This window comes from Capsicum annuum, chromosome 11 (genome assembly GCF_002878395.1).
Source record: "Capsicum annuum cultivar UCD-10X-F1 chromosome 11, UCD10Xv1.1, whole genome shotgun sequence".
NCBI lineage: Eukaryota > Viridiplantae > Streptophyta > Magnoliopsida > Solanales > Solanaceae > Capsicum > Capsicum annuum.
The window spans coordinates 220,799,225-220,871,313 of record NC_061121.1 but is presented as its reverse complement, the minus strand read 5'-3'; the positions used below and the strand labels follow the sequence as shown (position 1 = coordinate 220,871,313).

The 72,089-nt window shown below is 33.6% G+C and overlaps 2 protein-coding genes across 2 annotated transcripts; both read right to left on the bottom strand.

The window, feature by feature from the left end:
* Nucleotides 1-18,371: 18,371 nt before the first annotated feature.
* Nucleotides 18,372-21,294, bottom strand: LOC107846212. The gene is made up of 5 exons (XM_016690657.1): nt 21,219-21,294; nt 20,312-21,147; nt 19,911-20,183; nt 19,590-19,763; nt 18,372-19,304 (listed from the first exon to the last, which is right to left on the bottom strand). The coding sequence occupies exons 1-5, from the start codon at nt 21,292-21,294 to the stop codon at nt 18,372-18,374; spliced, it is 2,292 nt and encodes a 763-aa protein (XP_016546143.1).
* Nucleotides 21,295-22,260: 966 nt separating this feature from the next.
* LOC107847514 (aldehyde oxidase 4) lies at nt 22,261-42,355 on the bottom strand. The gene is made up of 10 exons (XM_016691798.2): nt 41,986-42,355; nt 29,138-30,826; nt 27,525-27,790; nt 27,192-27,398; nt 26,872-27,090; nt 25,305-26,270; nt 24,813-24,908; nt 24,145-24,243; nt 23,539-23,728; nt 22,261-22,822 (listed from the first exon to the last, which is right to left on the bottom strand). The coding sequence occupies exons 1-10, from the start codon at nt 42,131-42,133 to the stop codon at nt 22,599-22,601; spliced, it is 4,104 nt and encodes a 1,367-aa protein (XP_016547284.2). The 5' UTR covers nt 42,134-42,355; the 3' UTR covers nt 22,261-22,598.
* Between the last annotated feature and the right edge of the window lie 29,734 nt (nt 42,356-72,089).

The window sequence follows — 72,089 nt, the reverse complement described above, 5'->3', positions numbered from 1 at the left end:
ATAGAATTCTCAATCATTTTGGAAAGGTAGCTTATAAGCTTGAGTTGCCTTTAGATCTAGCTTCAGTACATCTAGTATTCCATGTCACCTTGCTAAAGAAATGCATTGGTGACCCAGCAGTCATAGTTCCCTTATAAGGCATAGATAATCAAAATGATCTCTCTTTCGAAGAGGTTCCCATTCAGATCCTCAATCATTAGATTCCCAGACTAAGGAACAAAAAGTTTCCTTAGTCATAGTTCCTTGGTGAAATCAGTCCGTTAAGGGATCTACTTGGGAAGCAGAAGCAGATATGCAGTCCAAGTATCCTCACCTTTTCTCCACAAATTCAGATTCATCTTAAGGTAACAGTCTTCCTTAACTTTACTCAGTCCCATGTTCAATTACAGTTATAAACTTTATATCCATTACCGTTGCATATTCAGTCATGCATTCATCAATTAGTTCAATCATGTACTCATGCATCAGATATGCATGTTCAGTATAAAAATTAGCTTATCAGTAGCTTCAGTCATGTATTCCATGCATCAGATATACATGTTCAGTGTGTAAACTCACTATATCAGTGTTTCTCAGCTTAATCAGTCTCATTAGAGGATTAATGTTCCCAAGGGGGAGATATTTTAATACCTCATATTTCTTAAGATTAACTTAACTCTCAGTTCATGAGTTATCCAATATAAAAAAATTTAAAATACTCAGTATTTTCCAGTTTAGATCCTGACATTGTGTAGGAAATTCAATTAGCTTTCCAATAATATAAAATTTGCCTAAATTTGATAATCGGGCGAAGAGTTATGGCCAATTTAGTGAAACAGTGTGCCAACTAGCACTCTGATGCATCGTGGAGCCAGGCCAAATGGCATTTTGCAATTTCCAGTGAAGCTCCACGATACCACCACATCCCGCCACCAAGAAAAATCCCAATTATCATTTTCTAATGTTCTGTCGCGATCCTAATGCGTCACGCCGATGTCCCAGTTTCAGTAAGGGACCGCGATTATGTCGTGTCGTGCCATAGGAAAAATTCTCAGATTTCAATTTCCAGTGAGATGGCGCGATAACGCCATGTCACGCCAGGGGTAATTTTGAAAATTTTTGACAAAAATCCAAAGTTTCATCCAGGGTTAAATTGGTCCTTTCCCATAATTTTAATCCACCTAGGTGTGATATTTTAGCCCTAAAAATGTTTTGAACTCATTGTTTAATAGTTTTCCCCAAATCAAAAAGGCATTCTCTCTCAAGAAAACAAACCCTAGCTTCAAGAAATCAAGAACAAACCTAAAAATTCCTTCAAGAGTCTTCAAGAATTGGCAATCCAAGGTATGTTAGGTGTTCATCTATGGGTTCCTTTCACCCATAGAGTCCACGAATCCATTTTCAAACTACAAGATTGTTGAATTATGAACTTTCATGCTTGAATTGAATTGAATTCATGTTCATGTTATTATTGGGTTTTATTTCATGATTAAATTACAAGCTTTTATGAAATTAACAATTTTATGTGTTGAATCACATGATCTTTAGGATAAACCCTTCAATTTTCAAGTTGATTTGTGTAGCCATTATAACTATATGTGTTGATTATTGTATGATCTAAGCATGCTCCCCATGTATTTGATAAAATGCCTATGTGAATGAAATAGTGCCATTATAACATGATAGCATGTATTCTCCATTCATGTATGAGTAAATGCATTACAAGTGTCTGCTAAAATATCTCAATGAGTGGATTGTGATCAAGTAGCCATTATTCTGTTTTCAAGATTATGCTATGCTTTACTTTCATGCTATTAAGTCCTGGGGCTATTTAATACCCGACAATTTAGTTGTTTACCTAGAGCCAGTGTCAGTTACAGAATAGTATTAGTCATGTCACGATCAATAGAATTCAGTCTTTTATAGAACTCATTAGAACTCAGTCGGTTACAGTCAATAAAGTAAGTCATATATGCACAGTATTGCATACTCAGTATTTACAACAGTTACAGATTATCCATGTAATCTCATATTCACTTACTCTGTATCATTCATTCAGTTATTATTAACGTATATGAACCCTTGCATTTAGCCTTACCCCATCTAGCATGCCAGTACATTCCACATACTGACGCATACTCTTTCTTTGCGCTATGATGTCTTATATCAGAGGTTTGGACGCTCAGGTTCCCGATCACGCATAGACAGATCCAGATTCAGCCAGTAGTAGATTTAGCAGTGAGTCCTTATCATTCAAGAATATTATTTTATTTTATTTTATCAGTAGACCTAGTATTTCAGTAGATAGAGTTAGTTGGGGAATTGTCCCATCAACTTCACTTTCAGACAGTTTCAGATTAGAGGCATTTCAGACTAGTTTTCAGATAGTGTTCAATTTTACAAATTATTATTTCAGTTTGATATTTTTAGTAGTATTTTAGATGTTTGAACCTTATGGCATTTTAGACTATTTTTTACATTTATTATAGTATTTTTATTCAGGGCTTACAACAGATATCAGACATGGGTTAGCTTGTGGTCATCGAGGTCATAAGCATCGTGTAGCGTCCGGGGTACAAACTCGGGGCGTTACACAACGGCACCAAAATGTTGATCCACACCCAAAATACACCTCTAGTATGAGGATAAAGCGGTCGTAGTCATATAGTAACCCAATTAGGTAGAGGTCATACCCACAAAGACTACAGGTATCGTATCTTTCTTTTATTGGAATCAATGGGTAAGTACAGAAAGTAAATAGGGGGTTTAGTAGTATCAAGTAACTGTAAGTAACAGAATGCAGACTTGGATTGAATATCAATAGGAGACGAACACTAGGGTTGTGTTCCCCCGACATCTCGAATTCGTAAATTATCATGCTCAACTGAACCAACCCAGTACCTTGCATGCAGAATCTAACAAGTAATGCACCATCAACTGTTTTATGGACTCACTGATGGATTTCACCCTTTACTTTTTGAGTCCCTGGATGTGGCATTACTAACCCTTATCCTAGATCCCAGTTAACTATCACCTTGTGGGACTGAAGTTATTAGATAGAAGCTAACTATCTTAAGAAAATAGTACTAGTAAGCTTATCTCGGTGATTAACTCCCAAATTACAGCTGTTAATATCTTTTCCTAGTCCTTAATCCCCTTTTGGAGTGAATAGAAATATCTAGGCGGCATCTTAAGTTTGTAACTGCTGAGACAACTATTAAACTAAAGATAATACAATACATGCATGGGTACCAATTTAGAACATCTTTATGCTTCACCTACTTCATCAAGCTGCCAAGGTTCCCACAACCCTAGCTAAGGGTTTTAGCCAATCATTCTTGTGAAATAACCAATGTATTTCATAATTGAAAGCATTAAAGTAGTATCACTATAATCAATGATCAAAACCCTAAGTCAAAAATTGAATTATCCACCAAAATCTCCAATAAAAGAATTCCAAAGATCACAATATGTTAAAGGTTGTAAAATAATATCAAAGTTCGTAACCCTAACCAAAAAACACATAAAGAGTATTTATAGTACATGAGGAAACCCTAAAACTCAAAGTCCAAACCAAAAAGGAAAAACAGAGTCAGTCACCACTTAGTCTGGCAACTTATGGAATGTAAGTACTACTTACGGTCCACAAATGGACCCAAATAAGTGCTAGGAAATTTTCTTGCATTTTTGCACTCTGTGGATCTTGAATTCTGGCACTTACCTTAGCCACTTACAGTCAGCAAGTACTATATACCGTCCACAAGTGAACCCAGGTAAGTTTCAGAATCTTCAAATTCCTACAACCAAGCCTCTGGACTTCAAGTTCTGCTACATGCTTTGGTCACATACACCTGGTAAGTGCCACATACGCCCAAAAATGCTTAAGTAGACAAAAACCTCATTTTTCATCTTTTTCTTGAACTTAGCATCCAAAACCTAATTTCACGTAAAGCATACCCAAAACGCATCATAACTAACAAAACAACTTAAGAATTATGCATATTTTCATAGTTTTAAGTGTCAAAAGTGCTATAAATTCACACCACATCAACAAGGCCCCCGGCCGGACCATAAAAATGAAAAGAAACAATATATGGATAAAATGCTTTTTGAAGTAAGGAAGGTTCACCAATTCTGAATATCTGAGAGTAATCTATTATTGAGCTAGACCACCGTATTGTGCCTTAGAACCTACATTATGAGACAATGCAGTCGCCACGAGGACGGTCAATACTTGAAATATACTAATATGCAAAACTAACAAAAAATAACATATATTTTAAACAGAAAAATCAAGAGCATTATGAAAATCAACTTAACATAATATAATTCAACACACATGGGCAAACTTAAAGAGCTTCAAGTCATTCTTATAAAACATGAACTCGTATCTTTGATTTAATTCTGAGCTAGATGGTACACCTTAGATTCTAAAATCCCATAGGTTATATGGAATCCGCTATTTACTCATCGACCAACCCCACTAATCTAAGTTTAATGTAAGGAAAAGGGACATACATACTATTTTAGTATACCAGTGTCGGGGGCAAGTATACATTGGCCATTCACATATCAGGACTGAGCCAATTATATCTCCCGAGTCGGTAAAACTTAATATCTAGCAATGAGCCCTTTCACTTAATGCCTTCTTTGGGTAACCATCTGACTCTCTTTAAGCCTAATTTTGGTCCTTTAAAAAATCATAGTTCATGCTTATAAACATTCATGTCTTTTATGTTAAGGGCATTTCATAATAGGTGTCGCCATACCTAGACTTGTAAGCCATATTATATCAAATCATGTCCATAGCCCTTTTTATTCAAAAGCACGTTAATAACCACCAAAATATTTACACATCATAAAAGAGTTCTTATTTCAAAACCACATGAAAACCTATGCAAAACACTCTCCTTTCAAGACTTCAACATAGGGTGGTCATCTCTTTCATCAATCACATGCAATTCTTTCATTTAACACAAAGAGCATTTAGAAAACAAGAAAACGCTCTCTCATTGGATCATAAAATAATATCAATTCATAAATTATAGTAAAGCATTTAAACTCAAGTTGTTAATCATCTATTTGATCAACCCATAACATGTTAAGACCATAGATTTCATCATGAGAGAGAATTTCATAAATCATGCTCTTAAATCACATCACAAAACTCATAACATAAATGCACATGACTATAACTCAAGTTTATGGGAAAACCCATAGTAAATATAAAATTTCTTCATAAAATGAGATTCATAATGCATGCTCTTCAAACAATTTCAAACCCATGATATAAACATACATATACAGTTTAAAACTTATTAAAACATCATACTTATACCCACGAGAGTTAGGATAGTTCTACATACCTTAGAAATGGAGAAAACGTAGATTAATTTGACCTTTGGAGCTTAAACCCCTCAAACTCTAGGTAGTTTTCACCTCTCTAGCTATTAGAATGATAATTAGGGGATTACTTGGATGAAAAATCATTTTAAGACCCTAATCACGTACATAAAAGATTGGGAACGACTTAGGAGTGTCAAAAGACCCTCATGCTCCTAAAATATACTAAAAATAGACAAATTTTAATGCATGGGGAGAGGGTTGGCAGCGCAACCCCATCGCGAACCAGGAGGTTCACGGTGCAACCACTGGTGTGATATTGGAGGTTTACGATATAGGCCCCAGCACGGACTTGAGGCAATATCCCATCGCGAGGGTATTCGCAGCGTAGACCTACTGTGGAGCCCCTATTTTGCGATGCAAAGTTTCTTTCTAAGACTAAAAACACCCCCAACCCATTCAAACCCAACCTTAGGTGTTTTATCTTTGATATTGCGGTCTTGAAGGCTCATTTCAAGTACTTTGTAAGCATCAAAAAATTTGGGGTGTTAAAGTCGCCCAAATTTCGTATGCACTCATATAAATAAAAAGGCAATTAACAAGTTGACTCGGCAATGTGCTACTTGAATACTAAAGGAACACATCGATGAACCAGGTCCTAGTATAGAGTTATCTAAAGTTTCTTAGGATTTTGTTATCGAGCTGTAAAGTTGATGTAATCTTAGTTTAGTAAGTTATAAGCTGATTTTGGATTATTGGCTTCAATTTTGGGAAACTTAAAGACTTGGGATTACATGTCTTTGAAGGTTTTTGAGTTCCTCAGGAATTAGAGTTTATAATCCTTAGGTTACATAGGATTGTAATCTTTTGTTGAAAGGTTCACTATGATTTAGTGAAATTTGGGCTAAATCCTGTAGAAGTAAAAGTTGTGATATTTTACACCTTTTGTGACCCGAGTGTTTTTTACATAAAAATATTTTATTTTTACTTATTATTTTACTACTTATTGGAACATTTTAAGATACTTGTTTCATATACAGGAAACTGTTAAGTAAAAGTATCTAAACTCCAGGTCGTGCAGACTATCAATTGGTATCAGAGTGTATTATCTTGCAAAGGCTAACACTTAAAATAAGATCAAGATAAACTTTGCACCGCCTATTGGACACAGTGAATAATAGTTAACAAATTGACCTCCTCTTTTCAATGAATCTCATTCGGTGGAAAGATCGATTGGAAATGTTTATTCAAGGTGAGAACTATGAATTGTGGGATAGAGTTATTGATAGACCAATAATTTTCATGAAAACAGTATGGATAGCAAGTGATGAAAGCAAAAAGTGAGTTCACTCCAGAAGACCTTGTTGGACTCAAGAAAAATTCAAAGGTTAAGAACATCCTTGTGTGTGTACTAGGTCCAGATGAGTACAATAGGGTGTCAAATTGCATCACTGCCAAAAGCCAAACAAATTTGGGATGCCTAAGTGAATGCTCATGAAGGGACTAATCAAGTGAGAAAATTTAGGATTGCATTATTCTTCACTGAATATGAAGCCATCAAGATGAAGAAAAATGAGTAATTGTAGAAAATAATCACTAGACTAACATCATTAGTTAATGAGTTGTCATCCTTGGAAAAAGTTCTCACTGAGGAACAGGTTGAGAAAGTTCTAAGAATTCTACCAAAGGCCAAATGGGATGTGAAAGTCACAGTCATGGGAATCCATGGTTCTCACCAATATGACCCTTGAATTAGTTAGGAACCTAAAAACCTATGAAATAAACATGAAAGATCTCAAAAAGGTCAAATTCAATAAGGAAAAATCACTAGCATTGAAAGCATCTGACGGTGAAGAATCTGAACTAGATGGAACACAAGTAATTTTTCTAGCCAAAAATTTCAAGAAGCTCTTCAGAAAGAGAAAAAGATCTGACAAGAAGGAGCAAGTAGCAAGAAGCGGTTCAATGAACAATCACAGGATGGATGCTACAAACATGACAAGACTGATCACATGATCAAGGAGTGTTCACTGTGATAAATTGAGAGGAAGAAAGAAAGTGTTGAAAAAGAAATCAAGGAGAACGCAAAGAAAAAGGAAAAGAAAGAATGTGCCATAACGGCTGCTTGGGGCTCACGCTCTGAAGAATATGATGATAAAGATATAGATGAGACTGCATTCATGCCATGATGGATTCTTGGAGCTCATGCTCTGAAGAATCCAATGATGAAGATGTAGATGAGACTGCATTCATGGCTATTGTAGACTCGGATATGGAGAAAGAGAAAGAAAAATTCGAGGTAAGAATTCTTGAATTAAAAAAATTATCATCTCCTCTAAAAGAAAACCCATTTTCCTAATGAGTGCTTGGATTGATGATTTTCAAGAACTAACCTCTCATAGGATCAGCTGTTCAGTGCTTTTGAAAGATTAAAATTTGATTATATTGATCTTAAAACTTGATTCGTCAAATATGAATCTCAAGTCTGAAATTTTAAACTGCAAATTACTAAAAAGGAAAAGATTCATGAGTGAAGATCAGAAACGAATTGATTTAGACCTTAAGCAGTACAAAAAAGATTTTCTATGCCCCAAAACTGAATCTAGAACAAAATAAGCATATACTTGTGAATCTATTAGCTAAGTTTCTGCCTGCAAAGACAGAGGCCAGCGGAATAAAGGGGGTTTAAAATTTTGAACCTTCAAAGTATTTGACATATATAAAATGACGCGTAACAAATAGTCTTTGAGTTACACATGTGTAACTCATTTTAACCATTTCATTATAAGTGTTACAAAGTAGCATACAGAAAGAAGAAAAACCTCGCAAATCAATGTTCTCCAATCGACAGAACCACTTTGTTCTTGAAGCTTTTCCTTCATAGGGGTCAATCTTTCAACCCGAATAGTACATCAAAGTTGATTCTCACAGATTGATTCAAACTTAGTGTTTTAAGCAGTATATACAGTTTGCACTAAGCTTAAGGTGTCTATTTGTATGATTCTCACCTTCTCCACAAGCTCTTCGTTCCAACTTCTCTTGATTAAACTAAGAGCATACGTGATCTGCTATTTAAACTTTTTCCATAGCCCTCCTTCAGAATTCTTACTTTTACTGGTGTTGCATGTTTCGTAACTTCATGAATGATTGGCAATAGAGAAATGCCTCTTTTTTCCACCTATTTTTCCACTTAAATTGATCAGCTATCTTTCTTCCATCGACGAACCTGGAGGGTGTGGCAACATGATCCATGATACTAGGCAAGGCATGTTCTCCTGATTCGCCTACACTATCCTCATAGTTTAAGTCTTTCATAAGTATGAATATTTCGGCTAATGACAGAGTTCACGTCCATTTCCGGTACACTTACTATGTGTTCTATTATAGTGTCTGAATATAAGATCCTAGGATGTGCTCGTACAGTTGATTTATTGGTAAGGTTCATTTTGCAATTCTTTATATCAAAAGAAAAGGTGCCCCAATTGTATTTCTTGAGTGTTGCAATTACATGAGATGATACAACAGGGGTTTTATCATCTGATATTCCTACAGTTAGTAGATATCAGCATATAAGGTTGTGATCTTTTTATTTGACTTGAATCTGACACTATATGTTACTTTCAGAGGGTATCTTCCTCCTGTTATTACTATGTCGATATTTCTACTGATGTATATCCTGACAGGGTGTCATAAGCTACAAGTGCACAGTCTGTGGAAACCTGAAACTCTCAAAATAGAATATGTGCATTCTGAATAGATAGCAATCTATAATCTTTAACAAATGGACTTGCCATTACGTGCAAGAAAAATGGTCTTTTTTCTATTGAATCTTTCTTTTATCCTTTTAACAAAATATTAAAGGAAAAACAAAGGAAACCTATGCACGAAGGATTCTGTGTTCACGTAGGGTCTGAGAAAGAACCTCACTCCACGGGGTGTGATGTAGGCAGTGTATGCTAATGCAAACATCAGTGGCTAATTTTATGGCTCGAATCCATTATCTATAAGTCACACGAATACAACTTTTCTATTGCTCCAAGGTTCCCCTTCTAAGTTTACACAATAGTACTAGATCAAAAACAATTGTTAGTGTTTCAAAACTTTTCTAAAATTTCAGTTTTTTTTTCATTTGTTTAATAGGTACTAAAAAAAGGTAGACCGGTGCGCTAAAGACCCGCTATGCTTAGGATCTGGGAAGGGCCCGATCACAAGGCTCTATTGGGAAGAGTTGTAGTGGGTTGCTCCTCAACTTGGGAGCTATTCCCATACAGCAAGAACTAGGAGAAACCTAATAATAAAGTGCATGGAGAAAGTAAATAGCAGACAGACAAATTTTACGTGGAAACTCCTTGCTCAAGGTAGAAAAACCACGACCTGCCTCCAAGATTTATAAGCTCCACCATATTCAAGCAACTTGAATACAGAATCCATACTTCAAGGATTAAACTTCTAATCCTTTTCTCCTAGTAATAACTCTATTACAAGGAAGATGTACAGTAACTCTACTGCACCCACATACCAGCTAACTCAAACTGGAATAACAAGTTAACTCTAGCTTGAGAATCACCTAACTCTAGATAATTACAAAGAAATGAGGTTTACACCACAACACCTACTAATAATCAAACAAATAGAAGTAGGAAACGTTTAAGATCATAATATAAAGACTCAAATACAACAAGAAAGTAAATACAACGTGATGAGATATCAGTTTCCTGTTGCAAAACTGAGTCTTTAATCCAAGAGATTCAAGAGAGAGAGATATGTTGTAAGTATATGAAAGCTTGATTTACTTGTTGGAGAAGATGAGCAGTATATCTATGACACAAGAAAACCTAGGAGGAATGCCATTGGTTGAGACAAAAAGGTGGCAGCAGCTTCTCACCAACTTTTGCACTTTCGCCCATCTGTGAGGTTGACTAGGATAGTGACAGGTAAGTCCAACCTGTCCCCTAAGAAGTAGTAGCTTTGCCATCATACAATCTCCAGGAAAAAGGTCCCTACAATTTGTCATTCATCAAAACTAAGTACTTAATAATTTCTCCCTTTTTGATGATGACAAACCCATGCAGGTCTTCAACATCTTTCAGCATCCACACAATACACAGCATACACAATAGGACTCAGTAACACACGCCCTCAAGTCTTCATCTCTGCCTGTTCCCCTATCACTGATACCCCTAAGCTTCCTTCACCTTATTTCCCCTATCTACAAGCTCATAAAGTTCCCCCTGAGTGTGACAACCCCTGTCTTCATCCACCATTCACTATTCTTGTTCCCTCTTAACCTCATTTCTCCCATACTATGCCCAGTTACACCTCAACTTTCCCCCCTTTGTATCATCAAAGCAGTTAAGCAGTAAAATAAGTATAGATAAGCATACATGTTAATTCATCTCCATTGAGGCTACACTTACATGAGTAAGAAATATTAGACAAAAATAAGAGAAGTGATAGCACAAAAATAATTCATTCATTGATCAAGTAAGGTAGTATCAAACATAATTCAAAAACATTGACCATAAAAACATAATAATAAATGTGCTAGTTACAATCCGAAGATAATGAAACTTAAAAGGACAGATTTTGACATAGCTTTAAAAGTTAAGGCTAAGAGGGGAAAGGAGTAGGGACTAGGTTGGGAAGGATTTAGGAAGAAGGAACAGAAGCATGAGATAACTATCGGAGGAGTATGGTCATCCTCTCACTCTCAGCAGTATGAGCCTTCATAATCTGTTGTGAAAATTCTTCATTCTTCTCAGTCAAGACTTCAACTCTAGCTACCAATTTCTTCACCCTTTCCTATAGGACATAATTTTCATCATTCAACTTCCCACCTAAACTAGTTCCCTCTTCTCTTTGTTTTACAAATATTACCTTTAATGTAACAATCTCAGCATCTTTATGGGCCACAAGGGTTGTCATGGAATCCAGCTCTTCCCTCAACTTGTTCTGAACATCCACCAACTCTAAAATAATAGACTTATATTTTCCACTCCCCCCTCTTAGAATACACTTATTATTCTCTAAGGTATGACCACCTGTTTTATAGAACTAGTCTTCCATTTTCCATATACAACACTAAAGTAGGCAAAGATCTTGTTTAGCCAGAACTCATAGGCTAAACCATGTTTGCCATCCTTAGTGTTCATCACAATGTTCATGTGTTCAACTACAATAGCAGGCAAATTGACTTTCTTGTACTTGGACACAACTTCCATGAAAAATAAGTCAGGACCAATCACAGTGGGGTTTTTTTAGATCCAGGAAGGAGGGCTTTGTTTACCAACTCAAAAAGTAGATGGTGTTCACTTTTTAGTGTCTTTTTGTTACATTCTTGATGTTCATGCCATCAAGCCTTTCACAGACATCCAAAAACTTCACAGAGCCCTGTTCCTCTTTTAGTGTCCTGATTCCTTCTGTGGGTGCACCTGGATCTCAGAAAATACCTCCTCATCCATGGCAATATTTACTCCATTCACTTGAGAAGTCAAGTATGTTCCATCTTCAAATAACATCAGGTTGTGATAAGACATTGTCACTTTTTGTTCATGTAAAAGAGGAACAAGTCCCTCATATAGATGCTCCCTATTTTGAAACTTTACCTAGTCAATCAGTTCTTTCATCCCAGGAAACTCGGCCACAGTGGGATCAAACACTCTCCTCTTTAAAACCTCTTGAGCCTTAAGGATTTCTTGTCTTGCCTCCCTATTCAAACCTTTTTATTTTCCAATAGATGCAGAAGCCTTTTTAGAAGGACCAGTTCCCTTGTCAGAAGTCTCTGGTGTTCTTGAGGTCTTTGTTGTCTTGGAACTGGGACCTAGTCCCTTCATGATCTTTGAACCCAACCAATTTATATTGTCTTACCTCCTCCTTTTTATATCTTCTCCTCTTTTCCATAGGTGTATATTTACAGAAGATATAAGACTGAATTACACATAGAGGACATTATCTAACTAGGATACCTGCTCACCAAATCATAGCCATGTATGGAGGATTAAGAAGGTAGCCAATATTCAATTGGATCTCATCATCTCCACCCCTTCTAGTTTGACTCAACCAGTTCCCCACCAACTTTCTTCAAAGATCTACCAAGATATGCCCTCCAGAACTGTAAGAATATATTGGTCAACCAAGTGCACAGCACCACCAACATCAACACACTTAAATTTTTTAAATCCATCACCAAGGAGACATTGCCTATTTCATAGGCCTACAACAAGAGGTGATCTTTAAGCCTTCAGTCATATGCTTTGAGCAACCATCGTCAACATCCCTATGTTGGTTGCTTCCTCTTGCTTTTCCCTACATCATCAATCAGTTGTTAGTCTTGGGAACCATTTTAGTTTGAGCTCCTAATATGGTAACAGAGGAAAGATCAACTTTTTCCTTGTCCAGCTAGGTAATCTTTCTTTTTTTTCTTTTTAATGCAGCAAGGTTTCTCATACCTCTCTGAGCAGCTGCTTTGGATGGAGACATTTCTCTTGTATAACCATTTTTTCCACAGTGGATGCACAAGATATTGTCCTTACTATTTGCATACTTGATGGAGAAGTTGAAGGTACCACATTGACTGTAGTATCCTAATCCTTTCCTGTTACTGGATCCTTGGCTGGTGAGGGTAGTTAGAGCTTGTGAAGATGTATTCCACTTGAGAGATTTCTCAAGCTCAGTCTTCACCCAGACCAGTTCCTCTTAAGTTCTGAGTTTCTTTCAAGTGAAGCAGTCACATTAGTCTTAGCCTCAGACAATTCTTCTTCCAACTCAAAATGTATGATGCTTCCTTCACCCTTTCCTTTTGAATTATGCTTAAGTATCTGCCATCAGAGCAAAAGTAGATCAAAGACTTGTACCTCATCTTCTATCACCATTATAGAGACATCTTATCCTTGCTCTGAATCATCTGAGTTGCTTGTTGAGTCACTCCAACAGGCTGCCAACACTTGATTAACAACCTTGCCAGCTTTAGTTTTTTTGCTATACTTTATAGGGATCTGGTCCTTTCCTTTTTAGTTACCAACAGCTTGCTTAGCATATTCCTTGTAGTGGGCAATCTTTAATGTAGTGACCTAGATTTCCCCATTTGTGACAAGTGTTACTTGCCTTTCCTTCATTGAAGTGCTTATTGTACTCTCCTCTTCTAGGTAGAGCTCCTGATTTTATCTAAGCCTTGAGAACCTGTTTGGAAATATAAGTTGTCTCCTCATCTTCAGCACTGGTAGTTTCTTTAGTGGCCTTTAGGACCAAGTTCTTCTCCACCTTGGGCTCAACCTTTGACTTCCCAAGATTTTTCAATATCTCATTGCCAATGAGCTCATCCATGGTCATTGTTTTCAGATTTCTAGCTTCAGTGATTGCATTAACCTTGCTTTCCCACTTCTTGGGAAGGATACTCAAAACTATGCGGACTTGTTTAGTGGGTCGGAATCCTCTCCCAAATAGTGAAGCTCATTTGTTATAACTGAGAACCTGGTGTGTATCTCCTGAATGGACTTTTCCTGTCTCATAGTGAATGTCTCATATTGGTTTGTCAGCATATCCACCTTGGACGCTTTCACCTGTCTAGTTCCCTCATGGGTTGTCTGAAGACAATCCTAGATCTCTTTACCAGTTTCACAGGCAGAGATCCTGTTGTACTTATCAAGACCAATACCACATACAAGCAACTTCTTGGCCTTGTAATTTTTTTCATTCTTCTTCCTGTCTATATCATCAAATTTCTTCTTGGTCTTAGGAACTTTAGAGGTCACATTACCAACTTTCACTGCCCTTGTGGGAACAAAAGGACCATCCTTAATGATGTCCCACAATTCTGAATCTTCATCCATGATAAAATCATGCATTCTTATCTTCCACCATCCATAATATTCTCCATTGAACTTGGGTAGTCTAGTGGTTGACTGACCTCTTCAAGATTGGGAGGAGCAGTCATTCTCATGATCCTTCTAAGGTATTAGCTTTTTTAGGAAGACCTTACTCTGATACCAAATGAAGAGTTGTAGTGGGTTGCTTCTTAACTTAAGACCTATTCCCAGATAGACTAAAACAACAAAAACTAGGAGAAACTTAATAATAAAGTGCCTGAGAAAGTAAATAGCAGACACAGAAATTTTACGTGGAAACTCCTTGATCAAGGGAGAAAAACTACCACCCGCTTCTAGGATTTCTAAGCTCCACTATATTCAACTAACTTGAATACAAACTCCAGACTTCAAGGATTAAACTTCTAATCCTTCTCTCCTAGTAATAACTCTATTACAAGGAAGATGCAAGTAACTCTACTGCACCTACACACTAGCTAACTCTAAATGGAATAACAAGTTAACTCTAGCTTGAGAAGCACCTAACTGTAAATGATTGCAAATAAATAAGGTTTACACCACAACACCTACTGATAATCAAACAAACAGATGTAGGCAACGTTTAAGATCATAATACAAAGACTCAAATACAACAAGAAAGTAAAATACAACTTGATGAGCTATCAGTTCCCTGTCGCCAAAATGAGTATTTAATCCAAGAGCTTCGAGAGAGAGAGAGATATTGTAAGTATATAGAAGCTTGGTTTTCTTGTTGGAGAATATGAGCAGTATATGTATGACACAAGAAAATCTAGGAAGAATGTCATTGGTTGAGACAAAAAAGTAGCAGCAGTTTTTCACCAACTTTTGTACTTTTGTCCATCTGTGAGGTTGACTGTGATAGTGACAGGTAAGCCCAACCTGTTCCCTAAGTAGTAGCAGCTTTGTCATCACACAACCTCCAAGAAATAGGTCCCCAACATACAATTTGTCATTCATCAAAACTAAGGACTTAACATATTGTACGTAGCCTTATTTTGCATTTCTGACAGAGGTTGTTTCTAAGGCTTGGATCTGTGACCTCCTGGTCACATGACAACAACTTTATCAATTACTCTGAGGCTCCCCATCATTTGTTAATAGGTACTCATGGGCATATTTATTATCTTCTTCACACCGAAGCCACCTCCAGCCCTTGTTGTTATCACACGGATATTATGTTCAGGAACACCAAAACAAGAAGCAATCACATTATGCGTATACTCGGGGAATTGAGTTGAAGTGTAAACAGACATGGTATTGTCCTCATCTAAAACTACTTTGGTAGTCTATGGCTCCATATTAAAGTAATACTCCAATGGAAGTATCAGCTGGAATGATCGATACTAATTAATTATACAATCAAAGTACCTCAGCAGAAAGAGTGACCAGATTCAGCCATTCCTTTTGATAAATCACCAACCGGTTCTTTTCCATATAATCCTGGACAATCAAAAGTTGAATCTCTTCCTCCATTTCAAACAATTCGTGAAAGATATCTAAATTATTTCTAAAACATACTCTCTGAACTTAGGGAAATATTTCATAGGAACATCATACTTTATCATAAGGTTCACAAGACTTTCAACAAATGCAACCTTGAACTTCCTTCGCTTCTTCACAACACTAGTATCAGCTGGCGTCCCACCATTTAAAATTGACGACGTTGACGTTGGAAAATGGCAACTTGAACACAGACAAATTAAGCTACTTGCTTCTTTCAACATAGGAAGACCTATGGCCTTGGCAATTTCAGCTGCAAAAATCTCTTTCCAGATTTCATAATATTCCAGCCCTTCATTTAGAAATCTTTCATCACTACAATGGAGCTGTGAAAGACAACAAATTAGGAATGTATAGAGTAAAAGCATAACCCCAATATTGTAAAACGTACTAACTTACATGACGGTTAGACTTCCATATGACATTACTGCACTCGATAATGCTAGAATCACAGTCCTTACTAAAACCTTCGACCTTCAAAAGGCTTGAGAAGACAAGCACATTCCTTTACAATTTTATTGTAGATGCTTGCGAGTTTCTTTCTAGTAACTTCATGCATATTACAATCATTGTGCAGATGATTCATATCATCCCAGTTCAAGGACATCAGAGGAATTCCATCACATACGACTTTGTGGTATAACTTGTTCCTTAACTACTCAATCGTTCTTTTCTGTTGTTGTTCTTTCATGTTTCTCATCCATTTCCGCTTCCTAATATAGACAACAACAATAATAAAAATTATGAACTTGAAATTATTGAAGTTCACTAACACAAATGCAAAACAACAAAAATATAATTACCTTGTTTCGAGGTACAGGATTATTTGTTGACGATAATCTGTCTGAAATCCATGTCGATGTGTCTTAAAGCCAGTTGAGATGTGAGGTATACTTATTCCTAAGCAGATAAGAGTATGTTGAGTTACAACATATGCTTAAACATGTTGAGTAATGCAGAATTAATGAGGGTGAAGTAAATGATTCAGAGAAGAAGAGATGTATGAAGAAGAAAGCAAAGAGAAATTCTTATTCTCTTGATAAAACTGGTCAGTTGTAGTACTTATACTAGAGTAGTCTGTTATGTATAACTAACTTATAACTAACTTTTAACCAACTAACTAACTAATTGTACAAATTCTAATCTTCTCTTACTCTTAACACTCTCCCTCAAGCTTAGGAGGTGCAAACATGTTGAACAATCCAAGCTTGGAACATAGATGATCATGTTGAACTTTGTATAATCCTTTAGTTAGCAGGTCTACTTGTTGATATCTTGTGCAAATGTATTGTGTCTTGATTATGCCCTTTTGTATTTTTTTCCTCACAAAGTGACAATCAATTTCGATATGTTTAGTCCTTTCGTGGAACACTTGACTTGCAGCTATCTGCATAGCTGATTTACTATCCGTATACACTTGAACTGGTAGTGTCAACTGAAGTCCAAGTTCTCCAAATAGGACAAGTATCCATACTAGATCAGCAGTGGTAGAAGCAATACTTCTATACTCAGCTTCTGCTGAGCTTCTAGAAACAGTACTTTGTTTCTTTGATTTCCAAGAGATTAACGAGTCTCCTAATTTAACCAAAAAACTAGTCACTGACTTTCTTGAGTTTGGACAAGCTGCCCAATCAGCATCACAGCAGGCTGAGACTTGTTCTTAACTATTGCTTGACAGTAGTATACCTTGCCCAGGTTGATTTTTCACATACCTGACTATCCTCATAGCAGCTTCTAGATGTGACTTTTTAGGATGATGTAGGAATTGACTTAGTGTCTGCACACTAAATGCTATATCAGGTCTGGTTAGGGTCAAGTATAGTAGTTTTTCAATGATTCTTTGGTAAGTTCCAATATCTATTAGTGAATCATTCGCCCCCTTGCTAGAATCACCTATATGATCATCAAGTTCTTTTGTAGTTAACTTGACATTTACCTCAAGAGGAGTAGCTACTGGTTTTGTTGCTCCCAATCTCAATTCAATATTAATTCCAAAGTGTATTTCCTTTGATGTATCAAAATTCCCTCTTTTGATCTTGCAAATTCAACGCCTAAGAAGTATTTTAATTCCCAAAGGTCTTTAATTTTGAAAATCTTATGCAGGGCAGCTTTAGTGTCTTTGATCAGTTGTAAACTACTTCCAGTAACTAGCATATCATCTACATAAACCAGTATGATGATTAGATCATTTCCAACCTTTCTTGTAAATAATGAGTGATCATATTGAGATTGAACAAAGCCAAGATGCACAATAGCTTCCAAAATCTTTGAGTTCCACTTTCTTGGTGCCTATTTTAGGCCATACAAGGATTTAAGAAGCCTGTACACTGGTATTTTCTCCCCCTGGCTTTGAAATCCTTGGGGTAATTCCATGTATATCTCATCTGGAAGATCACCTTGTAAGAAGGCATTGTATACATCCATTTGATAGATGTGCCAATGTCTAATGGATGCAAGTGTCAATACTGATCTAATAGTAACCATTTTGACTACAGGAGAGAAAGTTTCCTGGTAGTCAATTCCCTCTTGCTGGCTATAACCTTTGGCCACAAGCCTTGTCTTGAACCTTTCTATGGCTCTTGTATCCTTGTACTTTATTCTATACACCCATTTACAGCCTATAGGCTTCTTTTCTTCAGGTAAGCTTACAACTTTCCAAGTTTGATTGTCTTCTAAAGAACTTATTTCTGCCTTCATAGCCTCAACCTATCTGGGATCTTTAATAGTATCAGCATATGAAGTAGGTTCCACCTCTACTGAATTGCTAGCAATAAATGCTTGATAGTTGGTTGATAGATGATCATAACTTATGTAATTTGACAGACCATAAGTAGGAGTTGTAGTAGATTTCTTAGCTGTAATAAAGTCTTTTAACCACAGAGGTGGTGCCTTGGATCTAGTTGATCTTCTCTGTTCAGTGAAAGGTTGTGGATGAGTAGAGCTAGTTGTAGTAGTTTGTGTGACATCAACAGTCATAGATACATCAAGTCCAGGAACTTGTTCAGGTGGCTGCTCACTAGATATGAACTGACTTGATTCAACTGCTAACAAATTATTAGAGAATGCATCCAAGAAAGGTGTTGATTTGGTGGTGATCTCTTGAAAAGGAAAAATAGTCTCTCTAAATTCAACATCTTTGTTAACAAAGAAAACATCATGAGCAAGATCATAAAGTATATAGCCCTTTTGGGTTGGAAAATATCCCATATGAATGGCTTTTATAGCTCTAGCTTTGAGCTTGTCAGTTTCATGAACATTTTTAGCAAATACTAAGCATCCTAATACTCTGAGATGTTCTAGAGATGGTTTTCTACCATATAAAATTTCAAATGGAGATTTATCTTTAAGGACAGGTGTAGGCATCCTATTAATAAGATATGCAGCAGCTAGGACACAATGGCCCCAAAATTTCAAGGGTATATAACCTTGAAGTCTGATTGCTCTGCAGACTTCTAAAATGTGTTTGTGCTTCCTCTCAGCAACACCATTTTGCTGAGGGTTATAAGCACATGAAGTCTGATGAATGATACCTTTGGACTTAAACACAGAGTCACATACTGAGTTTATAAACTCTGTACCATTATCACTCCTAATAACTTTAACACATTTGTTAAACTGTCTTTTAACATAAGCTATAAACTGCTTTAGATGAACACATACATCAGATTTTATTTTAAGCAAGAATAGCTAAGTCATCCTAGAGAAATCATCAATAATAGTTAGAAAATATTTGTTTCCATTATACGTAGCAGTTTTGTAAGGTCCCCATACATCAAGATGTAGCATGTCAAAACAAGCATTACTTTTAATACCACTACTAGTAGGAAATAAAGTTCTAACTTGTTTAGCGCAAGGACAAATGGAACAACTTCTAATGTTTGAGTTACATTTGTCCAAAGGAACATCAAACAACTTGTTTAATACTTTGAATGAACTATGACCAAGTCTTATGTGCCAAAGATTGACATCAACTAGACTATCTTTAGATTTTAAGGAACAAGAATTTGCAGCATGTACTGATTTGATACTGAAAGAAGGCAACAGGTATAGGCCATGCTCTTGTCTACCAATCCCCTTCACCTTCCCATTGAAGAGATCCTGAAATATGCAAAAGTCAGGGGAAAATGCCACTATATATATATATATATATATATATATATGTTACCTTGGATATAGAGAGAAGATTAAATTTAAACTGAGGTATATATAGAGCATTATTAATATTATACTCTGCAGTAATCATACTTGTGCCACATGAGTGACATAAGCTGCATCACTAGTAGGTAAAAACACCTTTTTGGACTTGTTAGAGTCTAGTTTGGTGAGGCTAGTGAGAAGATCAGGATCTTCTACCATATGGTTGGTAGCTCCTGTATCAATTATCCACTCTTTTTGATGGTTTACAGAACCTAAAATGGTATTCATACCTGCTGTGTTGGCAATAGGAGTGGCATGAGGCATGTTGTTCAGCATAGTTACAATCTGATCATATTTATCTCTTATAAAGAAGAAAGGCACCTGCATTTAACTGTTAGGAAGTACAGCTGAAGAATATGGGTGAACTGGATCACAGACAACATCTTTTGACTCCATTATGCCCTGAGTATCAATACTAGCATGAGCTTGATATGTACCAATCTTCAAACCTTAATGAGAACCAGGAATGAATCCTTGAGATGCACCAGTACCAACATTGAACCCTCCAGCCTTCTTTTTGAACCTATCATTATGTACCCTACAATCTTGTAGCAATTGTCTTTAGTATGCCCTTTCATTTTACAGAAATCACACTGTATAGTATATTGTTTCTTGAATTTTTGGACATTGTTAGGCCTAGAATTGTACAGTGTTGTGGCCTCATAATTTCCAGTAGGCATTGCAGGAGAGGTTCCAAGAATTCCTGAGGTAGTAGTCAAGCCCTTTTGGCTTTCATCACTCATCAACATTGAGTAAGCTTGATTTATAGTCGGCAAAGGAGTCATGAGTAAGATTTGACTTCTTGCTTGAATGTAAGAATCATTTAACCCCATCAAAAATTGGTACAACTTTTGCCTTTGCACATGATCCAAGAAATGCTTTGACTTATTGCAATTACAACTAGGTAATGGAACCAATGCTTCAACTTCATTCCAAAGATCCTTTAGTTTTGAGAAATACACAGAGATTGAAGAAGCGCCTTGAACCAACGTAGCAATTTCTCTGTGAAGGTTGAACGAACGAGAGCCATCAACCTTATCAAATCTCTCTTTCAACTCAGTCCATACTGCGTGTGCATCTGAAGCATAGGCTATGCCACTAACCAGATTTAGTGAAACTGAATTCATCAACCAAGAAAGTACAATTGCATTACACCTCTCCCATTGATACCAGTATTTTTCATGAAATCGCTCTTTCTTCCAAGCTCCATCCACAATACCAAGATTATTGCGTCCCAAGAGAGCAATTTTCATGGACCTGTACCATAGAGAGTAGTTTTCTGTCCCTGTAAGTTGAAAAGAAATCAATGATATGCCACTGGAAGAAATAAGGGATGAGTCGCATCAACTGCAGCACCAACTCCAAAGTCCTCCTCAGCCGTAGAAGAGGATTCATTTGGCAAACCACTACTTCGGCTTCCAGAACTCGTCATATCGAAGAAGTCAAAAATTTGAGAGAATCTTAAAGAATTGATATCAAGAAACGATCAATTGATCGAATTTCGAACAACATTGAATCAAACCAGAATTAACAGAAGAGGAAAGATAATCGGAAAACAGAGAGCTGTCAATTAGCAGCTCATGGCTTTGATACCATGTTGAGTAATGCAGAATTAATGAGGGTGAAGTAAATGATTCAGAGAAGAAGAGATGTATGAAGAAGAAAGCAAAGAGAAATTCTTATTCTCTTGATAAAACTGGTCAGCTGTAGTACTTATACTAGAGTAGTCTGTTATGTATAACTAACTTCTAATTAACCAACTAACTAACTAATTGTACAAAGTCTAATCTTCTCTTGCTCTTAACAAAACATAGTAACTTACCACTCTAAATGACTAATGTTCATATAAACGGTTGATTATTTCAACCTCAACTATGAAGAGTTGGATTAGTATTGCCATTATTGTAAATTGAATGTTAATATTTGATAAGTATAGTGCTACTACTTTCATATATGTGAAGCATTTCCACTTTTAAGAAGTGACTGCAATGAACCTAAATGCATTAGCTAGTGCAAGATTTTATCGCTTGTCTGCCAAAAAAATAACCTGCCTAGTGATCAATGAAACGAATGAGATCCATGACCTGCATCTCGGCGGAGACAAAAGCATGAATAGCTAATTGAGGTGCGGGCAGGCTTGGCAAATAACAAACTTTATTACTCATATTAATCTTCGAACACAAATGCAACACTCACGAGTGAACTGTATCTCTTTTGTATTAATTGACCTAAGTCGCACCCTTATTGTTGGGCTGAGTCTCGGCTTTCGAACAGTACATGGGACGAGTTTTTGCCTCATATAGCGGTCCTCAACTCGTACAATGAAAAACCAACCACTTCTAAAATAGGACTAAAGGTGGGAACAATGATAGTAGTATAACATTTTTACTGTCATAGATAATAGGTTAAGAGTATATAGTCTTTATTCACATAATTATTACAAAGTTAAACTTGTTCAAATTTCTATCAATATACAACATAATACTTCAAATAGCTACTACGAAGTAATATAATGTAGTAATTATTTAGCTTCATCTAAGACATCAGAGCAACTTTTCATAAAATCCAGGCCATCAATCTAGCTTATTGTCTGTCGAGCAAACCCTTAACCCGGGGCATCACAATACACGTTGATGCTCCAATTGACCCTCGTACCATAAAAAGCATGCGAATTATGGAACGTTAGAGCATGTTTTCTTAAAATCCAGGCAACGGACACTCTCTGAATCGAAAATTTTAGGTGGATGGTTTGTTGATCAAAGTTTCCAAGTATTTCTCCACGTAGTCCAGGCCAATAGTTGTCTTCACAACCGGCATTATAGCAGGTACATCCAGATAAAATTTCGAAGCAGACTCATCGAGCTTGTCCCAACTTTTTAGTTGTTTTCTGGCTTCTCTAATGGCTGCTCTTATAGCAGAATGGACTGTAGCTGCTAGAAGCAATGGTGGTTCACCAGAAGCTGCAAAAAGAAATAATGTTCAGTATTTCAAGTCATTCTATCAAGAAATGCATCCAACTGGAATGTAAGTAGAGTCTATGTTGTTCGGGACTCTTCAAAATACAACTGGTGTGTGAATCCTCAAATAGCTATTCAGACACAGGTACGGCATCATTTGTGGAGGTTCCGACTTCCGAGAAACATTAATTAAAATGCGGAACACATGATTCTATGAATTTTTGTAGGTCAGAGAAACACAGTTTAGAGCGGAGAACACATGATTCTATGCATCTTTGGAGGATTCGTCACAGGTGTGGCGACATTTGCCTCTAACTCTAATCATCAGTGTTAACATACTCCACCTAATATTCAGAAATTACATTGGTTGTGGCAATGTTAATTTGAATCAAAATCCATATATAGTTGATATTGAGTTAATGGCCAAAACACACCACACCTGAAAAATCACCTCGCATTCCAACTTGAAGAGCTGATAGTTGATGTGTTTTTAATACAAAGATGGTGATCGTTCAGTAGGGAAAGGGAACATTGGAGAGTTGGGATATGAAACGCGCTAAAAAAGATAGTTTAGGTGTGGTTTTGACCATTATCTAGTTGACATTCTCTACACAAAATGTTCTCTGCTCAACCAAATGGAAAATGAGGTAAAAGAGTCCCTCACAAGTCACTGAAGCAGTCAGTTCAGCTCAGAGTATTAAATGAAGAAAGAATAGTACCTTTAGATGATAGAATACGTTTTTTGTGATGTCCACTGTTTAGCACACGAACGTTCAAACGTTTAGGTATGGTGTCAATCGTCGGGATATGGTATGTCCAAGTGCTATTTGTAACCATCAATCCGTCTTCATTTGTAAGATATTCTTCAAGCATAAAATATCCAATTCCTTGTACAAATGCCCCTTCAATCTGCAAAAAATAGAGTATTTTTGAATACTGAACTTTCATATTCGTCGATGCAAGTGAAACATTGAAAACTTTGTATGAGTAATACTTCAAGAGGAAATATTTTCCCGCATCCGAAGTCCACATAAAATCTGGAGAAACATCTAAAAGAATATAAAATCCTTGTTACGGACACCCTTCATTCATTCAAAACATTACATGATTTGAATTTTATAGGTTAGGATTTTAGGACAACGATTTCTGTTGCTAATAAGTGAGTTATGAAACTTAACATTGGTACATATATTTAGTAAAAATCTTATACACATACATAGCGTTTTTAAGTCAAAATTGTTGGGTTCGACCGAATCCCGATCCACCCCTCATTATAAATGCTAATATCTAGGTGAAAAAGGAGTAGAGTCTTTCAGAAGAAGAACCTGTCCTAAGTCTGTAGCTGGATTCAAGCTTTGACCACAGTCGTATATAATGTCCGACTGCAAAATTCTTGGTAGTCCTGTCAAAATATCTATCTCAACCTGCAATTAATAAGCATCTTTATTGTTAGTTTGCCATAAGTAAGTGCTGTAGTTGGTCATTTGGTAGGTGTTTGGACATGAATCGAGTGATATTTGGAAAAAAAAAAATAGTATTGAAAAATTAAGTAGAAAAATGGTTTTTGAAAGTTGAAATGTGTCTGGACATGAGTTTCACTTGGAAAAGGTTGATATTTTGTGAGAGAAAATTTGTTCTTTCTCCAAGTTTGGAGTGAAAAGTTGATAGTGTATAACCAAACAAGTTTTGAGAAGAAAATATTTGAAATGCAAAAGAATTTATCGCCAATCGGGCGCCTTATTGGTTATCACTGCCAAAATCGCCAAAAGGTGAATGTCCTACTATGCTTTTCACTCAATGTATTGTGAGAGTTGACGTTTCTCAGACTCTTCAAAGATGTCACCAGGTACATGTCTGACCCTCCAAAATTAGTGCATTATTGGAGGATCCAACACCAGTGCGGCAACACTTTTGGAGAGCCCGAGCAACATAGGGTGTAATGCTTCAATGCGGATACATTCACCAGAAGAAAACGTGGATAAAAGAACTTTACCTCGCTGACAGCAGCACCGTAGTTCAAATATTGCCCGGAACTTGAATCTGGAACAAAATAAGCATGTGCTTGTAGATCTATCGATTGAGCTTCTGCCTGCCGAAAGATATGCCAGCAGAATAATGGGGCTTTAAGAATTTGAACCTTTAAAATATTCGACACATGGAAAACAATGCATAATAAATACTACCTCCGTTTCAATTTGTTAGCCCAATTTGACTTGGCACGGAGTTTAAGAAAATAAAAAAACCTTTTAAATCTTGTAGTCTTAAATTAAAGATATGGAGAAAGGAATGTAAGGAGTCATCAAATAGAGAAAGAGAGTCTTTTTTAAACAGTAACTTGTGCATTTAACTTTAACCAACTCATTAGAAGTGTTCAAAAGTAGAATTGGACAGCAGTTGATCTGGCCTTTTTTCAGAAATTATTAACATCTTGGACTTAAATCATATCTGGAAACTAGAATTTTAACTACAGAGAGATAAGAAAAACCTCGCGAATCAGTGTAGTCCAATCGATAGAACCATGTTGTTCATGAAGTTTTTCCTTTAGGGGGATCAATCTTTCAACCAGGATATTACAGCAAAGTCGAGCCGCTTCACAGCTTGATTCAGACTTAGTACTTTCGGCAGTAAATCCAGTTTGCACTAAGCTTAAGGTGTCTATTTGTATTATTCGCACCTTCTCAACAAGCTCTTCGCTCCAACTTCTCTCGATTAAACTAAGAGCATAAGCGATCACCTGTTTAACCTTTGTCCATAGCCCTTGTCCAATCTCAACCCCTCCAACTTCACAAACTATTGATCCATCCTGCAGAATGCTTACTTTAGCTGGTGTTGCATGTTGGTTAACTTCATGCACGATTGGCAATCGAAAAATGCCCCTTTTCTTCCACGTGTTTTTCTGGTTGAATTCATCTACTATCATTGCTCTATCAACGAATCTTGAGGATATGGATACCTGATCCATGATTCTAGGCAAGGTATATTCTCCGGATTCGCCTGCACTATCCTTGTAGAATAATTTAAGGCTTTCGTAAGTATGAATATTTTGACTAATGACAGAGTCCACCTCCATTTTCAGTACACTTGCTACGTGTTCTATTATAGCATCAGCGACATAAGATCCTTGGACATCCCCAAGTGCCCGCATCGAAGATTTGCTGGTAAGGTTCGTCTTGCAATTCTTTATATCGAAAGAAAAGGCACCCCAATTGTATTTCTTGAGTGCTGCAATTATATGAGATGCTATGACAGGGGTTATATCTTCCGATATCCCTCCGTTTACTAAGATATCAGCATATAAGGCTGTGATCTTCCCATTTGAATTGAATCCGACACTGTATGTTACTTTCAAAGGGTGTCTTCCTCCTGTTATTACCATGTCGGAATTTCTGTTGACATATATCCTGATAGGGCATCGTAACTTGTACGCTGCAAGTGCACAGGCTGTGGAAACCTGAAGTTTTACACAAAACTCAGAATAGAATCTATGGCTCCGAGAATGACAATCAAACAATCTTTAACAAAAAAAAAAAAAAAAAGGCCTCCCGTTACGTGCAAACAAAATGATCTTTTTTCTAGTTAACAAAAAGTTTCAAAAAAACAAAATAGCAGCCCAGTGCACAAAGCATCCTGCATTCATGCAGGTTCTAGGAAGGACCGCACCCAGTGACGGAGCCACATTGAATTCAGGGGGTTCATACCCCCTTCGTCGGAAATTATACTATTTTTACATGATCAAAAATATTTCTATGTATATATAGTAGATGTTGAACCCCCTTCGACTAGTTCATATATTTTCTTTTGAACCCCTCAATGAAAATTTTGGCTCCGCCACTGACCAAGGGTTGTGATGTAGGCAGCCTAACCTGATGCAAACATCAGTCGCTGATTTCACGACTCGAACCTAGACCTATAGTTCACACAGAGACAACTTTGTTGTTTCTCCACGGCTTCCTTTCTAAGTTGACACAGTAGTATTTCAGCAAAAACAGTTGCTACTGCTTCAAAACTTCTCTAAAACTTTAAGTTATTTTCTTCTATTAATAGGTACTCACTGGCATATTTCTTATCGCCTTGCCACCGAAGCCACCTCCAGCCCTTCTTGTTATCACACGGATATTATGCTCTGGAACCCCAAGACAACGAGCAATCACACTATGCGTATACTCCGGGAACTGAGTTGAAGCGTAAACAACCATGGCCTTATCCTCATCCGGAACTGCTAAAGTAGTCTGTGGCTCCATATAAAAGTAGTACTCCGATGGAAGTCTCAGCTGGAAAGGATAGATAATAATCAATTATACATTTGAACTGTAACCATATATTTACGATTAAATACATTCTTTCTAAATGCAGAAGCAACTACTCAAAGTACCTCAGCAGAAAGAATCTTGTAGTCAGCTTCAGCCATTCCTTTTGAGAAATCACCAACTGGTTCTATGGGAGACGCGGGACCTTGAAGAAAACTTGATCTCGCAACAGCCTCCTCGACAGTTAGAATCGGTGAAACTGTATCTTCTGTATCATATTCAACAACAGCTGTTCTTGCAGCCACATCAGCAGATCTCTGGCTTTTAGCAACCTGTCATTCCACAACAGAACTAAACATGCTTAACGAACTAGTTCTAAGTTTTTCTGCACCGAGTATATGAAATAACTAACACAGCAAAACAAAACCTACAGATAGAACCTTGAAATGATGGCTTACCACCACAGCAATTCGGTCACCACAATATTGGGCACGATCCGCAGCAAATAGAGGTTCAGTGCCATACTGGCTCAAAGCTCCTACATTTTCCCCTCCGCTCGGGATATCTTTAAATGTAATAATCGCAACAATTCCATCGGCTAACGTATTAGACTCGACCTGGAGACTAATGCTCTTTACCCTTGCTAATGGTTTTGTACTATAGATGAATGCTCCATGTAGACAGTTTGGTGGTGATGGGATGTCATCTACATAAATTGCTTCGCCTGAAAAGAACAATGTAAGCCAACAAATCGAAGTTGAGAAATTCATCTAATATGAAAAAACTACATCAATCATCGACTATACATCAATTTCGAACTAGTTGAGGTTGGATATACGAATCCTCGATATCTGTTACTACTCTCTATAGGGTAATTTCATTCCAATACTAGATAATGTGTCCATCAAAGAACATCAAGCTTTTCGGAGTAGGTTTCTGTGATCTTTAGATTTCACATATATCCCTACACTGACCTAAAAATCTTTAACGGACTAAAAAGACTCATGGTAAACACGGGAGCTAAGTAGGTGTAACAACAATAACTAAATCTCCAAAACTATACAAAACCCCGAGCCATGTGTTAATAAAAGAATGTATGCGGGAGAGTACTGCAAAAGGGTGAACAACCATCTCAAGAACAAAATAGTTTAAGCCGTATTTGCAAAATGAAAGTTAAAAAAGGGAAGAGAACTGTTGACATTGATTACCTGAAATAATTTCTGATTCATCTGTATTATTGCCACCGAATGACTCCACTTGGTCAATCTTATAGTTGTACCAATGTTGCTCAGACTCTTCGAACTCTACAAAAATATTTTTGCGTGTCTGATCCTCCAAAATGCACTACTTATGGAGGATCCAACACTCACCTGTTGGAATTTTTGAAGCGTCCGAGCAGCATAGGTTATATCTAAGCTTGGCAATGAACTTTAACATTAACTAAAATAGTTTTATGCATATACAAGAGACATATTGGCCTATTTCCTCTACCCTTTGGAGCGTTACTTTGAACAAGTTCTTCTAGACTCCATCCTTAATAGTGCAGATATTCATTTTATATCAGTTTCCAAATTTAAGAACAATATGCCATTGATTGCCGACGGAATTTAATGGACATATATGAAGAAACAAAGAAACCAGAAGCTTTTCGTTTATTGGTTTTTACGTGTCAAGGATGTGCCGAGGTATGGAATAACCAAAGATGGAACCTCACCTTTAGGAGACATCTAAATGACTGGGAGCTGGACAGATTCATTGAGTTTCTCAATAATCTCAATCTATTCAGTGGTGTGACAATAGAGCAGTACATATTGACACGTTCAAATGATGCATCATAATCAAAAGTCCGTAAATAAAGAGGACCTATGTGTTAGTATACTTTCATGATCACATAGTAGCTCTATGTTAGTGACGACTTGAAGGTACCCTAGGCGGGCTAGGCCTTCCTCATAACTATATCTCCAAACGTAAGCCTTGTCAAATCCAGGTAGTAGGAGGAGAGAATAATACATAATTGGGCTAAACATGCACAAAGAGAGAGAGAGAGAGAGAGAGAGAGAGAGAAACAAACCAGAAGCTTGCATGGCAGCTCCATACTTTTTCATGGGTTCACCGACTGGATAGTACTCGGTACTAGATTCCACAACCTGCTCTCCAGATGAGAGTATTGTGTGTGATGTATTTCCTTGACTAGTATCAGCTTCATCATTAGTACTTCTGGAACCATCTTCTATAAAAGTTTCACCAATTCCATCGAACAATCCAATGGAAACCACGGAATCAACATCTGTCAAGGGATGCAGAAACTGGAACAGAAAACTGACAGCCAAGCTTGACCTGTATTCGGGGTATGAAGTCCCTGGTTCAGATACTACATCTAGCTTGACTAATTTCAGTGCTTCATACAGAATTTTGAGGTTTAATATCTTCCCGGTTAGATATTTCTCTACGGTTTTGGCCCTTATTGCATGATTTGTGCCGAAGGCACCATATGCCAACTTGATAGAATGTATCACAACTCCATTCTTGTGAGCAGAAACATCAGCTAAGAAAGCAGCATTTACATATGCCAATGCACTTCCGAGAGGTCTTGGTGCAGCTCGATAGGTTTCAAACAACAACTTTGAAGAGTTCACAAGAAAATTTCCATCATCTTTGAATGGGATCCAAGCATTTAGAAGCACACTTCTTGAATCAAGTGCTGACCTTGCTAAGAGTTCCTCCCATTTAAGCTTTTCTTCTCCGCCAACAGTCAATATACTAACTGTAGCATCCACTCCAAGAAATAATGTAGACATGTCAGAAGGAAAACCAAACTTCTGTGCCATGGCTAAATTACCCCCCACAGTAGCAGTGTTTCTGACGAACGGATTAGCAATTCTCTCCATATGTTCAGCCAACTTCTGGGACACCATCTTTCCATATGAATTCAAATTGACTTTGTTTCCCTCATTCAGGAATGAAATAGCTCTAGATATTGTCACGGTTGCGCCAATTTCAATTCCTTTCTGATCCCTATTGAGGATCGAAAGTTCAGGGATACGCCTCAGATCAATGTACTGGTCATACCGGTGTGTTTCCTTGTAATAACCAGTGCCAGTATTACCAACAACTATTTTAACGCTCCCGACATTTTCAGCCACACTGGAATTCAACAAGCTTTGTAGCTCCTCTATGGAAACAGGACTAAACCAAGAATACCTCGTGGAATCCAAACATGTGAAGGATTCACTTTTCAAGAATTCAGGATATGTAACAAGGTCCTTACTTGGATCATACGGAGGCAACTTACTCTCTTTGGTTTCTCTGGAATCTCCCTTTTTCCAAAAGGTATTGAATCCCAAATCCTCTATATCAATATCAGAAGCGAAACTCTTGCAGGCATCAGCGATGGGACGGTATCCAGTGCAACGACAAAGGTTCCCTGAAATGGATTTTTCGGCTTCAAATGAAGTAAGATTAGAGAATCCTTGTCGTGGAGAATCTTGATGGTTCCGTTTATCAGCATTGACGAGAGCTGAAAAGAATGACATACACATTCCAGGAGTACAAAAGCCACATTGAGATGCATGGAAACCAGCAAATCGTTGGTGAATTGGGTGATAACCATCTCTAGTGTTACCAAGACCATCACTTGTAGTAATTGCACAACCATTTAAGCTGCAAAGAAGTGTAAGGCATGAACTCACACTAAAATCTTCTACTCTGTTTAGTTTTGGATCATACTTCGAGACTAAAACAACACAAGCTCCACAACCACCTGCAAATCATCAAAATTACAGCTTAATTAATGAGCCTTATCCTGACAAAAATCTCAACTTACGCCAAGAACAACTACGCCTAAATACCAAGCAAGTTGGTTCAGGCTATTTGAATCATCACCGACTAAAATGGCAGCCCTGTGTGTGGGGTCTGGGGTAGGTCCAAACTAGTAGCCTTACCCTGCATTTCTACAAGAGGTTGTTTCCACAGCTCGAACCCATGAGCTCCTGGTCTGGGCAGCTACTTTACTAGTTACGCCAAGGCTCCCCTTCATCAGTGACTATATAGTGCAATTTAAGCTCATTTTGTCAATATAATACAACATCAGTAATAGCTAAGACTCAATCCGAGGCAATATGGGGTTGGCTATATGAATTATTTACGGACTATATGTTAAGATTAATGCCTCAAAAGCTGGAGATTAGTTGTATTTGCTGCTGTAATTCAAAATACAACTTTAAAATAAGATTTAAATTTAGCTAAATAAGGCTGCAATCTTGCAAAATCGGATCTATTACATTTGCTGATCTTTAGGCCATAATTGTTAGAGATCATAATAGCTTATTTTACTCCTTTTATTGAGCTTTTTCAGTTATGATTTTATGTATAAATGTGGAAGTGATCAATGAAACTTAACCAAGCTTTCTGCTCTTTCTTTTCTTTGTTAAAGATCTGTTTTTTATCTCTTACAGATTGGTATCAAGAGCATTGCCATCTTGAGGGACATGTGAGAAGAGAGTGAAAAAAAAAATACAAGTTCTTTCTATATAACCATTCTTTAAACTATTATCTTAAATAGTTCATAGAAAATGAATTCTGAAACAAGTTTTCTAACTCCACCTGTCTTCAATGGTGAGAATTATCAAGATTGGGCAATTAGAATGACGGTCCATCTTAAAGCACTGGATCTCTTGGAAGCAGTAGAAGTGGACTATGAAGTAACTCCTCTTGGAGCTAATTCAACAGTGAATCAGATGAAACATCACAAGGAAAGAAAGACAAGGAAAGCCAAAGCCAAGGCATGCCTTTCCTCTGCAGTATCTCCTTCAATTCTTACTAGAATTATGCAAATGCAAATGAAGTACGCTCAGAAATTTGGGAGTATCTCGAAAAGGAATATCAAGGAAATGAAAGAGTGCAGAATATGCATGTGATGAATCCGATTCGGGAATTTTAAATGAAGAGAATGAAAGAAGCAAAAACTATAAAAGATTATGCAGATTAGCTACTCGACTTAGCCAACTAGGTGAGATTGTTTGGTAAGAATTTTACTGATGAAAGAATTATTCAAAAAATTCTTGTCACACTTCCTGAGAAATATGAAGCCACAATCTCTTTTTTTGAGAATTCTAAAGATCTGTCAAGCATTACCTTGGCAGAACTTGTTAAAGCTTTGCAGGCATTGGAGCAAAGGAGAATAATGAGGAAAGAAGGTTCTGTTGTTGAAGGTGTTTTCTAAGATAAATCACAGACCGAGTCATACAAGGAAAAGAAAAAGAATCAGAAGCAAAAGCAAGGAAATAATTACAACAATCAGGGAGGAAGTAATCCACCCTGCCCTTATTGCAAAAAGACAAACCACTCTCAACAGAAATATTGGTGGAGACTAGATGTCAAGTGCAACAAATATGGTCAACTAGGCCATGTGGAGAGGGTATGCAAGTCACAAACGCAACAAGAAGAAGCAAAAGGCTGTTGTAAATCAATATCAAGAAGAGAAATTGTTTGTAGCAACTTGTTTTTCTAGCAAAAGCACTTCTGAAAATTGGTTGATTGATAGCGGAAGCAAAAATCATATGACTAGTGATCAAGAGCTATTTAAAAAGCTAGATAGATCTGTTATTTTCAAAGTTAAAATTGGAAATGGAGAATATCTTGACGCAAAAGGCAAAGGAATAATTGCAATTCAGAGCCCTACAGGTTTGAAGCTTATAACTGATGTTTTCTTTGTTCTTGATCTTGATCAAAACCTCTTAAGCATTGGGCAACTACTTGAAAATCGTTTCAAAATGTTGTTTGAAGAAAAAACATGTATCGTCAAGGATTCTGATAATAAGGAGATGTTCAAGGTCAAGATGAGAGGAAGGAGTTTTTCCTTGAATCTATTGAACGGGGAGCAAGTAATAGTTGTCCAGTTGGAAAATGATTCCGAGTTATGGCACAAAAGACTCGGACATTATCACCATGCTCCCGCACTCTTCATGAAAGAAAATCAACTAGCAAAAGGTCTCCCGAGCCTTGATAAAAATTTATCTGCTTGTGAAGCTTGTCGGGGAAGCAAACAGGGCTTCTTTTTCAGAATTCATCATGGAGAGCAAAGAATAAGCTACAACTTGTTCACACGGATGTCAAAGGACCTCAGAAAACACCATCTTTAAAGGGTAGTAAGTAGTATATTGCCTTTATCGATGATTGTTCCAAATATTGTTGGATTTATTTTTTAAATTTTTAATCTGAGGTCGCTGATGTATTATGGAAACTTAGAGCTTTTGTGGAAAATCAGAGTGGTTGCAGAGTTCAACTGATAAGAACACATAATGAAACTGAATATACTTCAGAAAAGTTCAACAACTTTTGTAATGAAGCAAGAATCGAGCATCAGCTAACGGTACCCTATACTCCTCAACAAAACGGAGTAGTGGAAAGAAAAAATGGGACGCTAATGGAGATGACAAGGTGTTTGCTCCATGAGAAGGGGCTGCCAAAGAAATTTTAGGTTGAAGCAGAAAATATTGTAGTATTTCTGCTAAATAGATTGCCAACTAAGGCTCTGCAAAAAAAGACACCGTTTGAGTCTTGGTTTGGTTGCAAACCTTTGCTAACAAATCTGAAAATATTTGGTTGTTTTCGTTTTTCTTATGCACCTCAGGTTACTGTTTTAGTTTTGGTTCTGGAATATTCTCTTGGTGTTCCAAAAAAGCAAGATGTTGTGGCTCAATCTACAGCTGAAGCAGAATACATTGCAGCTGCTTTAGCCTGCTTCAGCTGTGAATCATGCCCTTTGGATTCGGAATCTGATGGCAAATTTGTACATGGAACAAAAGAAGAGTACTGAAATCTTTGTGGATAATGAAGCTACAATTTCAATTGCAAGTAATCATGTTTCTCATGGAAAAACAAAATATTTCAAGATAAAGTTTTATTTCTTGAGGGAGATGCAAAAAAATGGAGACATAAACATGGTGCACTGTAGAACTGATTTTCAAAATGCTGATATTTTAACTAAGTCTCTACCTAGAGCAAGATTCGAGATTCTCAGAGAAAGACTTGGTGTTACTGCTCTTGAGTCAAAGAGGACTGTTAAGACTAGTGCCTCAAAAGCTGGAGATTAGTTGTATTTACTATTGTAATTCAAAATACAGCTTTAAAATAAGATTTAAATTTAGCTAATTAAGGCTGCAATCTTGCAAAATTGGATTTATTACATTTGCTGATCTTTAGGCCATAATTGTTTGAGATAGTAATAGCTTGTTTTACTCTTTTTATTGAGCTTTTTCAGTTATGATTTTATGTATAAATGTGGCAGTGATCAATGAAACTTAACCAAGCTTTCTGCTCTTTCTTTTCTTTGTTAAAAATCTGTTTTTTATCTCCTACACTATATTGCTCAATTAAAGCTCATTTATGTCAATATTATACAACGACAAGAACAACTAAGACTCAATCCCAAGCAAGTTGGGCAGACTATATGAATTATCATTGACCACATGCTCAATTTAAGATTATTTATGTCAATATTATACAACGACAATAACAACTAAGACTCAATTCTAAGCAAGTTGAGGTCAGCAATATGAATCATCACCGACCATATCCCTAAATTTAAGTTCATTTATGTAAATATTATACAACAGCTACGAGCTACTACGCCTCTAACCAAACAAGTTCGGATCAACTATATGAGTCGCTCCATTTAAACTCATCTTAGACCCATATCAGTCAAGTATTATAAAGGGTAGCCCGGTGCACGAAGCATCTCGCGTTCATGCATAGTCGGAGGGTTGCACCCCAAGGGTATGTAATATAGGGAAGCCTATGCCAACATAAGTATCAGTGGTTAATTCTACGGAATGCTTTCACTCCCTGTTTCCTTTTCATATAACAATATTTGACTGAACATAAAGTTTCGAAAGAAAGGCTTTTAGAACTTGCAGTCTTAAATTTGGTATGGCATTTTATGTGGCTACAAGAGCATGCTTGTCATTGAAAGTGAAATAGAAAGTTTAAAATTAAAAGATTTCAAATATAGGAAAATTGATTCTATAAGTATCAAAAATGTTAAATGCAACTAAAAAAGAACACTTGCAAAGCACTCCATATTTGTTCCAAATCATATTAATTTGAGTTGATCAAAAACACACCTAAATTAAAGTATTTTGGTTTTTTTGAGTTTCATATCTGAACTATCACGTGTGAGAGTTTTCAATACCTGAACTATCACCATTTAGTAGGAACTAGGAATTGATCCCTCGTCCTCTAGGTCAATAACTCAATCTTCAACCATGTGCAGCATTTAGTTTTTTTGTAGCTAGCAATGGTGCCATCAGATAATAATTTACAAAGTTTACTCTCACACTATATCTACATCGTTTAAGTTTGGATGTGTATAGCTAGATAGTTAAATTATCATAAAGTTGAACAAATAGACACACATATTCTGTAAGACAAATCTCATGTGATTTAACGTATAGAACGCGTGCATCTCATGCGATTTGCCATGTAGACGCATGTATATATTTGTTCAACTTCATGATAGTTTAAGTGAGAGTGAGTTGAAGTATATACCAATTGAAACATGTTGAGTTGTCTTGATGTATAATCTCAAAATTATATAGAGGTATATTTAGTTGTCAGCTGAAATTATGGGTGTCGAATGGGAGGATTGAGATGAGATTGAAGATATTAAATGGGTTGAATTGATTACTGGGTTGGGTCATGACCCGCGCAAACTCACTTTAGGTTGAAATAAGTAAAAATCGAATTGGGTCTTGACCCGTCCAATTTGACCCGCTTAATTTAAAAAATATTAACATATTGATATTTACCCCTTGTAAACCCAACTCAAGAGAACAAATTTGGATGGAGTTGGAAAGTTGGGTGGGTGGGTAGAGAGTGGGGGTAGAGGTGGGGGTGGGAATGGGGTAGGGCAAGAATATTTGTTAAAATTTAATTTATTTTAAAAATAAGAATTTAGTTTTTGGTGAGGGGTGTGGGGTAGGGGGTAGGGAGTTAGGATGGGGTTGGGATAAGAATTTAAAAAAAAAAATTTAAAAAAAAATTATTTTTTGGGAAAGGGGTATGCATGTGGGTGGGGTAAGAATTTTTTTAAAAAAAATAATAATTTTTTAAAAAAATATTTAAAAAAATTAGGAGCGGTGTGGGGGTCGGGGTATGGGTTGTGGGGGATGGGGGGGGGGGAGGGGAAGGAATGGGGGTTGGGGTAAAAAAAAAATGAAAAAGAAATTTAACTTTTTTAAAAAACTATATTTTAGGAGATAAGATATTGTCGTATAGGGGGGTGCAACGGGAAGGGGGAGATGGGGTTGGGGTAAGATTTTTTTTATAAAAAAATATTTTTTTTTTTAAAATATTTCTTAAAAAAATATCTTTTTAGGGAGGGGTAGGGGATGCGGTGAAGGGGAGAGGGTAGGATTTTGATCGTGAGGTAAGAAAAGATTTTTTAAGTTTTACTTTCAAAAAAAAATAAAAGAATTAATTTTTTGGGGTGGGCGTGGGGGTGTGGGTTCGGGGTAGGGAGGGGGGTGGGAATGAGGTGGGTGGGTGGGGGCAAAAACAAGATTATAAGATTTTTTTAAGAAATAAAAATAATATATTTAATGGAGGCGGGGTGTGAGTGGGGTAAGCTGGGGGTGTAGTGGGGTTGGGGTGAGGTAAGGTGGGTCATTTTGAGAGTGGGAGGACGCATTGTCGCTTGTTTTTTCTAATTTCATTAGTAAAATCATTTTTCTATTAAACGGGTTTAAGTGGAGATTGATTTGAGCTCATTTGAACCCAATTTAAAAATGAGTTGAGATTTAATGGGTTGAAATTTAGGTAACTTACATAAATTCCTGAATCTTTAAGTGATATTACATAAAATCTCGACTATTTTGTTAATTACATTTTATTTCGGTTTTTTAAAATGTGATACATATGTTATGTTATATGGTGATACATATAAAAAAGTGATACATTTGAAACTAACAAGATATTTATATAAGGAAATAATAGATTCTCTTTTATTCATTGTATTCTTTTATTTAAAGAAAGATATCTAATTTTTCTCTTTTCTTTAGATTTAATTTAGGTGTTTTAATTATGTTTCTCTTTTTTCGTCTTTAACTATGAAAGATATATTTTTTGGGGTCTTTTTTCTCTTTTTTTCGTCTTTAATTTCGTCATTAATTTTAATCTGCTTTTTTTAGATTTAATTTTAATTATGTTTCAATTCCGCTTTTAGTTTTTTTAAAAAAAACAATATTATTATCCTTTAAATTTTATCCAATAGTAAATTATTTTGAACTCATCCGATTAACTATTGAGCAGGTTGAGCGGGTCAGCTTAATTTGTGTTCATTTTGACACCTCTAGCTGAAATCAATTGAGTCCTATTTATATAGTGTCTTTTTTAAAATAAATTATATTTACTATATTTTCTAATTATATTTGTCATTTTTTTCTCTTTCAAATTCCGTGTGTATTTCAATAATTGGTTCATCACTTTACACATCATTAGCAAGTGTATTTCACACACCTCATCTTATGGGCATAGGATTTCACAAGATCAGGGGCGGAGCTACAGTATGCTACGAGGATTTGGACGAATCCAGTAGCTTTTGCGTATATATATATGTGTGTGTGTGTGTGTGCAGTGGCGGACCCAGGAATTCAAAATTGTGGGTGCTCAAAAATTTTTATAAAAAATAGTATGTAGTTGTAGCAATTCGAACCCAAAAAGTTGGACACGGGAGTCACATCTTTAAGCCACTGCACCCAACCATATATTTGTTCTCTGAGTGCTTTTTAATAAATTATACCATTTATTCTGAGTTTCTTATATAATTATACCTAATCTACGTTGAGTTTAGTGGGTGCCGGAGCACCCCAAAATTACACATGGATCCGCCCCTGTGTGTGTGAACCCATATAAAAATCATGTTGCTTGGCCCAGTGATGAGTGCATGGCTGTTGAAGCCTCCTTTGTCTCAAATGTCGGTTCGAACCCCACCAACAATATATATTTTTATTTTTAATTTTTTACTTTTTATACATTTTTTTATCGATACTCATAAACTTCAAATCCTAACTCCACCTCTGCATGAGACACACATTTGTTAAAAATTAGTTTGTACACTCATGCGTTGCACAAATATCCCTTTATTATAAAGATCATGGTAAAATATTAAAAACTAAATAATATCTTTTATTATAAAAATTATGTTAAAATAACAAAGACACGGTCACCTAATTTTGCATTTAATATAGTTGGATATTGTTCGTGCCTTTAAGTGATAAATTTTGTTATGTACATGTATTAATGTATATGATCTTTTATTTAAAAAATATATTCTAGGATCTCATATTATAAATTAATTATTGTTTTTTTTCCTCTATCCATAAGCTCTTGAAAATATTATATCTTATGAACATTGGTTAAGTGAGTAGTTGAGTTGTGCTTTGATCCTAGTAGTAAAAAGATTTCGTTTCTAACCTATATATTGAGTTAGTTAAATAAACCCTAACTCAAGGTTAATCCTAAAACAAAGTCAATTCATACGTTGAAACTTACAGATTTAAATTTATCCAACATCATTTAAAATTTACATTAAAAAGGAATAAAGCAATCATCTCATACCTAAATATATTCATCTAGATAGCTTATCAATATTATTTAATTACTACATAATAATAAAAAAAAAAGGGTCATTCGAAAGCTAATAATTGTAAACGGTTATTGTTATTATAAAATTTTACCCACACTTGATGTCGCCACACAAGAAATTTTTATTTTTTTTAGCACCTCAATCAAATTGTTCATTTTAGCTCCACTAAACACAACTATGAAGCACATTTCTACTATATATAAATGGGAATCCCAAATCCTCGTCGTCCTCACAGGGTCAAAAATGGAAGTTTGATTCTTTGAGGACATCAATCATCAACTTACACGTGTCTGCCACTTCCTTTCCTATTTCAATTTTGCACTCTTTTTCTCTTGCAAATCCATTCTTACGGGTTTTTTCTACGGTTGATGCCTATTGATGTTCTACTTCTTTCATTTCATATTAATTTTCTCTTTTTTCTTTTACACTCTTTTTAAAAATAAGAAACTTTTCTTAAATTAAATTTTCAAATATATTAAGAATTAATTATAAGAATAAAATTAAAAAGATATATTAATTCTATTTTGATTTTATAAAATTGATAAGTAATTTAGAACATCTATTTATAGCAAGAATTACAATTGATTTAAGATAGAATAGAGAATCTCCCTTGTTAGGAGTCCTAACAAATATTTTTAGTGCACTTAGATAGTCACGTATGTTTATTATTTTTTTCATACATATGATTATATTTGTCATTATTTAGTATTTTATAATATTTTTATTTTTATATTTATAATTGAATTATACATAGTAGTAATCTTTTATAAATCTCTTCTTGTTCCTTGTTAGATTGCGTGTTCTTTTTTACTTATTTCTTATATTAAGAATTAATTATTTTCCCAACTTATTTATTTTTGTAAATCACAAAAGATTTATAATTTTTTTCTATATTATTATTATTAATAATAAGTAATTAAATAAAGTACTAATAGCCAAATTTAAATTTTTAAAACATAATTAGTAAGATTTAGTATGTTTTACTCTTAATATATTTGATTCTTAAGTTATTTGTCAAATTAAAGAAATAAGTAAAAAGGAATTGAGCGAGTACACTTTTCTCTCTCTCTTTTTCATTTTCCTTGACCTCTGAACTTAAAAAAACTTCTCTTTTTATTTATTAGTTTAGCAAAGCAAGAGAGATTTATTATTTTCTTTCAATACTATTGTTATCATTAAGTAATTATATAACTACTTAATATAAGTGAGGATCTTGGGGGCTTGGTCGTCCTCACAGGTCTAATAATTATCAATCATATACTTTCAAAATATAATTATTGAGACAAACAAACAAACTGCTATTAAATAGTTCTTTAATAGAGTACCAAATCAATAAATGTAAAATACAGTGAAATGGATAAAGTGCATTATTTATTATTTTACATTTTAGTAAAATTTGTGCAACTTTAAAGTTATAATCTCATTTTCTATCAGAGTATTTATTATTTCTTAATAATAATACCTATTCTATTTTTAGATGTGTTTGGTACAAATATGTTTTTGTAATGAAAAATACTAATTTAAAAATATTTTTTAAAAAATTAGTGTTTCTTACTTTCTTTTTTTCTTATATTCGGTATGTAAGTAAAATATTATTTAAAAATTATTGATTTATAATTTTGATAAGTACTATGAAAGGTGAGTATGAGGTGATGGGGATGAGAGCTATGCTATCGGTGGGAGTGAAAACAAGGAATATTGAAAAACGAGGGACTCAATAAATGTGAAATGCAAAATATAATTTTTCTACTTCCACAAAGTCATTTTCATAATTCTAAAAAGACTTATTTTTCTAGAGAAAATATTTTTTCTAAAAATCTAACCAGTCAAATATGAAAAAAAATCGAAACGTGTTGAACACACCATTTATTTGTTTTAAATTGAATTTTAAGTCTATTCATATTTGTTAATTATCCTTGATACTTCTTTCCTCATAAATAAAGTCTTTTAAAAGTTATTCAATTCTATGATAAAAAAAACTTTGATAATCATAATGACATACCAAACAAGACCTAATCAATATATCAATAAATTAAATTAATTATATAATAGAAAAAACGTGACTTAATTTATATATTTTCTAAAACTAAATTTTATATTCTTATATCACAAGGTTGGACTCGGACTTAGCCCGGACCTTACTCAACTAGTTCCCTCTATAAATGAGGTGATAAAATAAAGTCTACGCATGTTTTTCCTTTTCTCATCACCTGCCTCTTAATATCCCCACAATCAAATATTTCACATACAATAGTCAATGGTAAGGTTGGAATCATAAGAGGAAAAGAATTCGTAAAAAGTTCAAACAATATTTCTAAGACGCTTTTCACTTTTTAACAGAGTATAAGTATATTTTAGGACTCTTTCTCCATTTACACAAAGGAAAAATTAAAACCTACCAACACTAATTCTTGAAACCAAAAAATTGCCTCTTTTTTGGTTTTTGGTCAAATCTATGTCGACAGTAAAATTCAATTGTAATCTTTTTTTTTTTCCAATTCTTTTCGTATTATATTTCTTTTATAAAGAAATTTTTATGTTTGAAATTCTTTTATTACCAATTAATTGATACTATTAACGTTCTTTAATCTTTTTCTTGGATTAGGTTTAGCGATACAGATATTAGGACTCTTTGTATTGTAAAAATAGTTATTTAGCGTTATTAATTTTGATGATTTCTAATAAGAAAAGGTTTAACCATAAATATATTTAATTAATTTTCAACTCTTAAATATTATGAAAAAATAGTGAAAAGACGATTTTGTATAAAGTAAAGACTTTAAATGAAGGGCAAAAGGTTCAAACGACATTTTTAAGGTCCTTCACACTTTCAATATATTATAGATATAGATTATAGATATATATTATAGATATCGATATAGATATTACACTTAACTATAGATAGTTAAGTTATAGAACTTCATCTTTTTGTTTCTCGTCCAATATCTAATATCCATTTTGTGATTTGACTAATTTGAATCAAAGTCGAAAAGTGAGATGAAAGCACTTCTTATCGATGTCAATTTCATTTTCAGAAACCAAACTCGAGATTTCTGACTAAGAATGGAATCCTAACAACAGAGACGTTGGGAAGCCTTGTAACCTCTAAAGTAAAATTTTCTGGCATGAATATGAGGTATTCATAAATATAAGTAAATATTCTCTATCTTTAGTCAGAGCTCAAATTCAAGACTTCCTGATCGACTTGATTCCCAATATGTATATCGAACACCGAGTAGCAAAGCAAAAGGAAAAATAAGGGAAGTAGATTTTACCTTCACCACAACCAAGCTTGGGACTCTTGAAAGAAGCATGATATCTCAAGAATTGAAGCAAAGTTGTAGAAGGATCAACACTTGTTAACTCAAATCTATCTCCATTGACTGCAAAAACTAAATTCCCGTTTCTCTCTGAAGCCTTCATTAAATAATATATGAATTATTCTTATATAATTCTAAACAGAAAAAAAAATGAATCCAAAATAAACAAGTTAGATATATAAGATATTTCTCTCATGCAAATGCATGAACATTTCTTGAATAAATTTATAATGTGATGGGAATAGGTAGTAGGGAGTCAATTTGTTTAGCTAGCTTTCTTTGTCAAGTGATTAGAAGATATATAGGAGATGGAAGTGGCGGAGTCAAGATTTTTATTAAGGGTGTTCAGAAGTAAACATATAAACTAATCGATAGTGGCGGACCCAGGATTTAAAGGTTGTGGGTGCTTTAATGTAGCGTAAAAATTTATTAAAAAGTGCAACGTAGTTGCAGGGATTCAAACCCAGAATAAGAGACACAGAAGTTACATCTAAAGTCAGAGCACCCAGTCATGTTTTTGCTCTTTGGGTGCTTTTTTTATATATTATACCATTTTTTCAATGTTTCTTATATAATTATACCTATTCTACGTCGAATTTAATGGGTGCCGGAGCACCCAAAAAAAGCACGTCGGTCCGCCCCTGCTAACTAAAGGGGATTCAACATCTACTATATATTCGTAAAAAAATAAATTTAACTATATATAAATAGTGTAGTTCTCCACCGAAGAGGGTTCAGGCCTAAGGGTAGCTCCGCTCCTAGGAGATGGCTAATCTGCAGCATATCGACATGATCCTAAATAGAAAGATATGAAATTTATGAATTAGAGTAGAAAGTTAGCAGGTTGTGGGTGTTGTTTAATTCCCCTTTTCAGTATTGTTAGTAATATTATTCTCCTGATATCTTATTCTTAGATTTTAGTATTATATATGTTGTTTTCTTTGCTTCAATTATCGTATTATTTTGTCATTGCTACTATTCTCTTCTTCATTATTTTCATCGTGACTTCTTCGTCTATCATATTTAAGATAGGAATAAGATTGTGTACATGCCACGCAAATCCCACTGTCACTTTCTTGTTTCTATTAGTGAAAGAAGAACGAAACACGTTTGGCCTTAACAATTAATTGGAACTTTGACAAAATTAGAATTAGAAAGTATATCTTACTTTAATTTGATATTCCATAAAGGAAGGAGTAAATATAATGTACTTGTTAATTTTAGAAGTATTTAGTTTGCTTCAACTGAAAATATTAGGTGGGATACTGAATTTATTTTTAAATCATCAATTAAAATTTAGCCACCATTTAAAATTAATTAAAAAATAATTATATATCTTTTATTGTGAAAATAATATTTGGACAAAAATATTCTAGCTAAAACAAGGAATAACTCGACTGGAGCATACAATGCTGGAGTTTGAAACTTTAAGAATGATTCATAGAATTTATAATATAAATTAAAGGTTCAAACTCTTGGAATTTTTAATGGAGATTGAAATAGGTAAAATGAATAAAATAATGTTTAAAAGTTTTAAAATGGGTAACAAACAGCAACACACCCGGTTGCATGTTATAGATCTAAATATGAGTGGCTTTAAATATTTGATCCCAACAAGAAATGTCTTTGAAGAATAATTTTTCCTACTTTTTAAGTATAGTATAAGTATCATTTTGCCCTTCTACACCTCAAATATATTTTTAAACTTTCTATACTCATTTGTCTCTCAAATTTTATTTTTTATTATTTTCACTTTTTATTTTTTCCTTTAATTTTACTATTCTATTTTTTTATTATTTTCACTTTTTTATTTTTCCTTTAATTTTATTATTCTATGTTTTATTATTTTTACTTTTTATTTTTTCTTTAATTTTATTTTCATGTTTTAATTCATTTGTCTCAACCTTTATTTTTTTCTCTTTTTTTTTTCTCAAGCATTATCTATTTCTTTTTTTTTTCTTTTTTTAATTCATTTGTCTTAACCTTTATTTTTCTTTTATTTTTTGTTTTTATCAGTTCTCTTTTTTCCCTCATTTTTCTCAAACTTTATTTTATTTTTTCCTCTCATTTTTTATTTTCTCAATTTTTTTAATTCTTCGCTTTTTTCTTAATATTTATTTTTTTCTTCCCTTTTTTCTCAATCTTTTTTTTTTAATTTCTCTATTTTTTTTATCATTTTTTTCTTTTTTCAGTTCTTTTTTTTTTCTCTCATTTTTTTAAAATTTATTTTTATTTTTCCTTTCAATTTTATTTTTTTCAATTTTTTTAATTCTTCGTTTTTTTCTTGATCTTTATTTTTTTTCCTTTTTTTCTCAATTTTTTTTTATTTCTCTATTTTATTTGATCATTTTTTTCTTTTTCTCAACTTTTGTTATATTTTGCCAATAAATAAAAAATTAGATAATCCACAAAGAGATCTTCTTTTTTGACATCAAAGAAAATTTAAGTGCATGAATTGTTGTTCCAAAGTTCTTTAAAAATTCTTGAGATAAGTCTTGTCTCTAAAGCGAGAGTTGTAGAATATCTCATAAATAAATACATAACGTGGTAGTGTCAACTATTGTCCGTGGGGCATAATTTATTATTTGAAAGTCCTTGAGCTAAGTCTTACCTCTAAGGCAAGAGTTGTAGAACAGCCATAAATGAAGGCATAAAGTGGTAGTGTCAACTCTTGCCCGTGGGGCATAATTTATTATTTGAGAGTCCTTGAGCTAAGTCTTGTCTCTAAAGCAAGAGTTGTAGAACATCCCATAAATGAAGACATAACGTGTTAGTGTCAACTCTTGCCCGTGGGGCATAACTTGTAGTTTGAAAGTCTTTGAGTTAAGTCTTGCCTCTAAGGCAAGAGTTGTAGAAAATTCCATAAATTAAGACATAACATGTTAGTGCCAACTCTTGCCCGTGGGGCATGATTTGTTGTTTAAAAGTCTTTGAGTTAAGTGTTGCCTCTAAGGCAAGAGTTGTAGAACATCTCATAAATGAAGATATAACGTGGTAATGTCAACTCTTGCCTGTGGGGCATAATTTGTAGTTTGAAAGTCTTTGAGCAAAGTGTTGCCTCTAAGGCAAGAGTTGTAGAACATCTCATAAATGAAGACACAACGTGGTAGTGTCAACTCTTGCCCGTGGAGCATAATTTGTTGTTTGAAAGTCCTTGAGCTAAGTCTTGCCTCTAAGACAAGAGTTGTAGAATATCTCATAAATGAAGACATAACGTGATAGTGTCAACTCTTGCCCGTGGGGTATAATTTGTAGTTTGAAAGTCTTTGAGTTAAGTCTTGCCTCTAAGGCAAGAGTTGTAGAACATCTCATAAATGAAAACATAACGTGGTAAAGTTAACTCTTGCCCTTGAGGCATAATTTGTAGTTTGAAAGTCCTTGAGCTAAGTCTTGTTTCTAAGGCAATAGTTGTAGAGCATCTCATAAATGAAAAAATGATGTATTAGTGTCAACTCTTGCCCATGAAACGTAGCTTGTTGTTCGAAAGTCATAAGTCTTGCCTTTATAATGCGATAGTGTTAACCCTTGCTCATGAGATGTAACTTAAATGGAAGAAATCAAAGAAAAGAACTAAAATTATAAAAATTGCAAAAAAAGAAGAAAATGAAGAAAAATATTAAAAAAAAAAAAATGTAGAAGTTGAGAGAGAATAGGGAAAAAATAAAGGTTGATAAAAATTTAAAAAAAAAAAGATTAAATAAAAATAAAGGTCGAGAAAAATTTAAAAAGAAAATAAAAAATAAAAAATAAAAAAAGTTTCTTTTTTATAAAAGTAGACATTGAGAGTGTAAAGAAAAAAATAAGGGTTGAGAAAAACTAAAAGAACCAAAAAAAAAGAGGAAAGAGAAAATAAAAAATCAAAATAATATAAAATAAAAAAGAAGTTGAGAGGAAAAAAGAAAAATAGTAGCGTTTGAGAAAAATTAAAAATAAAAAAAGAGAAAGAAAAATAAAAATCAAAGTAAAATAAAAAAGAGAAAAAAATAAAAGTTGAAAGATATAAATATGGAGGTTTTATCCATTATGAGGATCATTTATGTAATTTACTCCACTGATGAGGGACAATTTCGTCCAGAAAATATTAGTTAATAGGTAAAGGCTATGTTAAGGAAGTCTTTTTATTTGGGGCTAAAATTTGAAAGTCACCTCAATTTGGGTCTATTTTTTAGATTCACCCTCCACTAATTGGGGTTTGAGAAGAGTAAATGTTTGCAGTCTATACCATTACCTCACTTGAGGTAGAAATATTGTTTCTGATAGACCCCGACTCAAAATACAAAATAGTAAAAAGACATTAATAAAAAAAAATAGAATAACACACTAATAGATAATAATAGAAACAGAGTAAAGCATTTACTACCCCAAAAGTATGACCATATTTGCTACGGCATTCTCCAACTTCATAGGGATCATATCAACCCCTACCCCTCGCCCCAAATTCAATTTTAGTGTATTTTTATCACCTTTTTTAGCTGATGTGGCATTTTTTTAGCTGACGTGGCACCATTGACGTGGGCTCCATTTTTATGTAATAAAAGTGTCATGTCAGCATAGAAGGGTGAAAAAAATATGCTAAAATTGAGTTCAGGGGTAATAGGATCATGTAAAGTTGATGTGTATCGTAACAACTTTGATCATAGTTTGAGGAATACTGGATGTTTTATCTCACAGAAATAAGACACACATAGAGTAGTACAAGATATTACGAATAGGTAACAAAAAGACACATGCATTGAACTTACGACAACTGGTTCGACTACAAACAAAGCACTGCTGCCTACCAGCAAAAACCTACTTTCACCTATTAACACTCTTACCCTTAATAGGTACCATGAGTAAAATGATGGTAAAATATGTAATATTTTAAAAATTATGGTAGATTTTTACCTTTAAAATTTATATGAGTGTAGGAATTTGGAACTCCAACATAGTGTGATGAAATTTTACATAAAAAGCTCGAATTTAAGTAAAATTTTATACAGTCTTTTTGTATTTTAGATAAAGATATATTTATCCCCCAAAAAAAAAATCGTGATTTGATATAATTGGGGGCATATTTTACAAAAATTATTTATTTATTTATTTATTTAATTTAATAATGACATGAGTTGAATTTAACTGAAATAGTGAAGGCTCAGATCATTGACGTCAACTTATTAAGAATCGAGACATTAATTATTATTATTATTATTATTATTATTATTATTATTATTATTATTATTATTATTATTATTATTATTATTATTATTGCATATACGTACAGTATTAGTTAAATCTCTTTAGATTCTTCTTTACTTTGACAAAATTTAAAATCAACACGTTAGTCTTTACTAAGTAGTTGGAAGTTTGACAAAATTAGAATTAAAACTTTCAAATTTTCCAAAAGAAAGGACTAAATACAATGTAATTGTCAAAATTAGGTGGGATAATATTTTTTTTGAGCTGGCAATTAAAGTTTAACCATCACTTTAAACATAATTAAAATAATAATAATTACATATTATACTCGCTCTCAATATTTATATCAAATTATATACATTTATTATGATTAAATTAAATGACCTAATCAGCTGAAAAAAGTAGTATAAATACATTTCACCACGTTATTATACATTACCAGTCTAAGAATACGCGCCCCGCACGTGTACCTCACTTCAACGAATTCATTTTGATATTATTAAAAAAAGTGTCTGGAATAATAAATAAATTGATGATTTTATTAACAATAGATATAACTAACACTTTTGTGTGGAATGTGAAGCATATACAATTAGAGGATCACAAAGTTTAACGATTCACATCTAACTCAAGTTTTTAAAGTGTTACAATTTTATAATTAAAAAAATTGGAAAATAACTTAACCTTGTATGATTATATTAATTGGTCCTCCTTGATAAGAAAAATATCACTTTTTTGAAGTCAATAATCTTGTAGACAAAAAATTTCATCTCATGTTAATTCTAAAAATAAGAAAAGAAGAAGTAGAATAAGTGTGAATTAGATTTAAATATTACAATATCACAAAAATCTTAAAAAGTTCATCAATACCAAACTTTTAACCCCCCAAAAAAACAACCTTCTGCACTCAAAAATAATAAAGAAAATAAGCAATTGAATAGCAAAATAAGAAAAGCCGATTAAAATCATAAATAAATTATAGGTTGAATTTGACATTCCATGAACAATCAATTTTCTCAAATATGGTGTTGTAGCATATTCAAATAGGTTATATACCATCAAATACTAAAATCTAATGATAATTAAAGAATCAAGCATAGGAAATACATGTAACAAATAATTTTAAAAAAATATATAAAGTGACATTGTTTACTAACTTGGGGCTTTGGGCTGAAGGTGACAAAAGAGTTTTAAAATGAGATGTAGGTGACACAAGTCTTAATAATTGAGTGGAGGTGACAATTAGTTTATTATGGATTAAGAAAGTTTGGTAAGTTTGAGAATAACCCATAAGTTTTTAAATTTACACTTTGATTCAAATGTTTATCAAATAAAACCAAAAACGAAGGGAAAAAAGGCGTCTTTCTCTCTCTTTCCATCCATAGTTGTTTTCTCTCTCTTAGTGATTTTTGTTGTTCATTGTTCCTGCTACTTTATTCATCACCTTTTGCTTCATTATCATCATCTTCTACTTCATTATCATCTTCATCTTCTTCTTGTTGATCATTGTCGTTGTTGTTATTGTTGTTACCGCTACTTTTGTTGTTTGACGAATTTATTAGGTCAAATCTTATTTCATACATCACTTTCCACTTTGGCATTACTTCATAGGAGACTTTGGTAAGTCAAATTATGATTTTTAGTTGAATTTTTCATTTGGGTAATTGCTATTGTGTTGTTTTTCCAACAATGGATAGAACCTGATCATGAATCCAACATAAGAGTCATCTGTTTAAACAGATAGATCATCCGTTGCGACAGATGAGATATCTATTTCAATGAAAGACTGATATGTTGGACTCATGTTTATGGTTCTATATGCCGTAACATGAATCGAACAGATGGATCATCTGTTGCAACAGATGATTTATCTGTTTAAACAGTTTAGTTATCTAGTGCAACGTGGTAAATATCTGTTGCAACATATTATAAACCTGTTGTAACAGAACCTGAACTCGACTCCAACAGATGTATTGTCTGTTGCAACAGGGTTTGTATTTGTTGCAATAGATTATTAACCTATTTTAACAGAACCCAAACTCGATTCTAACAGACGGTAAATATTTATTGCAACATATTAGTGATCTGTTGCAATAAAACCTAACCTCGATTCCAACAGATCATCGTCTGTTGCAACAGGTAAGTCATCTGTCGTAACAGGTTAATTATCTGTTGCAACATATCACTCATCTATTGGAATCAGCTTCAAAGGTTCCTCAGTACTGTAACATCAATCCCAATAGATATATAGTCTGTTGCAATATATGATTCACATGTTACAATAGATAACTCATCTGTTGAAATCAGTTTCAGGAGCGTAACATGAATCCCAACAAGTAAGTAATTTATTGTGACTGATTACACATCTGTTGGGATTCATTTACGGCACTATGAAATCGCTATTAACTTTTTTTAACAAATGACTTTTTTTAGGTGCCACTAATGGAGGGATCAATAACAATAGGGGTAGATTGTCATGGTCAATAGATCGAGAAAAGCAATCAATAGATATGGCATTGGAACGAGGGTGAAATGCTAGAGACGATAGCTATGACAGTCCAAAGTGATGTTTCATATAATGATTTTGTGAACTTAGTCATCAGTTATTGTGGACTGAATTGTCAATCTGAAGAACTCGTCATCAGCTACATGCACAGCTCCTTTGAAAATCAGAGAGTACTGTCTTTCAAGATAACCGATCAGGTTCGGTTGTCTGCTTATCTTAGTGATTCATCTATGCCGGTATTAAGGGTATACGTGGTTGAAAAGACGAGAGAGAATGAGAACCAGAACATAGAAGAAGAACAACAACAAGACATCTTTAATGATAGGTAGGATGATCTAGACATGAATATTCAAGATGATGATCAAACACCTACGTCCGTTGATGCGACCAATACGATGTGCAATTCTTCTCAATCGACACAGTCTAGAAATCTTCAAAACGACGGCACCAACTTTTTTATTGTAATGTCATTCAAGGACAAGAATGAACTAACTACCACTTTGTTTATTTCTTGCTTGAAAAAAGATTTCAAAATAAAGAAGGTGATTAATTCGAGCAGCGTCTTTTGTTTCAAATGTGCTAATTCGAACTGTAAGTGGTGGTTGAGAGCGGTAAAGTATACAAGTTCTGACAGATTCATCATTCATATATATGAAAAGCATCACACATGTGGTTTGGAGCACATCTCGGGCCAAAATTCTCACGCCACGGCAAAGGTCCTCGATGAATATTTCAGGAGTAGTTTTCTTGATGGCAAAAGCCCTACAACAAGGGTCATGGCCAATCAACTTCTTACAAAACTGGGTGTCCTGGTCAGTTATTGGAAGATATATACAACCATCGGGATTGCCAAGGACTTGGTTAGGGGGACATTCGAGCATGGGTATGCAGTCCTAGATGCCTACCGTTACATGATTGAGTCCACAAATCTCGAAAGTAAGACGGCATTGCATCTTAATGAAAACGGAAGGTTCAAGTACTTTTTTGTATCCTATGGTGCTTGGATTCAAGGTTTTTGATATTTGAGAAAAGGCATAGCCGTCGACGGTACCTTCTTGAGGAGCAGGTATAATGGAGTTCTGCTAGTGGCGGTAGCGCAAGATGCGGAGAATCACATCTTTCCTGTTGCTTTTTGTATAGCGAAAAGGGAATGTGATGCCTCTTATGATTTTTTTAACAACTGCGAAGCTGCGTCGAAGATACCGAAGAGTTGTGTTTTGTATCGGATAGGCATACAAGTATTCCAAAGATGGGTTCACGTTTCTTCACTTTAGCTTATTTTGGTTATTGCATCAGGCATCTTGGAGAGAACATTCAGACCAACTATTACAATAAAAAGGGTAGTGACCCTTTTTATAGAGCAGTTAAAGCATATAGTAGAGAGGAGTTTTTAGACTATTTCAATCAAATAAGGGATGTGAATCCCAAGGTAGTAGAATTTATCGTACGTGTCGATTTCGAGAGATGGACCCTGGTATTCTGTCCGGCAGATAAGTACATTCTTATTGATTTAATGTCTTGTTTGAGTTACAAGTTTAGTATGACGTCGTACTAAGTGATTCTTTTGTATAGATATAATATTATGACATCAAACATAGCTGAATCGGTGAATTTATTGCAATAGATGGATAATCTATTGACAAAAACTCAATCGATGACTAATCTGTTCCAACATATGGTCCATCTGTTGAAAGAACTCAAAAGACAAAATTGTTATTATTATTATCATCATCATCATTAATGATAGGCGGCCAATCGACTCACAGCAGCAGGGTCCTCATCAGCCTGTGCATCTCTTTGAATATCGTCGCTCTCACAGCGACCAACTCCCTCAACAGGACATTAACCTGCCTCTTAAGTTCCCACACTGTGTCGCACAAAATAGCAATATCCTAAACAGGATCATCCATATTTAGAACATGCATGAATTGACAAATGTAAAGAAAAGAGTCCAAATATAATACAATGTATACCACAAACTGGTAGATTTACACTGGAAAAAAACTTACCTCAACAATAAAGGAATATGCTCTTTGAAGAGAAGTTATTGAAGATGTCACATAAAAAGAAGAATGTAAGAAACAAATAAAGGTTAGTAGAATGAAGATTAAAGAGAGACCTATTTATAGAGGATTGGATCTGAATGTGTAAGGACAAAAGGTATGTTTGTTAAGCTCCATTATATTAATTACATTCAAACTGGTGGCATTTTATTTTCTGTGAAAAATTGTGACTTTTTTTTTACATTAATACTTCATACCTTTTCAAAACGATTTTGAGAAGACTTGATAGCAGCCGTTATTATTGAGCTGTTGCAACAAAACGTCCATCTGTCGTAATAGATTTACCATCTGTTGCAACATATAGATTATCTGTTGCAATAGATGGACCATATGTTGGGGATGTTTTGATTTCTTCTAACAGCTGATTCATCAGTTGCAACAGATAGAGAATTCGATTCATCGGCTATTTTGAATGTGTTAGATAAAAAATCATGACTCCACATCTTTTTTAATAGTCATCACATGCATGTAGATGAATAAATAATTTCTGGTCTGTCGCAATAGATTTACAATCTGTTGCAACATATGGATTATCTGTTGCAACAGATGGACCACATATTGGAGGAGATATTTTAATTTCTTCCAACAGATGATTCATCAGTTGGAACATATGGAGATTTCAATTCATCAGTTATTCTGAATGTGTTAAGATAAAAAAAGTCACGACTCTTCAGACCTTTTTTTAATAGTCATCACATGTGTGCAGATGCATAAACAACACCGTAGTGTCTTTGATTGGGTAGGAAGAATAAGGTACGCGCAATGGATCCACTTTCATGCGTTATGTATTATTGATTAGTCTACCGTGACAGACACACATAAAGTGCAATGATTTTGTGAATGCAGTTTTTTACCGATTAGACATTGATCTTTCAAAAAAGATCATGCATTGTACAGTTTAGTTTGATAGGTGCGAACTGATAAGGCCAAAGGGTTCCAAGACGGTGGTGTCGATACCCTATTATAATTTAATAACGGTCTATGCTTATGTTTTTGTGTCAATATTGGAGAAGGGTTCAAGTTTTTAGCGGCAGTATAAATATCCAATAGTGATTGGATCGGTTTTAATGACATAATGGACTTCTTGAAAGGCCTCTGAAGCCTCTCACTACAGCAAACAATGATGGAATTAATAGAAATTCCCCTATTCCAAATTTATATGAATGGATTACTGGAGGAGACTTTTATACAGCAGAAGGTACTTGAGAGAATACCTGTGCGGGAAGGGGGAGGTGGTGAAGGCCATATGTCATCTCAGACCTTATTTAAGAGAAAACACGGGGGAGAAATCAAGGCTATTCTAGCGAATTTGACCAATGAAATTGACATGAGAAATGAAAAAACTGGATGAGCTTCAAATGTGGAAGTGTATTCAAATATAAAAATTCGTCAGTCATTGAAAAAAAAAAGAATGATCAACAGGATTGGAGCTGGACACTTTGCAAGAGAATGCAACTAGTGAGCGCGGCCTCAATGAAAACTCTCACAAAGTGCAGGACCAGAACTCTAAGAAAGAAGTTTTGTGAGCATAGGAAATTAATACGATTGTCGGTCAGTTGAGACCTGAACCAACTACTCCTAAATTAAAAATACGGGATCAATCCAAGGTGGCTATTTCTCAAGTTAAACTTGTATCCCATGCCTCCTATTTATGGCTCTGTTCAGGTCAATGGCAACTGAAACAAAAAGGTCTGAAGTTGGGCTGAAATCCCATGCTTTGTTGTTTCCACTGCCTTTGACCTGAACATATCCATAAATAGGAGGCATGGGATGCAAGTTTAAATTGAGAAATTGCCACCTTGGCTTAATCCTGTATTTTTAATTTAGGAGTAGTTGGCTCAGGTTCTAACTGACCGACAATCGTATCAATTTTTTGTGCTTGCGAAACTTCTTCCTTAGAGTTCTGGTCCTGCACTTTGTGAGAGTCTTCATTGAGGCCACGCTCACTAGTTGCATTCTCTAGCAAAGTGTCCAGCTTCAGTCTTGTTGACCATTCTTCTTTTACTTCAACGACTGATGGATTTTCATTTTTGGATACCCTTTCACATTCACAGCTCATCCAGTTTTTTCATTTATCATGTCAATTTCATTAGCTAATTTTGGTACACTTTCTCTCCTACCCTGTGTTTCCTCTTAAACAAGTTTTGAGATGATATATGACCTTCTCCACCTCCCCCTTCCACACAGGTATTCTCCCAAGAACTTACTGTTGTATAATAGTCTCCTCCAGCAACCCATCTATAAATTTGGACCAGGGGAATTTCTATTGGCTTCATCGGTGTTTGCTGCAGTTTGAGGCTTCGAAGGCCTTTCAAGAAGTCCACTGAGTCATTAAAATCGGTCCAATCACTATTGAATATTTATGCTATCTCCAAAAACTTGAACCCTTTCCCAAACTTGACATAAAAATATGAGCATAAACGGTCATTAAATTATAGCAGGGTATCGACACCAGCTACTTGGTCCCTCAACCTTACCAGTTCGAACCTAACAATCTTAACTGTAAAATGTCATATCTTGTTTGAAGAATTAACGCCTAATAGGTAAAGAACAAACATTCATAAAATCATTATACTGGATGTTTGTTTTCACGATAGGTTGATCAGTAATACATACCTCCCACATATGAAGTGGTTCCATCTGCAAACAGCTTATTCCTCTGAACCCATCTTTACTCTAGCCTTTAATGCTGGTCAGGCAAATATGGATCAACTATCACTTCTTTTTATCTACAAACAAGAGAAATATATTTGATGTCAAACAAGAGAAAAAAAAAAGAACATAACAAAAGAGTAACACAAAATTGAGAAAATCAACAGATGGCTAATCTGATACAACAGATTGCCCATCTACTCAAACGATGAGGCATCTGTTACAACGGATGGATGACATGTTGCAACAGATGGGTCATCTGTTGGAATAAATCAAACCAGCCTTTCTACTGATTTGATTTCTTCAAACAGTTGCTCCGTCTGTACAAAAGAGTAACACAAAATTGAGTGAATCAACAAATGACCAATCTGATGCAACAGATTACCCATCTATTCTATCGATGAGGCATTTTGCAACAGATATAAAAACAATGATTCATTCATTCAAGACTTAAAAGTCACATTTTCTTCAATTTTTTCAATAAATAGAAAACTAGTACTGGGTAAATCATCAATAGCAATAGATGTAAATATCTAATTTAAATGACATACAAATAAGAAGAAGAGATGGAAAGAACAATAATGAAATATACCTGCAATATGAAAAAATCAAAGGAATCAGAACATCCAGTTCAGTCGAGAAAAGATATTGATCGGTTGAGATTCGAAAGGATCCTTATCCGAAAGAAGAGAGAAAAAATATGCAAAAAGGAAATAAAGAGAATTGAGAATAAAGAAGAAAGAGTGATAGATAAGTTTGTTGAGTCTTGAGTCTTACTTATGTTATGGCTAAACGAGAGAGTATTCTTCTAGATATGAGTTTCAACTATTCATTAATAATTTTTTACTTTTGTGGGGCACGGGAAGATGGTGACATTGAAAAAAATAGATAAGACTACTCGCTCAGGAGATTTTTGAGTTATCCAAGTAATATTTTTTACCGTCATAGTATTTCTCGGACAGAAAATACCTAAATTACTTTTAAAAAAGGGTCTTAAAATATCTAAGTACAATAGATAACAATTTTTGTTTGAAAATTTCTAAAGCTCAGTCATCCATCGCAACAGATGCGTAATATGTTGCAACAGATGACTTAATCTGTTTGATTAATTCCAATAGAAAAGACATATGTTGCAGCTGATTGAACATTTACTTTTGTACAATTTCAATTGATTTCATATGTTACACTAATACCTTTAGGGATCGTTTGGTAGAGTGTATTGTAAAATGTAACGCATGCATTAGTTAATGTATATTGCTAGTACCTTGTTTGGTACGACTTTTTGCCTATGTATAACTAATGCAAGCATTAGCTATACACTATTGTGCATTGAAGTGTGTATTAGTAATACGCTTTATTTCCTATGTCTTAGTAATACAAAGACTTTAAACACATTCATTAAATTATTAAATGACCTTAATATCCCTCAATTTCCCTCTCAAAATATTTCACCATTCCTTTTTCGCCATTTTAATTTGCACTAGTGAATCTTTTCAAGATATTTCACAATTTCTTTTCTCACTATTTGAATTTACAGCAATGAATGGTTGATTTAAATAACTATAACATTTTTTGTTTTGCTTCGAGAGTCTTTAAAAAGATTTTTAAAAAATTGAGACTATTTCTTAATTTTATGTCTTGTATTTTATTTTTGTATCAAGTATGTTAATCTTTCGGCGTAACATTTTTGAGCAAAGACAAAGGTCTTGCAATTAATCCTAAACCTCTATATAATAGTTCAACAATAATTATGTTTGAAATAACAAAAGAACTTTGTTGCAAAAAAGTGTACAAAATCAAAGAAGGGTATTTTTGTAAACAAAAATTTCTTTTATAGAAATTATGTAAGATGTATTATTTCTTATACATCAAACCAAATAATGTATAAGAAACAATACATGCATAACTAATACAAGCATAAATAATACAAGTATTACTAATGCAAACATTATCAATACACTATATTTTGCTTTGCTCTTATACACTCTACCAAACGAACCCTAATCGATGAATCTAGGATCAGGAGTGAGTTCTCATAGGGTCAACTACAACTTCAATTAAGCCTTTTGGCAATTGAATGATGAGACGGTATTGCGTTCCTCTCGACTAGAGTCATCAATCGATCACTCTAAGTTGAACCGATTCTTACCACCTCATATGTTAGACCAATACTTTAATTGTTTAATCTAGAACCAGGGGTAAGTTCTCATAGGGTCAAATACAAATTTAACTGATTATTTTGGCAATTGAATGATGAGACGGTATTGCGTTCCTCCCGACCAGAGTCGTCGATCGATCACTCTAAGATGAACCGATTCTTACTACCTCATATATTAGACTAATACCTTAATTGATTAATCTAGGATCAGGGGTGAGTTATCATAGGGTCAACTACAACTTTAATTGAGTCATTTGGTAATTGAATGATGAGACGGTATTGCGTTTCTCCTGATCAAAGTCGTCGATCGATCACTTTGAGCTGAACCGATTCTTACTACCTCATATGTTAGACCAATACCTTAAATTTATTAATGTGGGACCAGAGGTGAGTTCTCATAGGGTCAAGTATAACTTTAATTGAGTCTTTTGGCAATTGAATGATAAGACGGTATTGCATTCTTCCTGACCAAAGTCGTCGATCGATCACTCTAAGCTGAATCGATTCTTATCACCTCATATATTAGACCAATACCTTAAATTGATTAATCTAGGACCAGGGGTGAGTTCCCATAGGGTCAACTACAACTTCAATTGAGTCTTTTGGAAATTGAATGATGAAACGGTATTGCATTCCTCTCGACCAGAGTCGGCAATCAATCACTCTGAGCTGAACCAATTCTTACCATCTCATATGTTAGACCAATACCTTAATTGATTAATATAGACCAGGGGTGAGTTATTATAGGGTCAACTATAACTTTAATTGAGTCTTTTGGCAATTGAACGATGAGATGGTATTGCGTTCCTCCCGACCAGAGACATCGATCGATCACTCTAAGCTGAACCGATTCTTACTACCTCATATGTTAGACCAATACCTTATTTGATTAATCTAGGACCAGGGTTGAGTTCTCATAGGGTCAACTACAACTTTAATTAAGCCATTTGGAAATTGAATAATGAGATGGTATTGCATTTATCCCGACCAAAGTCATAGATCGATCACTTTGAGCTAAACCGATTCTTACCACCTCATATATCAAATTAAGACCCTAATTAATTAATCTAGGACTAGGGTTGAGTTTATAGTGTCAACTATAACTTCAATTGAGTCTTTTGGAAATTGAATTATGAGACGGTATTGAGTTCCTCCTGACTAGAGTCGTCGATCGATCACTCTGAGCTGAACCAATTCTTAGTACCTCATATGTTAGACCAATACCTTAAATTGATTAATCTAAGACCATGGGTGATTTCTCATAGGGTAAACTACAACTTCAATTGAATCTTTTAGCAATTGAATAATGAGACGGTATTGTGTTCCTCCCAACCATAGTCATTGATCGATCACTCTAAGCTGAACCGATTCTTACTACCTCATATGTTAGACCAATACCTTGTTTGATTAATCTAGGACCATTGGTGAGTTCTCGTAAGGTCAACTATAACTTCAATTGAGTCTTTTGGCAATTGAATAATGAGATGGAATTGCATTCTTATAGAAATCAAGATATTTCCCAAAGCAACTGTCCCTGAAATAAGCATCCAATTTTTATTCTCGAAGTATTTTTCTGAAGGCATCAAAAGATTTTTCCATGGCTGACTTAACCACAAAATCACCCGTTAAATCTGTGGCACCATCGCACTGCATTCTCATAAGATAACAATCAATGCTGAAGGTTTTGACCAACTCTTAGGCGGAAGGGCTATTAGCATTTGGATTGTCTCTTTTGAAATATTCCTCCTTCCCGTGTTCATCATATTCTGCTCCTGATTGAGATAACGCTTGTAAAGCAAGCTCATAGAGTGGTGGATGTAACCTAGCTGCTTCACTTGTTCCTTTACTTGGACTTGATTCAGCTTCTGTTCTTTTGGGGGCCATATTATCTATAATTAACCGGAACATAAAAAAAATATATTATAATTGATTAATGCATCGTTAAAAAGAATAACAGTAAATCAAACAAGAAAAATAGTAAAATAACAGTTCCAACAGATCATTTATCTATTGCGCCAGGTATTATATCTATTGCAGTATATAACAAATCTTTTTAAGCGGATGAGCAATCTGTTGCAATAATATAAAATGCATCACTCATCTTTTAAGACAGATGAATGGTCTACGCAACAAATCACATATTGTTGCAACATAAGTTATCTTTTGGAACAGTTAAATAACCTATTACAACGGATGAGTAATTTGTTGCAATAATAAAAAATACATCACTCATTTGTTGAGAAAAATGAATGGTCTGTGCAGCAGATCACACATTGTTACAATATATGAGTGATCTATTGGAATAGTTAAATAGCCTGTAGCAACGACTGACTAATCTATTGCGACAATACAAAACATATCACTCACTTATTGAGAAAAATGAATGGTTTGTGCAATAGATCACACACCTGTTGCAACATATGAGTGATTTATCGGAACAGTTAACTAACCTGCAGCAATGATTGAGTAATCTGTTACGACAATATAAAATATATCACTCATCCATTGAGAAAGATAAATGGTATGTGCAACAGGTCACACATCTGTTGTAACACATGAGTGATCTGTTGGAACAGTTATCAATAGTCAATATTGTTTAGATTTCTTCCAACATTGGATCGTTTATCGCGGCAGATGCATGATCAGTTGGAAAAACATATCCTATTAGAAGAGTTGATAGGATTTTATCCAAGAGGAGGTTCGTTTATTGCATCAGATCATTAATCCAATAGTTCTTTCGTTGCATCAGATGGTTAATCAGTTGCATCAGATTTTTTATTCGATGCATAATCTATTGCAACATATGGTTAATCTGTTGCATCAGATAGTTAAACGGTTGCATCATATGCTAAATTGTTGCATCAAATGATTAATTTGTTGTATCAGAATTGTAATCTGATGGTTCCTCTGGTGTATCAGATGGTTGATCTGTTGCATCATCTGAAAAATTTGTTGCATTAGATATGTTGCACCAGATGATAATCTGTTGAATAAAATAAAAAACAGTAGCACGATTTTGTTCAACAGAAAAACAGCAATATCACCACTTTTACCAAGAACAAGAACAGAACAAATCAACCCAAATCGTTGTTTTATTTTTATAAACACAAACAACAAAAATCAAACTTCAAAAAAATGCAACAAACAACAAAAAATCATAATTCACTTCGAAAAGAGAAGAGAAGAAATACCAAATATTCGAGTTTTGTTCAGACAACATTTCAAATTAAAACAACAAATATTAAAATTGTTAACCAATACTATAAGAGAAGTTGACTCAAGTTTTTCGTTTTCTTCAAAACTAAAAAGGCCATAAATTTTACCTATAAAAGAAGAAAAGGAATGATGATAAATTTAAAACTGTTGTGGCCAGAGAGCAAGGCTGTTACATCGATTGAAGGTTGAAGAATTCAAAGCTGTTGTGATCGGAGAGCAAGACTATCACGTCGATTAAAGGTTGAAGTCAAAAAGAAACTCAAAGCCCAACTATTTGTCGTCGGATGTTGTAGTCGTCGAGGATTGAAAGGAGAAATTTGCAGAACTGTAGTTTGAGAGAGAGTTGAGAGAAGTTGTCGAGAGAGAGGAGAGAGACTGGTTGATTTGGATTGAAGAGGGGTGTGGGTTGGGTTGATTTGTATTTTTGAAAAGATTAGAAAGTTTTGAAAATATTAATCAAATCCAAAATTAACTTGATGAAGTTTCCTAATGATGTTTGACCCTTTAAGTTGGTCAATGTCACCAATTATTCATTCAAGACTTAAAAGACACCTTTCCTTCAATTTTCTCTGCTAACTTGATATACTATTTAGTGCTTCAATGTTTACCAAGGTGACATTATTTTATTTTATTTTCTATTATAAAAACTCTTAAAAAGAATTCTCAATTTATAAAAGTCAAAAACTTTTTCTTCTATAAAAGAAATTATCTAAATATGGTAGAATATTATTTTTGTTTCTCTTTTTTTCTATTCAAAACTCCTGAAAGGATTCTCAATTTACAAATATCCAAAACCTTTTCTTCTCCAAAAACAATTATCTAAATATGAAATTTTTTTATTTTTATTTCAAATTATTTTTCAATATTAGAATAACATGAAATCCAAATAAACTAAACTTATAAAAATAAAAGTTTTAGGTGGATTTTTTTCCCAACACTTTTTTCTTTCTTTTTGTAAATCAACTTTTTAGGCCTTTGTTTTCCTTTTATTTAAACTAATAGATATAAAATAACCTTTGTGGGTTTTTTCTTAAAAAGGTACGACCTTTTTTTCAACAGACCCATATTATGATTCCTACTCATTATGGTTTAATGATTATTTAATTATGAAAATATTTAGAATTCTTAAACTAATGAAAAAATATTAGTTGTCATTAATTCTCACAACTTCTAATAAAGAAATATTTTACTATAAATATATTTATTAATTTTTAATTCTTAAATATTAGGAAAAATAATGAAAAGACGATTATATCTAAAGTAAATACTTTTAATGAAGGCCAAAGAGTTCAAACAACATTTCTAAGGTCCTTCACACTTTTAGAATATTATAGATATAGATATAGATAACCTATGTATATGAGTTAACCGTTTTAATGATATTTAAGGAAATAAATTAATCTAATAATTATCCAAGATTATACCTTATTAATCTGTAATCAATGAATTCTTTAATTATGTAAATTTTTCAAAAAAGATACTCCTAAAAAAAAATTTACTACATAAATCACCTAGAAAATTTTAAAACCAAAGAAAAAAGACCCTAATAAAATAAAGGGACATAAAATATTTTAAAACCAAAAAAAATGACTCGTATAAAGAAAACATGGCAACCATAATGTACAAACATATTTTTATACATAACATGCTTATATATAATGTAAATATGGTGAAATATAACTGCAGTAATGTATAAGGTAAACCTATACATAAAAAGATAAATTGGAAGGTATAAAGTAAAAAATAGCATGCCTAAGTATAAGGTGCATAACATAACAAACCCTTAAACATAACTCTTGCATATATAAATAGCATAATGGATCAACTATATACATTGCTTATCAATGTATATTTAGTAGAAATTAGGGGAAAGGACAGAAATGACACTTCAAATTAAACTATTTTCATGAAAATGACCATGAAATTTAAACTCCACTTTTTAGCCATTTCAATCTGGTTTGTTCCATACCGTTTCTACATACCTTTTATACAGTTTCTATATATATCTTATACATATAAATATTCTATACGAAAATTATATAGTCTTGATACATAATTTATACAATAGCTGTACATTTTTTCTTACACATTTTATACAACAATTATATGATTTTCATACACTTTCTATATATTTTTTATATATATTTTATACATAAACATATTTGATAGAACTATATAATTTCTATACATATATCTTATATAGATACACATTCTATTTAACAATTATATCATTTTTATATAATTTAATTGTTATTTCTAAACAATAAAAAATGCAGAATATTTGATTAGTTAAAAAATTTATAACAAAAAAAAATTAAAATATTTTTAAAAGGGACAAATTTCCCAAGTTGAATGTAGTATCAGTATTGTATATTAACTGTATCGGTATTGTATATGGACTACGTAGACCAAAATCATTCAAATTAGGAAATGACTATAAAGCGAAAATAGTATATCCGACTGACCACTTTTTAGAAAGTTTTCAAACTTGAGCTATTTATTTTAAAAAGTGTTATAGAGTATCATTTTCTCTAGTAAGTAAAGCTGATCTTCCAAAAAAGTTGCATCTTTATCCTTATACATACCTAACAAATTGTCCACTTTGTAGGAGACGGATCGAGCAGGTTGTAAAAACTTTTCGTCATTGATCTGCATTTTTTGTCATAGAATAAAAAAATAAATAAATAAATTTGAATCTTAAATCTCTAGATAATGTTAGCTTGATTTTAGCCATATTGTAACACGCCGTAAATTTCTTCATGTGTTATATCGTAGTAGCATGTTTGTTGAGTTAAAAGCTTGAAAATATTCTAAGTGTTGAGAGACTTCGCCTCATTTTACTATCAATTTTCAGGGATTTTATTTTCAACCTTCCCAACCACCGTTTCCTAAAATTTTTATTGCGTTGCAATGGGGCAAGTCTACAAAACATCCCGGACAAGTTTCAGAATTTTTAGACATCGTTTAGGGCGCGTTTGATTTCCGAAACAGTAGCACCATGCGATTAGCGTGCGTCGCATGGTGCAGCGCATCCTATGTAGCATGCGATGTAGCATACGACGCATGCTCCAGTCCGGTGGGATATAGCATGCGACGCACGCTCTGCTGCGCACACCTGGAAATTTCAGCTTTTAAACCCGTCTCATTAAGGGTATTTTGGGTATTTTCCAATCCCTTTAACATCATAAACACGGGATTAAGCTCCCAAATAACCACATTATACATATTTTCATCAAAATCCACCGAGAACTCTCCCTAGGATTTCAAACAAGAATCCCAAATAACTCAAGATTCAACCGTGGGGTTTTTAAGATAATTAGAGATTTGGAATCCCCAATCCGTAAGCTTCAAGAATCATTCATTATTTTTCGAAATAGAGGTACGTGGGGTTCATCCTAAAAACTACATGGGCTTGTAAACACTAGAACCTGATTTAAAGGTTTTCAAGTATGAATTTTAGAAAGGGGTTTTGAAATATATAACTTTATTATGCAATATGAATATTTAATTGTATTGTTGATTTGGTCTTTAGGCCTTTCCCCTTACATTGATTTACATGTATATGTATATGTATGAAATTTGAGATTTAAGATTATTGAGAGCATAAACTATGAACTCCCTCTCTTGTATTGAATTAAAGTTATGATTTTTGTTGGAAAAAGAGTTGACATGCATGATTCATGATTTAAAATAGTTTTCCAAATGCCTTGGTGTTTGAACTTGATTTAAAATTATTGAGAGAGTAGTTCTTGATATAACTATGTTTGAGTTAAAGAAAAAGAATTACATGAGATTGAGATTTTGATACGACCACCTATGTTTATTGAATCAATGATAAAGATTTTACATGAGTTCTAAAGAATGAGTTTTCTTGAAAGAATTGTTGATATGGTGGTCCTAAATTTTATGATTTGACAACAAAGATTTTATATGCTAATAATGGCTCAGAGATATGACTTGCAAGTCAATGGAATGACAATACCATAAATATGTATGCCATAACAGAGTATGATTTCAGAGTATGATTTCAGATTATGTTTTCAGAGAATGCATGTCTTGAAAGAGTTAAAAATGGGCTTAAAGAGGGTTAGGTGGTTACCCGAACAAGGCTTGAGTTCAAGTAACTCTTGGCTTGAAACCGTATTTGCTGATACGGGTATATTATTATTGTACGTTGACGACAGTCGTGTGGCATAGTAGATTCAGAGACTCTGACCCTTGCGGCACACTTGGGTTGGGGGCTTCGCTGCCGAGTTAATAGCAGTTTCCATATAGCCCGTGAAATTTCAGAGTTTTAGGGTATACCACCTAGCGCAGAAATAAAACAAAGAGTGTCACAGAGTTCAGATGATTTTTACAGAGTCTTTTAAATATGCCCATGTGATTTATTACTATATTATATATTATGAACTGTTTTAAATTGCTCTCATATATGTTGAATATAAATGATTATGTCAGATTTGCTCTGCGTATCATTGACCCCTCTCCCCTACCTCTCAGGTTCTGAAGCTCGATCTAGGGGTCCAGATAAGCAGTAGGTAATTCAGACAGCAGATCAGATTATGCAGGGGCGAACCTTCTCTATTCTAGAAGGCCTATTCTTTCAGATTATGTCCTCTATTATAGTTTCGGTCTACTGGGGGCCTTGTCCCACTCTTCAGACAGTTGTCAGTTATCATGTGGTAGAGATTTCGCAGACTGTTTCAGATATGGTTTAGTTGATTTCGGATTTCATTCCTTGTTGTTAAACTTAATCTAGAGTATGACCATGTTTTCGTAATAGACTAAAATTCCGAATTTTTTTTTATCATATGAATGTTGTGCATGATTACCAGATGTAGAAAGATGTCCGGGCCTTTATGGTTCGGGACGCTCGTTACGGCCAGGGCCTCGGTTTGGATCGTGACACATATATTGTGGATCATTAACCGAACTAAAAAGGTATTTTGCTATATATGTGTTTTGGAGAAAGAAAATCTGAATAATGGAATATTTGTAATTAGTTTGAAATATTTGTAATTAATTTTGCAAAATAAGATTTTATGTAATAACTGTAATTTAAGTTGTGTGTTTATATAAATTTTAGAAAAAAAAATATCTAATCATATGACGTACTTATGTTTGTCAATCATAAAAGTTTATTTGGAAATGTATGTCATGCATCTATTTGTTTATTTGATGTAAATACCGAATACTGATAAGTTTTGCGAGTTTGGTAATTAAGTTTATAAAAGTTTTCAATCATACATTTATTTAATCATTTGATGTGAACACTCAATATAAGTAAGGTTTTACGTTTTGAGGTTTTGTGTGTATGTATTTATATACACACCAGAGGTGAATTCAAGATTTAAACTTGATGAGTGTACCTTTATATTTAAATATAGTAATTAATAGTGTCAAAGTTCGACATATGGTTCTTTGAAAACTTGTTGATTATAGTATTTTATAAGTAAAATTTTAATATTATTAAATATCATTAATTAGATTTAATATGAGAAAAGTGTGTTATTCACTATATTTAAATTCAACGCACTTTCATATTTTGAACAATAATAGAAAATTTTTGAAAAATATGAAATTCGAGAGATTTATTTGCTAGATGGTTGCAACGGGTAATGTTCGATTTAAGTCTATCTCAAACTTTAAATTGCTAATTCTTTAAATAAAAAATAACTCAATGATCAAAAGATAAAAGAAAATAAATATTATATAGTATAAGCTAGAGAGAATATCTACCTTTTGAAGTTGGAGAGAAGCTTGTATTTTGAAATAAAATAAAAAATAGGTCAATAATATCCACAATACATAATAGAAAAAAGAAAAGGTGTAAAATAAATGACTATTAAATAGGAAGTCTTTTTTCATCAAAAGATAAATATATACATTTGCACAATAATGCTGCTTACCGTGTAATTTGGAAAATGAAAAAAGAAGCAACTAAGGAAATATTGTTGTTGGGGTTCGAACCTGAGCAATCACGCAAAAAGAGCAACTTTCAAGTGGCATGCCCAATCATCTCACCAGCCATATCAATTATTTTTGTGGGTGTACGATAAATATTTGACATAACACCCTGATATATATATAGATATAGAACTATATATACAAAGTTTTTTTCGAGGCCAGCGGGTGCACGTGCACCCCCTACACTCAATATTGGTCCGCCTCTGACACACACATACTAATTTTAAGAGACTCGTCCTAAGTCCGGGCCCAAACTTAGATATAAAAAATAGTATGTAATCTTTATCAAATTAGTATAATTTATACTAATATTTCTACTGCATAATTAATTTATATAGCAGAAGGCTGATCATTTATAAGTTTTCATAATTGTTAAATTTATATTTATATTTATATCTATATATTATTAATAGGAGAGGACACAGCATCCACATGAAACTATGTGGCATGTTATGAGTTAGCCATTTGACAACTGGATCAAAAAATTAGTTAGTTATGATATTAGTTATCATAGAAAATTTTCAAATTAATTATTAAAATATTGACATGATAATATCAGATTTTCAATTTAACTTTTTACACTTAATAAGCAATAATAATTCGGACAACTAATTGACATATTTTAATTAACCAAGTAATTAGGACAACTAATTCACCTTTTTCAAACACATTTGTTTTTAAATTCAAACTAACCCACGTTATTCTTTTTTCTTTCTTTTGTTTTTTTAAAACCACTCTATAGGAGAGTAGCTATGTTTTGAAGTTGAATTTAAAATGTTTATCTAAAAGAATTAATGGATCTTTTCTTCTTCATTTGATGAATTGTTTTCATTCTCTATATTTTTATCCTTTCTTCTTTGTAGATAGAAAGATTTTTACATGGCTAACTGACGAGATATAATAATTGAATGTATTGATACAGAAAGAAGTGCAAGTTCAAGAAGAAGAAGAATTGTGTCTATCAAAGTGGTCAAAAGATGAAAATAATGAAAGGTAAAACGAAATGAATATTGCAACAACAAATACTTGTAAGTCCTCCTTTTGTAGATCTTTTCTCTCAATGCGATGCAGTTTGTATGGTTTGCAGTGGTCAAATACATAATCCATTGCAAACAAATAGTTGTTTTCCTTATATTTCAGTTGTTTTTTTTTTTAAAATATCTAGATGTTCATATACTTTTTTACATAATTTGTGTTGAAATTGGGTGTTATTATTAACAGAAGCCATTGATGATATATTAAACAATGCACTGAGAGTACATGGCGGAAGAAAATTGGGTTGGCTATCAAAAACATTCTCACTTATGATTTTTGGATTCTCTCTTCTAAGTTTTGGTAGTTCCATACATAACCATCTGAATACCTTTCTACATTTGTTCTTCAAATTGAAGCAGTAATTGACACCAAACAACACGCCTTCAATACATTAATTTTGATTAGAGACGTGAAGTTTTATTTTGTCATTTCGTTTGATTTTGTGTTGATACAACTGTCTATTGAGTAATTTAGATCCTAAATTTGTAAGAATTCTGCTTCAAGTTGGATGTTGATTTTCGTATCTCATTTCAACTAAACTAACCAAGTTGTATATTAGCCACTTCAGATGATAAAATTTTGAAATTATTTTCATGTGATTCATAATTATTGTTGGATTAAGGCTGATTGTATATTTGTTAGTCTGATAACTTTCTTTCATATGTACATTTTTTACATTTAAACATACGAGACTTTCAAAATACAACTTTCATTTTTCGCAGTCATCAACAATAATAATAATATACGGGAAGAATGTAACACAAAATATACAACTATATTTCAAGAAATTCAGTTATTTGATTAAAAAAAATCTACCTACGTGGAGAAATCTTTGGGTGCTAGATAGAGAAGGTAATATTAAACTTGACAGTGTAGCAAGAACTCTTCAAAGTATCTTTGGATATTCGCAAAGGCAAATCAAGTAAAGTCCAATCTTCTGGTACATACCTCTCTCTCTCTTTTATTTTTTTGGAATTACTTACTGAATAGTATCATAAATTATAATCTTTCAAATAACAGATAAAGAATCCGTACAGGAAACATTGTTCAACTAGCTTAAAAAATTCATGAAGAAGTCCAAATATTGTATCCATTAAAGAAACAGACCTTGCCTATTTTTCTCTTCCTAAAAGTCGTGTTTTTCTCATTAAACTCTTTAACCATTGTATGTGTATTGAAAAGATCTTTTATTCTCAACTCGTATTCTTAAATGAAAGAGGTTGTGTTTATTTGATATTCAAGTGCCTATCGTAATAAAAGTTTTTGTCGGATCCTTTTCTTCTTACAAGGCAGAGGAAGACACATGATTCGAGAAGACAATTTTTAGTTAATTCTCTTACTATCACATGAACCTCTCTCATATAAGTTTCGAAATTTCATAATGATCATAATACCTATTTGCCTATTCTTATATCCAAGCACTTCAAGTAGCTTCTGTTATTAGGTGTTTTAACTTTTTTGTTCTTTGTAATTGGGGATATATTATTTATAATTGTAGCTTTTGAATTAACATGCATACAATGCAGACTTAACATTCATTTTCATTCATTCATTGATTTATTTAAATTACTATACAGATTTTTCTCTAGAACTCTTAGACGGGTACTTCTTTAATTAAGTGACACTTGTCAGATAGAGCATATCCCAAACTCCAACGATTTGGTCATATCTAAACCTTTTTGTTTTTCAGTAGAAGACATAGGAAAATGAATTTTGAGGTTCAACTTATCAAAATTTTTTAATTGTTTTTAAAACTATCGTAATAAGGATATCCTTTGATACATATTACTCTGTGTAGTGGATAAGAAGATCGAAGGAAGTTGTAATATTGAAATTTGATCATGTTCATGAGTTTAAGGTGTAATTGTTTCAAATCTGAATGAAATTTTTTCATTTGCTAAGGTTGGTTTAGATATCTATAAACTGTGAGTATCAATGGAATCTGTGTATATGAAGTTATTCATTGGCGAAAATGATTTTTATGGTGCCTTATTTATATTTTTTTCATATCTTATTTGTCATAAAAAAAAAAAAGTCTCTTCTCCTTTTGCAAAAAATTATTTTATGGAGCTCAGTCTATAATAATGTAATTCGTTACGGTAAATGTTTGAGTTGTATAGTAGATGTTGATCTTCCTATTTCATGGAGCTCAGTCTACAATAACGTGATTGTTACAATAAATGCATGAGTTTATCAAATTTTATTTCATGATATTTACGTGATTTTGATTTTTTTTTGTCTAGGGTGCTCTTGAGAGTTTATTAAAATATAGTACAGAATTCAGTTTGTAGAATGATGAATTGTTCCGATAATGAGTTTTACAGGTTAATATTAATGTCCTCAAGATATTCAAAGATGAGTTGTAAGAGTAATTTTTATCCTGCGAATTAAAAGATAAAAATGGTTATGATCTATCTTGTTGTTGCGCCTATGTAGTGGTTTGGTGTTGTATGAGTGTTGGTTATGGATGGTATGATTAATCTTGTCAAATGCAGTTATATAGACGGTGACAGTTTATCACAAGAAAAAAATTTATTTTCTCAATAATAATACAAAACTAATTGTGGAAAGAGTCATTATGTCTTTACGATTTTTCAGGAATACTATTTTCATGAATACTTATCATTAGAATTGTCCGCGCATAGCCCGTGTACTTATACTAGTATATCTATTTATAGAGAAGTAAAATTAGTAAATCCCAATGGACACAAATGATTTAACAATAATATACCCAATTTGATTTGATAAGTAAAATTCAGAGGGATAAAATGTATGCATATGTTATCCCTACCTCATTGAGGTAAAGGAATTGCTTCTAAAAGAATCAAGAGACTCAATTGATTCAATACTATAGTAACTAAAATGATAAGTTATAATAGTTACAATTTGAAGAAGATCAAAAATTAAAAAAATATTTTTGTATTTTGAGAAATGAGCATGTGATTCTATTCATTGAAATTTGCAACTTTGAATTTAAAAATTGTATATTTGAAATTTAAAGATGTGTTTGGACATGCATCTTATTTAGAATTTTTTTAAAACTTTATGAATGAATTTGAAGAATTTGATCAAATTTCATGCCCAAATAAATATTACTCCCAATATTCATTGCCAAAAGCTATCTATACTCCATCCTTTTCATTTTATTTGACCTATATACAAAAAATAAATATTTATTTTACGTGTCTATTTTAAAAAATTAAGAGAGCTTTTTTTTATATTCTTAGCATAAAATAACTATATAAACTGTTACTCTCACCCCACCCTTCAAATTTCTTTTTTATTTGCTTTATTTGTGTTGTACTTATATTCCTAAATATTTACTTCTTTAATTTTTCAAGAATAGTTTGAACAAAATCTTCTTAGGATAAATTACACAAAAACGCAAACCTAAGAGACCTTATTACCCAAAACTCTTTCTTTTAAACAATTACTTAAAATCTCGGATTTATGTTTTACTCTTGATACATATGAATAAAACTTCTATCCTACTTTTACTCCACAATTAATGCATGAAATCTATTTCATTTTTTCCAAAGATTTCATCCCCTAAAATCTCTCCCAACTTATCATCAATTGATACAACTTGCATCTCCATTACTGCAACTTCTTCACCAATTTTATTACTTTTTTTTCATTTTTATCAACTTCTCTTTTATCAATTTTAAACTTTTTTCAACTTTTAAGTCAATACCCATTAAGGAAAATAGGAGAAATTGAACAATCAATTGTTAGATTTTCAACGAGAACAACCAAAGTGACGGTGATGGTGAGAATGGACGACGGAGGGGGTGAGGTAGCCAAGCGGTGGTGATGATGCGGACGAACGATGGAGGGGTGGTGATGGATTACATGTATCAATCATAAGTAAATTGAACAATTAATTGTTAGATTTCCGCCAAGAACAACCAAAGTGACGGTGGTAGGAAGGACGAACGACGGAGGGGGTGGGATAGCCAAGGTGGCGGTGATGGTGTGGACGAACGATGGAAAAGGTGGTGGATTATATGTATCAATCATAAGTATCAACACATATACATATGTATCTATATATGTATTAAATAAATGTATTTAATACATATATAGATACATATCAAGAACTTGTGTGCTCTTTTCATAATTTTAAGGATGATGCATATGTTTTTTGGTTATTTAATGGTTTCACCACCCTCATTCAATTTGGATATTTTTCAATTGATACATATGGTATTTTATTTATTTTCGTGATGCATTTTATACGTGCGTCATTGATACATTTTATCCTGTGAGAAACGATATGTGTGACACTGATATAATAGAATAAAAAATATGTACTAATATTGTTAGTCAGTTATCAAAATATATACATTATCAATATGATACATTTGTTGTTGGAATATTGGTGATACATATGACACATACTTTGTGATAGTGATTCATATTTTTGATTTATTTATAAATGTTTGATACACTTAAATATATGCTTGACATATGTAAAGTTTTTATTTTGGTGTGAGATTGAATTTTTAATGGTTATTAAGTAAGTTTACCAAATTTAGCATTGTGATACATCTGGAACCAATTGTATCATTATGATACATCTGGAACTAGATGTATTTATTCCACGATTTCTGTCTTATTTTACTCACTGTAATAATTGAAAATCAGTTACTTCCTTATTTAATTAACCACTAAATTACAAATGTATTACAATGCATATGTATCAAGGCTAAATATATATATCATAAATATCAAAATCCGAGATATCATGTAATAAAATAAAATTATGGAAAGAAGTGTTAGAACCCATTAAAAATTTAAAATTTATGTAAGTTATCCATCTTTTTATTATACCCTTGCTCTTTTATTCTTTCAAGAATAGTTTGAATAAGATCTTCTTAGTATGTCCTTGATCAATAAATATAATTATTGTTGATTTGTAAAGAGGTATATCGTTTAATAAGTGATACATTGACAAAATTACTTTTAATTTTATAGGAATAAGCGATTTATTAAGGGAAAATTTCATAAATAGTAACTATAGAGCCGTAATTGTAACTTTTCTAGCAACAGTTTCAAAATTACAAAAAATAGCAATATGTATTTTGTATTTGAACAAACTATTGCTAGTTAAATACATATACAACAGAATATTGTGTTCCTAATATAATGCTAATTAGTTTCAGTTTAAAAGGGTAAAAAATGGTTCCATAATTTATGGCACAATTAATTGACAAATTTTCTTACCTTTTAAAACTCGTTTTTTACATCACCGTTAAATTACAACAAATAATTCAAATTCAAA

Coding starts and splice junctions, on each gene's coding strand:
- LOC107846212 (XM_016690657.1), bottom strand. CDS start 21,294: ATGACGAGTTCTGGAAGCCGAAGTAGTGGTTTGCCAAATGAATCCTCT. Junction 21,148..21,218: donor TGAGGAGGACTTTGGAGTTG/GTGCTGCAGTTG, acceptor TTCAACTTACAG/GGACAGAAAACTACTCTCTA. Junction 19,764..19,910: donor ATGTCACTCATGTGGCACAA/GTATGATTACTG, acceptor TGCATATTTCAG/GATCTCTTCAATGGGAAGGT.
- LOC107847514 (XM_016691798.2), bottom strand. CDS start 42,133: ATGAAGGCTTCAGAGAGAAACGGGAATTTAGTTTTTGCAGTCAATGGA. Junction 27,399..27,524: donor GTGACCGAATTGCTGTGGTG/GTAAGCCATCAT, acceptor GTGGAATGACAG/GTTGCTAAAAGCCAGAGATC. Junction 26,271..26,871: donor AGGCGATAAGAAATATGCCA/GTGAGTACCTAT, acceptor GTAAAACTTCAG/GTTTCCACAGCCTGTGCACT.